The sequence below is a fragment of the Eulemur rufifrons genome, chromosome 16 (genome assembly GCF_041146395.1).
Source record: "Eulemur rufifrons isolate Redbay chromosome 16, OSU_ERuf_1, whole genome shotgun sequence".
In the NCBI taxonomy this organism is placed as follows: domain Eukaryota; kingdom Metazoa; phylum Chordata; class Mammalia; order Primates; family Lemuridae; genus Eulemur; species Eulemur rufifrons.
In genome coordinates, this window is record NC_090998.1 from 76,270,192 (window position 1) to 76,342,280 (window position 72,089).

General features: G+C 38.4%; 3 protein-coding genes and 2 non-coding genes across 10 annotated transcripts in view; all 5 read left to right on the forward strand.

Annotated features, from left to right (window-relative positions):
• Positions 1–3,637: 3,637 nt before the first annotated feature.
• TRNAD-GUC (transfer RNA aspartic acid (anticodon GUC)) lies at positions 3,638–3,709 on the forward strand. The gene has a single exon. It is a non-coding gene; the product is annotated as a tRNA-Asp (tRNA).
• A 649-nt stretch (positions 3,710–4,358) lies between these two features.
• On the forward strand, positions 4,359–4,430 carry TRNAW-CCA (transfer RNA tryptophan (anticodon CCA)). The gene has a single exon. It is a non-coding gene; the product is annotated as a tRNA-Trp (tRNA).
• Positions 4,431–11,844: 7,414 nt separating this feature from the next.
• TMPO (thymopoietin) lies at positions 11,845–38,772 on the forward strand. 5 transcript variants are annotated; one of them, XM_069490262.1, is made up of 9 exons: positions 11,845–12,382; positions 21,167–21,293; positions 22,904–23,062; positions 28,784–28,881; positions 34,076–34,195; positions 34,296–34,391; positions 34,816–34,926; positions 35,867–35,955; positions 36,616–38,772. In XM_069490262.1, the coding sequence occupies exons 1-9, from the start codon at positions 12,104–12,106 to the stop codon at positions 36,899–36,901; spliced, it is 1,365 nt and encodes a 454-aa protein (XP_069346363.1). In that variant the 5' UTR covers positions 11,845–12,103; the 3' UTR covers positions 36,902–38,772. The 5 variants fall into 5 exon arrangements, with proteins under 5 accessions (XP_069346363.1, XP_069346364.1, XP_069346366.1 ...); XM_069490263.1 differs by lacking the exon at positions 34,816–34,926; XM_069490265.1 differs by lacking the exon at positions 34,076–34,195.
• Positions 17,806–18,285, forward strand: LOC138396955 (cytochrome c oxidase subunit 5B, mitochondrial). The gene has a single exon (XM_069490769.1). It carries the CDS (start codon positions 17,816–17,818, stop codon positions 18,203–18,205), a length of 390 nt encoding a protein of 129 aa, XP_069346870.1. The 5' UTR covers positions 17,806–17,815; the 3' UTR covers positions 18,206–18,285.
• A 32,445-nt stretch (positions 38,773–71,217) lies between the features above and the next one.
• SLC25A3 (solute carrier family 25 member 3) overlaps positions 71,218–72,089 on the forward strand; it is a 6,864-nt gene continuing 5,992 nt past the window's right edge. The window contains exons 1-2 of one of the 2 annotated variants that reach the window (XM_069490260.1): positions 71,218–71,315; positions 71,552–71,712. In XM_069490260.1, the coding sequence (XP_069346361.1) occupies positions 71,556–71,712 (157 nt within the window). In that variant the 5' untranslated portion in view covers positions 71,218–71,315; positions 71,552–71,555. The remainder of the gene's footprint in view (positions 71,316–71,551; positions 71,713–72,089) is intronic. The other variant, XM_069490259.1, reaches the window with a different exon arrangement.

The window sequence follows — 72,089 nt, forward strand, 5'->3', positions numbered from 1 at the left end:
CCACTGCTCCACTTGCGAGGCTGCCATGGTGCACAATTCCAAGGAGTGCCATCCTGCCATCCGCAGTGTGGTCTCTCGGGGGCGCCCTGCCTCCTTCCTAGTCGTGCCCTTCGCACAAACTATGGAACATGAAGGGTGCCCTCTGAAGCGGTGCGTTATCACTCTTCTGCACCTCAGAGATGGCAACTGCATCCTTCCAGTTACTCACGCCAAAAATTTTGGAGGCATCTTTGATTCCTCTTTTTCTCTCATATTTCACATTCGCTCTACTGGGAAATTCTATGGGCTCAACCTTCAAACTCTATCGGCACCTCTCAACTTCTCCACCAACTCCCACTCTGGCCTGAACCACTATCATCTCCTTCGTGGATTATTGCAATAGACTTCAGAGGTCTCCTTGCTTCTGCTCTTGCCCCTTACAGTCTACTCTCAAAGACCCTTCAAAACATAAATCAGACCATATCACTACTTTGTTCACAACCCTGCAGTTCTCATGGAGGAATAGAGTAGAATGACAGCTTCCAGAGGCTGGGAAAGGGTTGGGGGTCATGGGGTTGGTGATGAAGAGAGGCCAGCTAATGGGTGCAGACATACAGTTAGAAGGAATAAGTTCTAGTGTTCAATAGCACAGTAGGGTGACTAGTTAACAATAATTTACTGTATATTTCAAATAGCTGGAAGATTTGAAATGTTCCCAACACAAATATATGTTTGAGGTGATGGATATCCTAAATACCCTGATTTGATCAGTATACATTGTATGCATGTATCAAAATATCACATGTACCCCATAAATATGTACAATTATTATGTATCAATAAAAAAATTTTTAAGCCTACATTGGCTCCCCATTTCCCTCAGAATAAAAGCCAAGGTTGTTACAATCACTTCTCTACAATATCTTTTATCTCATTCAAGTCCGCTCAAATGTTAACTTCTTCATGAGGCTTACCTTGACCGTTCTATTTAACTTGCCACTCTCCAAATCCCCTTACTCTGCTATTTTGTTTTCTATTTCTGCCCCCATCCCCACCCCACCCCACAACCCTGAGACAGAGTTTCACTAGTCTGGCTAGAGTGCAGTGGTATCATCACAGCTCACTGCAACCTCCAACTCCTGGGCTCAAGTGATCCTCCTGCCTCAGCCTCCCCAGTAGGTGGGACTGTAGTCACAAACTACTATGCCAGGCTAATATTTTTTTCTATTTTTTTTCTACTTTTGATAGATATGAGGTCGCGAACTCCTGACCTCAAGCTATCCTCCTGCCTTGGCCCCCCAGAGTGTTAGAATTGCAGGCATGAACCACCATGCCTGGCCTCTACTTCTGCTCTTATCACTGTCTAACATATTCATCTATTTATTTATTATATTCATTGTTTATTGTCTTTCTTTGTGAGAATAAAAGTTCTATAAGAACAATATTTATCCACTAAAATCTCCCTATGCAGCTAAAACAATGTCTAGTACATTTTAGGTTCAATAAGTCAATGAAGACAGGTACCACGGCACATGTCTATAATCCCAGCTACTTGGGAGGCTGAGGCAGGAGGATCGCTCAAGCCCAGGAGTTTGAGAACAGTCTGGGCAACATAGGGAGACCCCATTGCAATTTTTTAAAAAAGTGAACGAATAACTACAGTGACTTCCGAATAATTAGCAAATATTAATATAGGAACAAGTATGACACATGTTGATACTATTTATAAAGTTTTTCTCTCCATATTATACATTTATTTGTGTGTGTGTGTGTGTGTGTGTGTATACATATGGAACTGTGCAGCAGGATGAAAATTAAACAGGATTCACAGTCAGAAGTTGGGTGATTCTGGCCTTTCACCACTTCCTATCTGTATGACCTTGCACGAGATTCTCTTTATCCTGCTGTAAAATAGAAAATACTTGCCTTATTGACCTCACAGGGATGTTGAGCAAATGAAATGAAAGTGAATCATTTTACAAGATGTGATAAGCAATATAGTTCTTTAGGTAGAGCAAGATTTGAAACTTTGAATAACACCAAATGCCGTCATGCCATTTACCTCCAAAGAGAGATCTGTGCCCTCTATACCGCCGGTCAGATTTTAACCTTTACTTTCTCCTGATGCTGACAGCGAGAAATCTCTGAACTCCCTTACCCTGTTCAGGATAATTGCCCTCTCTTTTCCTTTCCATTTTAGGAAGGTGGACAGCAGGTGCTTGCTGAGTTCCCTGCTCCCTGATCTCCGCTGACTCAGGCTGCTTCTTAGTTTCCCAAGGGAGGAAAAAAAAGGAGCAGTGGCAACACGTGTCTGTGTGTGTGTGTGTGTGTGTGTGTGTACACTGGCTTAGCTTGACCAGAGTTTCAGTGGAGAGGATGTTGTCTCTTCTGGAGAGACAAAGATTAAGCTGCTTCTCCCACAGTGTGGAACAGGGGGCAAATGTGATTCAGGAGACCTGGAGTCCCACTGCCCTGCAACTCCACCAACAGGGAGACCTGGGACAAGTTCCTTAAATCTTACCAGTTAAAGGACATCATCATAGTTATCACAGTGCCCTCTGAACCTCACAAGAGTTATTGGAGGATTAGAGTGGAAAGAGGCCCCAGGACTGGTTTTTTGAGGCTTTGGTGTATTTAAGAGAAAAAGAAAAAAAAAAAGAAAGAAAGAAAGAAAGAAAAAAGACAAAACAGGCTTCAGCAATTGCCATTTGTTTACAATCTGCATTAAACAAATTATCCCTTTCATCAGGTGAAAAATACCACGTGATCTATGATCTATAAAAATACATTTATTCATAGCGCACTATAAACAACGGATTCCTTAAGTTCTGTAATGAAACCCTTTCAACCCTGTCAGTTGATCTGGGGTATATATACGCTATTTACAGACAAAGTAAAACATTTACAGATGAGCCACCCTCCCCCTACCCCCGACCCAGAGGCTTGATCCTGTTTATGAAAAGGCTTAGGATGATACGCGCTATCCTATTAGTACACTTTCCTAACCCTAGGGTTAATCATTGGCACGTCCTTGATCTGGGTTATTTAAATGTATTATTATTTAAGCATGTACTTATTTATTTCTGTCACTTTCAAATAAACTGTAGACGCCTCAGGAGAGAAAGCGACCCAGGAAAAGTCAGGTGATAAAACTTCATTTGACCACAGCTGGTCAAATGCGTGAGCGCTTTTGTGTTATGAAAGCTTAGAAATTGAACAGGCACGAGACTGTGGGACAACTCCTACTGTCCGAGACATCTGGCAACCAGATGAATCCTTGAACTTCAAGTTCAGGATGAAAATATACATTTATGAGGGTGAAGTTCTGCTGCAACTCACATATTCATTCACGATTTAAAAACAAAAACAAAAACAAAACTCACGCCAGCGACCTAAATCATTTGGAAAGCGTAAAGAGCCCTGGGAAACTATTTTCGCCCAATTTATCAACGTTAAATTTAAAGTGTATTTTCTTCATTTATTCTAAACCTTTTCTTCTCTCCACCAACAAAAAGAGTCCAAGGCGCCCAGAGAGGATAACAAGCCAAGCAGCGGTTCCAAGAGTGGGGTTTCCACACTTCGGCAGCCGGAAAGCAGACGAGCTCCAGAGGGGCCTCAGTATCCCTGAAGTGATATCCAGGAAACACAAGCATAACGGCTCCTCGTTAGTATAGTGGTTAGTATCCCCGCCTGTCACGCGGGAGACCGGGGTTCAATTCCCCGACGGGGAGGTAGTGCCCTTTTATTGACCCACTGCCCTTATTGCACGGCGGTCCTGTCAAACATAATACGCTAAGACCTCTTTCTTAAGTGCACACCCATGTCCTTTCAAAATGGTGACTTTTAAGCTTCGTGCTTACTATGAAATGAAAGCCACCCCTAACAGAAAGTGCTTTATTTTGTTGGCAGAAGAGGGAAGGGAAAAAGAAAACGATCTGAGAAGCCTCCACACTTGCCCCCAGCCATCTGGCAAAGGCTTGCGCGTGCGCAGTGGCGCCCAGCCCGATAACTCGCGGTCAAGAACTCAGAGCGCAGAACCCGTGGGGGGAGCGGAGAGAGAAGGCGGAGTCTCCGCGCCTAACGGGGCGGGGACAGGGCGGGTAAGAACGGAAATCGCTTGCTAGACAGGAAGGACCCATTTCCTTTGACCCTGGGGACCCTACTAAATGGGAAAGCCCATTGTCGCGCCTCAGTTCCTTGTGTTCCGAGCTTGGTAGGGGGTCGGCTGTCAGGAAAGTTTGGGCAGTGAAAGAACAGTCTCCAGCTCCGACAGATACTGATGGAGGGGAAGAGGGTAAAAGGAAGAAAAAGCGGCGTGCTCCTCAAAGAAATGCCGAGTTATCCGAGTCCTAAGAAACGGCACGAGCCACAGCCCAGCAGGACCTCGTGGCGCAACGGTAGCGCGTCTGACTCCAGATCAGAAGGCTGCGTGTTCGAATCACGTCGGGGTCAAGGTTCTTTTTTTTCCCTCTTTAAACCACCGACTTCTGTAAACCTAGGTGTAGTCCCGCCATTTTTTGAAAGTGCTTTTAATGCTAGAATTATCTCTTCCTCATTCAAATATTATTTTAGTAATCCTTGGTCTGCAAAGAGATGAGGGTTTCTATTGAAGAGCCATAAGGCTGATATTTATTCTGTTTGGCCTTTTAAAGTGAGTTTTTTGTCACTTACTGTGCATAATGCGTAGAAAGGTGGACTATTACTGCTGTGCATGGGTGGGCGTGTCAGTCCACTGGTCCTCTCACAGGAATTGTACGACACATACCGTACAACCTGTTTTTCCAAAACGGGTTTTAGACTGTTTGCGTCTTGAAAGCGAGTACAATAGAGTACAGTTTCTAACTTTGAATATTATAGTAATATTTTACATATTTTAGCCCTTACCGTGTGCCAGACACTATAAACAAATCTTGCAACGTGAGATTAATATCCCTCTTGGCCAAGGGGACCCTCTTCTCTTCCCCAGGAGTTGAGAATTTGTATGGTATTCTTATCTGAAATTTCTTTAGTAGGGCTGCAGATTGGTATGTCATCAACATACTGTAAAATAGCTCCTTCTGGTAGTCTTAACTCCCTAATGTCTTGGGCAAGCGTGTTACCAAAAGGATGGGGACTTTCCCAGAAGCCCTGCGGCAGTACAGTCTAAGCATATTGTTGGGTGTGTGTGTGGGGGGGGGGGGACCCAAAGAAGTCCATTCAAAAGCGAACAAAAATTGAGATTCGGGGCATTAATACAAACAAATATCATGAAGATCCAATACAGTGTTTCAGGTATATGGGTTAGTATAGTACAGGGGTTAGGAACAATGGGATTGATTAGGATCATGGCTTCCTTAACTGCTGTCAGGTCTTGCACCATATGATAACTACCGTCTGGCTTTTGAACAAGGAAAATGGGAGTATTACAAGGAGACTGACAGGGGACCAAGAAGCCATGTTGCAGAAACTTATCTATTAAAGGTTGGAGTCCTCTTTTAGCTTCTGGCTTGAGGGGACATTGGCATCTATTGGGGAATGCATTCTTGGCTTTCAGAGAGACTAGAACTGGTTTAGTAGTTTCTGTCCTCCCCGGGGGTCCCTCCATCCCAGACCTGTGGGTCAACTAGCAATTGGAACACGGCAAGGATGTTTTGATCTAAGACTGAGGCCTGAGCTAATAATACAGGCCCTTGGGATTTTGGAATTATAAAATGCAGGGTTGCCCCAAGGAGTTTCATTAAATCTTGTCCAAACAATGGAGTAGGACATTCAGGGATAACACTAAGAAACTATGAGAGATCATAATACCCTTTTTTTTTTTTTTTGAGACAAGGTCTTGTTCTGTCACCTGGGCTAGAGTGCAGTGGCTTCATCATAGCTCACTGCAACCTCAAATTCCTGGGTTCAAGCGATCCTCCTGCCTCAGCCTCCTGAGTAGCTACAACTACAGGTGCACACTGCCGTGCCTAGCAAATTTTTCTATTTTTGTGGAGATGGGATCTCGCTCTTGCTCAGGCTGGTCCCTGAACTCCTGGCCTCAAGTAGTCCTCCCACCTCAGCCTCCCAGAGTGCTAGGATTACAGGCTTAAGCCACTGTGCCCGGCCTAATTCTACAATTTAAAGGCAGGGTGAATCTCCTAATTTTGAGTATTACATCCACCTTAGCAATAGCACAGTTCTTATCAGAGAGTGGTCCAGCATGAGCAGTCAGGACAGAGAACTGGGCCCTGTATCAATTAAGAAGTCAGTTTTCTTACCTGCCACCTCTATGGTTACCCAAGGCTCCTCATCAATGACAGTGAAGTTAGTGTTGGTAGCCTTTAGAGTCCCTGGGCCCCTTTAGTCCAAACTTGCCACCATGACACCGGGACTCTCATCCCCGCTTTGGGAGGGGAAGAGTCCCTCTTCCAGTGTCTCTTTTGTTTGCATAGTGGATAGGGCCCTAGGGGTTTGTTTTGAGGACAATCCTTTTTCCAGTGTCCCAACTCCCTGCACTTAAAGCAGCCATCCTTTGAGGCCGCATTCTCTTTCTCCAGTTTAAGGGCCATTATGAGTTTTCTAGAGGATGGCAGTTTGCTATTAATAGCAATAGCCAATAGGTGGGCTTGTCATTAATCTAGCTGCCTCTCATGTTGGGTTTTTTCTCCCTTTTCAGTTACATCTCTGTTATTAAATACCTCAAAGGCCTTGTCTAATAGCTGGTGAGTAGGAATTTGGGGTTCTATGGCCAGCTTTTGTAGTTTTCTGTGGATATCAGGGGCTGACTGGTTTATAAATGGGTCACATATATGTATTTGGCCCTCAGGGGAGTAATGGATCTACATTTGTATATTTTCTGATGGCATCAATCAATCATCCCTGGAAAAGGGCTGGGTTCTCCCATGGTTCTGGAGTTATTTCTCTGGCTTTGTCATAATTTATAGGTTTCATAATACATTTCTTTATTCCTTCCTGAAAGCAAAGAAGCACATGGTCCCCCCTCCTCCTTAAGTCCACCTGTCCTGTCCCTTTGATAATTTCATTGGTAGTTTTTGCTAGGTACAGCAGTGGCCCTTACGGCATATTGGCCAGGCTGCCCAACTGCTAAATTGTCAGCATGGGCCTGAACTGTGTCACAAATGTGGTGTTTCTCTTTGGGGGCACAACAGGTAGATAGAATAACATGTATATCCCCCCAGGTCAATTCAAAAGACAATGACAAGGTCTGGAATTCTTCTAAGAAGCAAGAAGGGTCTTCAGAAGATTTACCTAACTTTTGCTTACATTGCACCAGGTTGGTCATGGAGAAAGGGATGTGCACTTGAATGGTCCCAGCATCCCTATTTGTCACTTCCCTTAGAGAAAACAATTTGGCTGGCAGATTAGGATGATAAGAGGTTCCATCCTGGTTAGTCACGCAGGGCTGAGTTCTGGGTGGAAACAGATCCTGTTTTGGTCTCTGATCTGGGTTTGGTCCCGTGGCCTTGGGAGCCTAGCTAATAGGTGAGATATTCCCAAGGAGGGAGGTCATTAACGATATCGGGCTTTTCTTCCTGCTGGGTCTCAGGAAGAAACATATATATACAAAATCTGGCAGGTTTTCCTGAGGTCTGGGTTCTGATACAGAGCTATAAAAGCCTGGACGTAAGGAATTTATGACTTTTTGTTCTCACAGAACAAATCTAATTGTATTATAGTGTTATAATTTAGAGCCCCATGTTCAGGCCATATCTGTCCATCTCCTAACTCACATTGTGGCAGAGTGGTATTACAAAAGAAAATAAGCTTTTTCTTTTATATCCCATCCAATTAAAAGGTTCCCCAGTTACTCAGGACGCAACCTAAAGGGGAGTCCATAGGAATGGACTGAGAATTACCCACCAGTGCTTCTCTCTATTCCTCTGGGAGCGAAAACGTGTAAGAAAGGGAACAAGGACCTTGTTAGTGAATCCCTGGTCATCTGTCGGTCCAACCAGCACCCAAGTGTCCTTGGGGCCCCTAACAACTTCCTGCAGGAGTTTGAAACCGGGCATCCCGGAGGAGGAATAGAGGGCTGCACTTGGCATTTCCAGGAACCTGAGTATCCCTGAAATCGGGCCCAGTCTAGCTGGGTCCATTGTAACAGTGATATGCAGAGCTGCCGAGCACACACAAGTTTTGGATGGTGGAGGCCTTAAAAGAGGGTCTTTTAACATTAATAGTAAACACCAAAGGGACAGATAGGCATTTCCCGGGATGATCTGTTGCTTCCCATGACCAGTTGTCCTTACTGCTTCCCAGCTGTAGCCCAAACTTAAATAGAAGGTGTCTCATTAGGCATAAAATGGGAATAAAAGGATTTCTGTGGGAAGCAAAATGGGGAAATTCCATGGAGATTGTGATGTCTCCAAAATCTGACAGAAAGCATCTGTAGCATGGCTGCTCTGGGTCCCTGGGTCTGCAATAAAAAGTAGCCAGTCTTAAGAGTTGATCAGGGCCTGTAAGTGCAAACTGAGACAAAAAAAGAAAGTGGTAATAAATTGTGGCGTTGGGGTAAGTCAATGAAAGGAAAAGAGGATTAGGAGGGAGAGAGGAGGAATATGCGCAGTGTCCCACCAGGGAAGCCTGCATTATGCACAGTTGGAGTCCACGGGATCGGATCCGGCATTCACGAAATTTTGTGATTGCTCAATGTCCCAAGCAGCTTGGCCATATAATTGGAAGATGATGAAAGCAAGGACCTGATCTCTGAGGGATCGTCGGGATGGATGGAAAAAAGGAGGGGCTATATATGATGCAAGAACTGAGGAAGAAGGCCCCTCTTACACCATGTCCAATCAGTGGAACACCTAGAGCTCCTAATTTGGGAAACATAGTAACAGTTAAAAAAGATGCCTAACAATAATAGTGAAAATCTGTAGGGAATGAAGCCAAGTATCCAAAAAGAATAGTCAGAATTGGCCAGCTCTGCATCAAGGACACAGTTCTTCCGGGACAGCATGATGGCAGAATGTGAGAAGTATGAAGGAAATATGAAACAGATCCTGTGCTGAAGAGTGAGCAGCAAGGAGCTTGGAAGTGTTCAGCGGAGTTTTCTTAAACAAAAGGGAGTAGAGCCATGTTTATGAGCAGAAAAGAAGTAACTTTCCAAGCACTGCATGGAAGGAGAACTAAGCCTCTTCCACCTTCAGGGCTCTTCTGTCAAAGAAGGTCAGAACCCTGGCTGGAGGGAGCAAAGACACCTGTGACAGTGGAAAGTGTAGCTGTAGCAGGTTTCAGAGGAGGGAGGAGACAAAGCACTCTCTAGCCAGAGGGGTGAGAATCAAAGCTAACTCACTGATGGTTGTGTATGTGTGTGTGACACGGGGGGGGGGGGGGGGGGTGTAGTTTTTCCTGCCTAGCTCAACAAAACAAGGATGAGAAAAAGATAATTAATGAAAAAGAATGAAAGTGTTTGTGTTTTTGCTCAGGGGAACATAAATTGCCGGCATCTAGAATGCAGTTCTTTGTGAATCATATTTTGAATGTCGGCCTGTAAGGCATAGTACTGTATATTTAAAACAACTTTCAGACTCAACAGGTGACTGGTTGTTTTTTTCTTGTTTTTTGCTTGTGGGAAAAAGTAGGATGAGTTATTGTTTGTAAGGATTAAACTACCAGGAAAATTTCTGGGGCAAAGGTCTTATGGAAAAAGCAGTTCCAGTGGGGCATCCTCAGGTAGCTGAGACTCCAGTGTTATACTCTATTCACATCAAACTTCGGTAGAAGAATATTATCTTCAAATATCAGTGATCCTGTGTCCTCTGAGGATCCACTTCAGGGCCCTAGCGGCCCAGCTATCCTCATACCATAGGGCAGCTGTCAGAACCTGCAGACCCTACTATGTATTCCACCTTAGTTAGGTGGAGTACAAATCTAGCCCTTGCAACTCTGACCCTTTTCAGTCAGAACAGCAAAAACTACCTCTTAAGAAGTATTAGTACAGGCCAGGAGAGGTGGCTCACACCTGTAATCCCAGCACTTTGGAAGGCCAGGAGTTTGAGACGAGCTTGGGCAACACAGCAGGACCCCTGTCTCTACAAAAACATTTCAAAAATTAGCCAGGCTTGTCCTATAGTCCTAGTTACTCTGGAGGCTTAAAAAAGTATTAGTACTGTCAGGCTAGAGCTAGACTCTTCAACTAGCAAAGTAACGATTTAACAGGAGAAAAAAAAATTTTAACAGGATAATTTACTAATTGAAATAGGGTAGAATAAACCCATCAGTTGTGGCCTTGCAAAGAGAGAGCTCAGTACTTTGTTGGTCTGCCCATTGTAATTTGAGTATATGCTGGAAGAAATCACTGACCTGTGGTAGACACATTGCAGAATGTGATTATCCTACATGCATTACATTTGCTGGGGTTACCAGTCACTGCAAATCATGATCCTTTGCCTCCCAGCTCAGTTTCCCTTCTGAAGATAAAAACGTGCCTATGTGCCCAGGAAAGCTGTGGGGGCAAAAAATGAGCAACTTTTACAAGGCATCATAAAAATCTACAAAACAACTTGCTACTTAAAACACGATTTCTAATTTGCATTACTTACCTTAATACTATTGTTTAAATATATGTGAATACTGAGATTGTTAAAAAGGAATTAAAATTGCCTCTAGAAAAATAATTATTAAGGAAATAACATCTCAATCTGAACAAAATGGCTTAAACCATAGAAAATATTTTTAGTGTAAGTGTTTGCCTTACATTTATTACAACTTAATCATGTAGAAGTCAGGTAAACATTTAAAAAAATTTTTTTAAAGCAGCTTCTAAAGCATAGCTTGGAGCTCAGAATCTTGGGAAATGATTAAGACAACCCTAGATCCGAGATCAGCTTCTTTCCTTTCTAGGAAAATGTATCTTGAAACATATATTCATAAAAAATACAATATTTGTCATCAATGGTACTTGTTTTCAGGAAGACTTAATTGTAGTAAATTTCTGGGAGTCTACCTGGTTTTAATTTAGATCAGTAACATGGGTTTGATTAGCGTTCCCGGCCTAATTGTAGGTCACTAGGTTACCTCTAGGATTAAAATCTAGTATGCACCTTCTCAGTTATTTTAAGTTGGTCATTAACGGGTTCCTAAAGGTTGTACTTCATTTTGTTAGGTTATCAAACGTTAGGCTTAAGTTACGGTAAGATAGTTATGGGTGGGGGAATCTAACCCAAAGACGGCTTTCAACGAAAATTCTTGCATGGATTTGTTTTGAGTCACAACTGTTCAAACGAAACTTAGAAATGTCCCAGCCTTTTACCTTAAGAAGCGAATAACAATACAATTTTGTTCCCAATTCAAGGACAATCTAAAGCGCCCAGTAGAAGTCTGGCTTTTCCTGAATTTCAGGAACAAAAGAAGCGTTCGCGAGCAGAGAGCAGGGGGGAAGGATTTAACTCCCTGCCCACCTTCGCCCCCACACGTAAATCAAGGAACATGAATGCCTGCAGACATGCCTCGCTTCTTTCCTTCCCCTTCATGGGTAGCCTTTGGGGAAGGCAAGGCTGCGGCTACTCTTCGGTGGGTCAGTGTCCCGGGAGGAAGAAAGGCCCAGCCAAGGGTCCTCGCAGCTGGCGTGGAATTCGGCCCGTTAGACCCCAGAGGAAGGCTGCTTCTTAAGCAGGGAGGAGAGGAAACGGCGCCCCAAAGCGGTACGACCTGTCCTTATCAGCGTCTGAGGGGAAGGGTGGAGGAAACGAAAACAGAACCGGACCGGGTGCCTCGGCTCCCGCTCGAGCGGCTTTTAAACTGCGTTTCCACCACCTCTAGCTCGGCGCCGCGGCTAATGGAACCCGCGCGAGCCAGTCCGCCAATCACCGCCGCGCTTCCTCCCGCCGCCCGCCAATGGCGGCGCGCGTTCTTGGGGCGTGGGCGAAGCAGGCTGTTCGTCGCCTGCCTGTAGTGTGTGGGCTGGGGTTGGTGCGGGCTTCCAGCTTGGCCGCACTTGGTCCGTAGTTGCGCTCCGGGGGCTTTTGTGTCCGTCGCTGAATTTGCTTTGTGTCCGGGAGTTTCTGCTTTGCTCCGCGCCGTTCGTCCCGAGCGGGAGCAGAGAGGCTCGGAGGCAGCCGTGCGGCCCCCCGGCCAGGAGCTAGCGCGCCGGCGTGAGCGGCGGCTGCGAAAGCTGCGGGGAAGGGGATTCGCAGATCCCCGAGATGCCGGAGTTCCTGGAAGACCCCTCGATCCTGACGAAAGACAAGTTGAAGAGTGAGTTGGTCGCCAACAATGTGACTCTCCCGGCCGGGGAGCAGCGCAAAGACGTGTACGTACAGCTCTACCTGCAGCACCTCACGGCGCGCAACCGGCCGCCGCTCGCTGCGGGCGCCAACAGCAAGGGGCCGCCGGACTTCTCCAGCGACGAGGAGCGCGAGCCCACCCCAGTCCTCGGCTCCGGGGCCGCCGCCGCGGGCCGCAGTCGAGCCACCGTCGGCAGGGTAAGGACACCGGGCCGGGGCCACAAAGGCGGGCGTTTGGCGGTTGCGGCGCGCGCTCGCCCCCCGCCGCAGCCCCTCCCTCCCGGGCGCCGCGTCGCGGAGCTCCCCAGCCGCAGGGTGCTGGCCCTGGAGGGGAGGCCGCGGGGGAGGGGGCCAGAAGTTGGAGTCGCGGGGCTCACGTCTTTTGACGTTGTGTGTCCAGGAGGTGTGAAGTGGCGTTTGCGGTGGCTCTTTTGCGCGCAGGTGTGGGCTGCGCGGGTGAGACGGAGCTCCTGGCCCGCCGACCGCCTGGAGTGGACACGTAGGGACTTCCGTGTCCTTTTCGGAAGCCTCAGGAGGGTCAGCTCTAAAATGCTGTAGGTTAAGTTTGAGCGTTTTCCCGCTTTATTAACTGAAATGTCTTGCAGTGGAGTCTCAGAGCGCTCCCTGGAGGGCAATTTGTGACATACCGATTTTTAACCAAAGTTTGAAATAAAGATATTCCCGCCTTTTTATATTTTTGCATAGGGAGGGCTTTTTGAACCGTTTATGTTTTCTTGTTTGTTTTAATCTTTTCCCAGCAACAGACCATCTTTTGGCGGGACTGCTTCACTCTAAAATGAGCATTTTAAAATACACTTTTATTCCCCTTGATTGTTCAGCAGGAAAAGAAATGAAAAAAATGTAAGCGCTTATCATAGACAAATATTTAAAAATTACTAAGAGTTTGGATTGGGGTTCCCCCCACCTCATTTGGCAAATTTTGCTTGAGGATAGGAAAAAGTTCGGATTCAGGGGAGATGTTTATTTCATGACATTCAGGTGTATTAGTATTGCAGTTTGAAATGTTTGATCTCAGTTCAGCTCCACCAAATGCATATTTTGTTTGAGAATAGTTTGCTTTCTGTTCTGTGGATTTTTATGTGCTGTTTTGTGGTTGTATGTGCCTGCCTAGTTTCTGAGCTTTAAATCATAATAGAATGAAGTTAAAACTAGTGATTGGTGTAACTTAAAGTGCATCGTAAGGCACAATGAATGTGGTGTTTCGAGTTATTACTGCAGGTTACTAGTATAACTCAAAATTATTGCTTCTTTCAAAGTTTACGACACTCTATGTTGTTTAATTTTAAAAAAACATATCTAATGTGTTTTCCTGACTACCCAAGAGGAAATGAAAGACATGTTATTGACATGTGTAAATTTAATTGAAAATCTTAGTCTGGGCTTTAGAGAAATTGAAAGTCTTATAAATGTTTTAAGTCAGTGTCTGACACATAGTGGTCTCAAATAAAAATGCGTTAAGTAATATAAGACCAGTCACACCTTTTTGTTTCTCATGTGTTGTTTTTGTGGATTTGAAGAAAGACACTTACCATTCTGTAATAAACAGAAATTTACTTTTGAAGTAAAGCATACCCCTTATCCATTATCCCCCACCCACTCTGAAAAAGAAGGTAGTATTCAAACTATTTCGGAAAAATTTGGTTGAAAATGAAATATTTTTTATTTAAATCAGCACATTTTTAAAAAGTTCTTCTTTATAACCCTGTGTTAATCTTCTGTGCAAATGTATTAAACCATGAAGTTTTTGGTTGTATGCTTGTAATTAGGATTATTGATTCTTACTTATTTTGATGATGGTTCCTTTTTGACAAAAACAACCATCTTAGTTTTGATGTTTTTCCTGTACTACTTTGCAAAAGAGTTCATGTCCCCAATCTACCCTGTGGTCTTTGAGGGCTAAGAAGACCTAAATGGCTGGTCACTGTGGAAGGCTGAGGCAGGAGGATCACTTGAGGCCAGGAATTTGAGACCAGTGTGGGCAATATCTAGCAAAACCCCGTCTCTACAAAATTTTTTTTAAAATTAGCTAGGTGCGGTGGTGGGTGCTTGTAGTCCCAGCTACTCTAGAGGCTGAAGTGGGAGGATTGCTTGAGCCCAGGAGTTGGAGGCTGCAGTGTGCTATGATCTGTACCCACTGCACTCCAGCATAGGGGACTGAGCCAGACTCTGTCTCTTAAAAAAAGTAAAAGTAAAAAACGTTATTCAAATTGGTCAGCACCATGAAAATAAATCTTGAGTGAAAAGAATTAACATTTGTTTGAGAGTACCTACTATGTCTATTGGCATGCTAAGCCCTTTATAGCTCATTAAATGTTTTCATCCATATAGAGAATAACTTTTATAATCAAGGATTTAAGTGTTTTCTCTACCTTGAGTATTTAAAACCGAAAAATATCTACCCTTGGGTGGGCTCAATGGTACCAAGAAATTGAAAAAGTTAATATTGATAGCGGCCATTTTCTATTTTAAAGTACATTAAGTAAAAGTGAGTTATATAATTAATTTAGGAGTCTGATAGGTGTTTTTATCAGGCATAGGATAAAGTAATTTGAATTTACAGTAAAAGAACCTTAAGACATTTATAATAATATATAGAAAATTATTCATGTTAAATTCCTTTTATATATACTGTATTTTGTGTTTTAGTCATTTTTAGCTCCATATAAAATAACAGCATAGGGTCATATTTCTTAAAGAATATTTATAATCTTGGAGAAAACCAGATTATGTTTGCAAGTTACGGATAAGGCAGATTTTTAAGTGATGATTTATTTATTTATTTATTTTGAGACAGAGTCTCACTCTGTTGCCCAGGCTAACGTGCCGTGACGTCAGCCTAGCTCACAGCAACCTCAAACTCCTGACCTCAAGCAATCCTCCCACATTGGCCTCCTAGAGTGCTGGGATTACAGATGTGAGCCACTGTGCCTTGGCCTAAGTGGTGAATTTTTAACATTTTACATTTTTAAAAATTTTTTTTTTTTTTTTTTTTTAAGAAACAGTTCCTGACTCTGCTGCCCAGGCTGAGTGCAGTGGCATTGATAATAGCTTACTGTAGCCTCTAACTCCTGGGTTCAGGCAGTCATCCTGCCTCAGCCTCCCAACTTGCTGCCTTACAGGCATGAGCAACCACGCCTGACTGAGAAATATTTTTAACGAAAGGAGAAATTGTTTCATTTCAGCCACGACAGTAGTCTCTTTTCTTAGATTTACTGGGTGTGATACAACAAAATTTGCTTTGTTAAAAGTTTATTTTGGTTTTGTTTTCTTATTTGTAAGCTTTTTATGCACCTAGGTGATATTAGTGTTTTTAGATAGTGAAATTATCTAGGTTGTGGACACAAAAATAAACATTTACAGAGTTGGCAATCTGCCTTTTCTAAAATGCGGAGCATGAAGATGTAGCTATTTGGGATCTAGTGGAACATAGCATTCTTGAATGGTCTGGTGAATTATGCATTCTTAACAGGAAATATTTAAAGACTTGAAAAAGGGCAGTTAAAAGTATGCTAACTGGCAAATGTTGATTAAATTACAAATTGACCACCATACTATATAGTAAGGTGTTAAGTGTATAGACTTCTAAATTTGAGGGTTGCAGATTCTAATTCCAGGTCTGTCACTTACTCATACGACTTTGAACAGTGAACATTGCCTCTCAAATGCTCCATTTTCACCTGAAATAAAGGAAAAAATCTAATAGTTACTTATCAGATTGAGGATTACATGTGGTTGCATATGTGAAGTGTCTAGTGTTCAATAGTTGATACATTGTAACATGATCTCTGAATTTTTTTGTCTTTGTTTAATGCCAGGCCAATACAATACAAAGTTACTAAAATATAGTTTTCAAAAAAGGGTGAGGTAAGTATGTGAAAGTGATGTATAAAATCTGTTCACTTTGTAGGGTAGGTAGTATGAAGATTTCTAAGTTAGCCAAGTGCAGCCTTGGACCTCAGTTTCCTCACTTGTAAAATGAGAATATTGGTATCTTATAGATTTTTAGGATTCTGTAAGTTAACACAAAGGCACTTAGAACGCAATTGAATGCATAGTAAGTGCTTAATTTAATCTACTTTATAATATTGTTGTAGTTCATTCTCTTTGCTACTAGAGGAAGAGATTGAAGAAATTAGCTCATTGGTGTTATCACAGAACTGTTGGATTTTTTTAAAGTTGGAAAAGACATTAGAGATCATTTGGTAGCGGGGAAGAAACTGGACAACGGTTCCTGGTGGGTAGAAAGTAATTGATATTTTTGAATGAAACTCTAAGAGATCAAGTGATTTATTTAAAGGAACAAAGCTCTCTGGTGGCAGAATTCTGTACAACTAATAGTTCCTTCCTGATTGAAACTGCTGGCTTGCTAATCACCGTACAACACACTACCTGTCTTATAATTTTTATTATTAAATTTGATATTTATGAAATGGCATAACTTTTCTGAAACTTTTCTCCCCACAGATAAAAAAATTCAGGTAGCCTGTTATAAACCTCTGCTCTATTTGACTTACCTTATGCAAATTTATTGGCATACGGTTATTTAAGATTACTTTGTTCAGCTAAAGTTTTTCATTATGTTTTAAGAAAATATAAGGGAGTTAGTTGGTTTCTTTATTCAATTTGATAAACCTACATTATTTCTGATAAGAAATGGACTTTCAAAAATAAACGACTTTTTTCTTCCCCACGTTGTACTTGCATTCATTCATTTGGACATTTATCAGGTGCCTATTTCTGTGTCAAGTACTCTTTTTAGAAAGTTTTAGATGCTTGGTATAAAAATATGACTTATAGTAGCGATCCTACTTTTTACTGCCTGCTTAAATGCTACATCCAAATCACCTGAGCTATTTCTTAAAAATACACATTCTCAGAATCAGAATGGGGTAAGACCTTTTAAATTAGAGATAACTTATAAAAGAGTTAAGATATTGATAACTTTAACTTGAAAAAGTTAATATTGATAGTAGCATCATTTTCAATTTTGAAGTACATTAAGTAAAAGTGAGTTATTGGGACTTGGGGACTATTGTTGCTCAGGGAGTTAACCATTTGGAGAAGATAAAACATGTACTATAGTGATAACTATTAATAATAAAAAGCAGGTGGAACATGTGGAGTGCCAAAGAAAGATTTCTTGAAAACCATTGCAAGAAGTTGGAATGCATGGATGTTTTACTGTTAGTAAATTTTTTTTAATGGCTTTGGTTTTTATTGTCATTAGGATGATAGTAAAATTTAAATGTTCTTATGGTGGAAAGGATTATCTACAAATAATTTGAACCTTATTGATTATTTATTATTTAAAGTATTTGCATTATATAATGGAGTTCTTCTCCCTTACCTGACTGCAGTTTTCGGGAAAATTGAGTAGGTCTCTTAACACAGGATTAGATCTATTTGATTAAAATAAACCTTTTTTTCTAAAGAATTCAAGTTTTTAAGAAATCTTAGATTCTAGGCAACTATTTTGACATAATGGTGTGGGTTGCCTCAAGACTCAAGCCTGGTAATTCTAGATCAGTGCAATATATGTGTACTAAAGCCTTCTGAAAGTACCCTCACTATAACTTCACAACCATTGTTTTAAAGTTTGTCGCGGGTGTGATGGCTTCAAGGTTACTTCGCGGAGCTGGAGCGCTGGCCGCGCAAGCCCTGAGGGCCCGCGGTCCCAATGCGCCGGCTGCGGTGCGCTCCATGGCGTCTCGAGGTGGTGTTCCTACTGATGATGAGCAGGCGACTGGGCTGGAGAGGGAGGTCTTGATGGCTGCACGGAAGGGACTGGACCCATACAATTTGCTACCCCCAAAGGCAGCTTCAGGCACTAAAGAAGATCCTAATTTAGTCCCTTCCGTTACCGACAAGCGAATAGTAGGCTGTATCTGTGAAGAGGACAACACTGCCGTCATCTGGTTCTGGCTGCACAAAGGCGAGACCCAGCGATGCCCTAATTGTGGAACCCATTACAAACTGGTGCCCCACCAGTTTGCACACTGAGCCCCTGCACTAATTTACTCAAAATGTGCTGTAAAGTTTCGTCTTTCCATTAAAGACTAGCCATTGTTTGGCTCCTTCTCCCAAAAAAAAAAAAAAAAAAAAAAAAAAAAAAAAGATTTCTCTTAAATGGACATCAAATTTTTATTTTTTAAAAACATAGAAATTCTAGTACATGGCCAAATAATGCCGGATTTTTTTTTCCCTCTAGCATTACTGGAAAGCAAACAGTACAACTTCATAGTTTTAGCAGTTCTTCATAAATTTTACTTTGATGTTTGTGGCTATTGTTTAAACAGTCATTTTTTGTTTAGTACTCTGATGCTTTCTGGGATTACTGAGGCATTTGTAAGGCTATTTGCCATAACCTTAAAAGGTACCCATACTTTTGCTTCCTATGCACGTTTAACCTTAGAAATTTACATAATTTTTTCAGTAGCTACTGCTGTTGCTTAATTTAAAAACTTAAAATTTCTCTCCAAGCTTGTTCCAAGTTCTTTTGACTATTCTTAGTGGAATGCTCATAGAACTTAATCTGGGGGACTAAACTGTTGGAGATAGTATGTAACCATGAAGTCTGTCAGACTTCTTTCATGGATCATAAACTATCAGATCGTTAAATATGAAATGTCTGATTTCAAATCAAAAGTTTAGTTTATTATATCTCAAACAAGAAGCAGTACAATTAATCAAAGTATGCACCTAACTATTGACACAGTTCTGCCATTTTAATGGTAGCTTGTTTATGCCAGCAGCAAAGAAGCCTGGAGAGCAAGTGGCAATAAAATATTCCATAGCTTGTTCAGAATTGAAGTGGTGCAAAGCCTGGAAGTAGTAGTGATAGTCAGTTGGTGCAAGGTCTGGTGAATGCAGTGAATGACAGAGAGTTTCCAAGTCCAGCCTTTGTAGTTTGAACCTCATTTTTTGTGTGACATTTGGTTGAGCCTTGTCTTGTAAGAGGATTGACCTGTCCCTGTTGACCAGTCTTAGCTGCTTTATCGCAAGCAGTCTCATCATGCCATGCAGTTTGTTGAAGTAAACATCAGCTGTAATTCACCAAATTTCATGAAGCTGTAGTGGATAATACCAACCGCTGAACCACCAGACAGACACCATTAGGTTTTATTTTAATGAATATTTGGTTTTAGACTGTTTTCGGCACTTCATCTTTATCCAACCATTGTGCCAAATGCTTGCGATTGTCTAAAAGAATCCATTTTTCATCATATGTAACAATATGGCGCAGAAATGGTTTGCCTTTATATCTTGACAGCAAAGAAAGCCAAGCTTTGAGACAGATTTTTCTTCTGACGTTTGTTTAATTCATGCTGTATAGTACCCATCTATCTAGCTTCTTTACCTTGCCAGTTTGTTTCCAATGGTCCAATATTGTTGGAATAGTAATGTCAACTCTTGCTGCTAATTCACGCGTAATTTGAGGTGAATTCACTTCTACTACAGCTTTCAGCTCATCATTATCCACCTTGGTCTTGGGTCGCCCACGTGGCTCATTTTCAAGATTAAAATCACCTGAACAGAATTTCCAAAATGTCCACGTACTGTGTGTTCATTAGCCACATCCTTCTGAAACACTTTGTTGATATTTCGAGCTATCTGTGCTGCATTGGTTCTACGACAGAACCAATTTCATATTTGAAAATAACACAAATTTTTGCCTTATCCATGGTTTCACAAAAAGAGCTCTAAAAAAATTTGAAAGATAATCACAAGCCAAAACATGCGTTTGAAAGGCTGAGGATGTACCTTCACAATAAAAATGAAACAAGAAGTGTCAAGGTGAAATGTCAGAGATTTCAACTGTCAAAGTTAGTACTTAAAGAAATTGGGCATTTCGTACTTAATAACCTCATACTGAAATAGTTATGTTACAAGGAGAATACAGTTGTCCCTCTTATCCTTAGGGTGGGAATTGGTTGCAAGATCCCCCCTGGATACCACACTCCATGATGCTCAAGTCCCTTATATAAAAAGGTTTAGTAACCTACACACATCCTCCCTTATACTTTAAATCATCTCTGGATTACTTGTAATACCTAATGCAATGTAAATGCTATGTAAATAGTTGTTATGCTGTATTTTTAAAATTTCTATTATTTTTATTATTGTTTTTTATTGGTCTCCCCCCCGAATATTTTCAATTTATTTTTGATGAATATTTGGTTTTAGACTGTTTTTGGCACTTCATCTTTATCCATCCATTGTGCCGAATGCTTGCGATTGTCATGCTGTTGGTTGAATCCACAGATGTGGAACCCATGGATATGGAAAGCCAACTGTATTCATTCATTTGAGCTTCTTTAAGTTCTAATATGCTATTTAATGGAAATCACTTTTATATATAACTAAGTATGAACCTTTGTGTAAAGTCTTAATTTACACTTTCTTGAATTAATTTAAGCTTTTAAGGATATCAAAAGGTCAAAAATAAATTGTGTTCACAATCGGGATGAAAATTTTAAAACCCAGTCTGGCTTCTCTTTGCAACTTCCATGCTAATCTGTTTCCATTGCCATCAGGAGTTATGTGCTTTAAGAAATACAGTACAACTTTTGGTTATTTAAAAGAGAACAAGCAGAAATTTCATTATAACACAGCTATATAATATTATCCAAAGTCAATCAGCTTTAGTTTTTATTTACTTTTTTGAATTTTTGATGCCATTACTACCTTTTTTAGATAGGTAATTCAAAAATTGACTATTTTAACAATAATGTCTTTAAAATTTGAGTTACATACTTGGGTATTAGGTTTGTATAATTAAGTTGAACTTAGGAAATGTCCTCAAATAATGAGCTGCTTTTAATAGAACCAAATTGCTAAGGCCTAATATTACTGTAAATCAACTTGAAAGTGAATTTGCATGTTTATTGTTTACTGAGTGTTGTGTATCTAATAAGTGAACTTTTTAATTCATGTGGAAAGATAACTGAACTTTGTTTACAGAAAGCCACAAAGAAAACTGATAAACCCAGACTAGAAGATAAAGATGATCTAGATGTAACAGAGCTCACTAATGAAGATCTTCTGGATCAGCTTGTGAAATACGGAGTGAATCCTGGTCCTATTGTGGGTAAGTTGATGAAATTTCAAATACAGTATCTTTTTCTATGAAGCAGGACCCCAAATTGTTTTTCCCTCTTGGTTAGCAGTTAGAATTTGGGTTCTAAGGACTGGTCCTTCATTAATCATTTATATGCCCAGGACCTTAGTTTCCTTGACTCTAAACGAGGGAAATAAAAATGGGAAGATTGAACTCTAAATGATCTCCAAAATTATTTCGGTTGCTAAGATTGTTTTATATGGTGCACATACCACACTGTGTGGTGAGACACATGGGTCTTATATGACAATTGAGGAAAATCTGAGATAACCTAGTTGGCCAAATTCATCCAAATCAGTTAGTGACAGACTTGTTAATATAACTCAAGTTATTCAATTCCTAGCATAGTACCTTTTTTCATTTATCATTAAAAGTACCTTTTAAAAAGTCCTGTCTTGATTGGAATTCAAGAATGATACCCAAAAGAACAAACTAAAAAAAGAAAACTTAGAACTAAACACACTGGATTTCCGTCATTGGATTACTTTTAGGTGGTGATGATTTTGTAAGGTTGATTATGGCTTAGTTTTGGAGGGCCTTGGAAATAACTTCAAGATGAGAAAAATCCATTTTGATCTTCTGTGTTGTGTGAAATTGTGAACACTGGAGATTTGGTGAGTTTTGCCGTAGGTATAGTTGCAAACAAGGATTTAGAATATTTTGTTTTAATTTATATACTGCTTCCAAGTAGATAATAATAAGCCTATTAATATAAATACCAACAGATATATAATACTTTTTAAATTTTCTCATTTAAAATCCCAAAAAGGAGACACTGAAAAATGTGTATTATATATCAAAATTCACTAAATTCCATGTTGGTGTACCAGCTGTTCAACTTAATTAAGACCACTTATGTAACATTTCTAGATATGTGTTTTTTCTTAAAAAATGTCCATTGTCAATTTGTTCATCTTAGAGAAATACAGGAAAGATACAGTTAGTATAAAACAAAATAAAAGCTATCTTTGGTTTTAAACTGTCATTGATGTTGAAATGTGTCAAGAATTTGTAATCAGTTTTGCTTTGTAATTTCTATTTGTGATATATATTTTCCACAAAAAGTCATTCCAACTGTAAAGTTATTATATTTAAATGCAATTTATAGAAATTTTCTTCTCCCCATAAACTGAATGGCTAATTATAGGCATATAATCTTTTAGAAATGTGGGCGTTTAATCGTAGTTATTCTACAGAGGAGAATAATCTGTTTAAAAATGATTTTTCTATGTAGTCAAGTACTGTTATTACATAGTAGTGGAGAAAATGTACAAGTCCAAGACTTTCAGTCAAAAATAGTCATACACGGCTCTTGAGTAGGTGATCTACAGGAAGGTCTACATCAATCTAATACGTATTCCATGGTATTAAAAGAAACATTGTTGTAACCACATATTAAAATCCCAGGAAAACACCTATTGTAGGAGGGTCCATTATATACTATTAATATTTTTAAGCACCTGAGTTTAAAAAAGGAATAGGTAAAAGTAAGCTTAAAATGTTGCTGAAGATAGATAGTGTCGGAGCTGGACCTTAAATAAGACAATACAAGTACTAAAGCAAGTTCTGCCTTAATTTAGGAACAACCAGGAAGCTATATGAGAAAAAGCTGTTGAAACTTAGGGAACAAGGAACAGAATCAAGATCTTCTACTCCTCTGCCAACAATTTCTTCATCAGCAGAAAATACAAGGCAGAATGGAAGTAATGATTCTGACAGATACAGTGACAACGAAGAAGGTAAAATTTAAAAAGATGATAATCAAATACATATAATTTTTTTCAGACTCACAGTGACCACAAAGAAGGTAAAATTTAAAACTATTGGTAAGATGTATGTAATTTTTGTTCATGTCATTAGAGTAATCCTCAAAGTAATTTGATTTAAGTACTTTTTTGTTGATAATTCCAAGAGACAAGTATAAATGTCCAATTTTCCATCACTTAAAATTGACAGTTAATTGTCTTTTTTGCTTCAAATCTCATTTTTCTGAGAGAATAAAGTATTACAAGTAAACGCAAAGTTCTACCTACTTACCCTTTGCCTACTATCACCTACTTCCACAGAAGCAACCACTATCTTTAATTTGATGCTTATCTTTCCAGTTCATTTTATATACTTTTACATACGCATCCATCTAATACGTGATACTGTTTTGTACTTTTTAAAAAAATCCGTATACATAATATGCTAAATCTTATCACTTGCTTTTCTTTACTCCATGTTATATTTTTGAGATTTAATTTTACTGATTTATTACATATATGTTTATTCCTCACTATTGATATATAGTGGTAGCATTTGAATATGGCATATTTATTCTCTATTGATAAACATTTAAATTGTTTACATTTTTTGCTAAATAATCTGATTTCAAGGCAACTTTAAAGCAGATGTTTTGGCCATATTTTTAGTAAGACTATACTATAAAAATTTGACCATGATATTTTTGACACTAATATATGAAATAAATGTTCTTTTAAAAATTATTGTAAGTACAACTTGATATTTATAAACTTTTAATTCATATTACTTGTTTGTTAATGTTGTGATTATTTAATTTGACCCAAATTGCTTGTAGTTCCATAAGCATTGCCTACCAGGGCACAGTCTGCCAAATTGGTTTGTTCAGAATATGAAATATAGTCTTTTCCTTCAACAGCACTATTTTAGCAAAGAGGCAAAGAATAAAATCAGCTAAAACACGAGTAATGCTTAAACTTCCTGCCTCTTTTGCCTCTACAGGAAAGAAGAAAGAACACAAGAAAGTGAAGTCCACTAGGGATTTTGTTCCTTTTTCTGAACTTCCAACTACTCCCTCTGGTGGATTTTTTCAGGGTATTTCTTTTCCTGAAATCTCCACCCGTCCTCCTTTGGGCAGTACTGAACTACAGGCAGCTAAGAAAATACATACTTCTAAGGGAGACCCACCTAGGGAGCCTCTTATTGCCACAAACTTCCCTGGCAGGAGACAGTTGCAGAAATTAGCCTCTGGAGGGAATTTGTTTATTTCCTCCAAATCTAGCCATGATAGGTGTTTAGAGAAAAGTTCTTCGTCATCTTCTCAGCATGAACTCAGTGCCATGTTGGTCTCTACTGCAGCTTCTCCTTCACTGATTAAAGAAACCACCACTACTTGCTATAAAGACATAGTAGAAAATATTTACAGTGGAGAGAAAAGTGGAATTCAGCCATTATGTCCTGAGAGATCCCATGTTGCAGATCAGTCGATTCTCTCCAGTGAAAAGAAAGCACTAGAAGAGTCTGAGAGATCACAACTAATTTCTCCACCACTTGCTCAGGCAATCAGAGATTATGTCAATTCTCTGTTGGTCCAGGGTGGGGTAGGTAGTTTGCCTGGGACTTCTAACTCTGCACCCCCACTGGATATAGAAAACATATGCAAGAGAATTGATCAATCCAAGTTTCAAGAAACTGAATCCCTGTCTCCTCCACAAAAATTCCCTAGATTCAATGAGAAGTTGGTAGAGGAAACGGCTTCAGGTTCCTTTGTGACGTTTCAGAATATACCTGGATCTGAACTCATGTCTTTTGCCAGAAGTGTTGTCTCTCACTCACTCACTACCTTAGGTATAGAGGTGTCTAAGCAATCACAGCATGATAAACTAGATGCCTCAGAACTATCTTTTCCCTTCCATGAATCTATTTTAAAAGTAATTGAAGAAGAGTGGCAGCAAATTGACAGGGAAGTGCCTTCACTGGCACGCAAGTATCCAGTTTCTTCCAGAGAGGCAACACAGATATTGGCAGTTCCAAAAGTAGATGATGAAATTTTAGGGTTTCTTTCTGAAGCCACTCCACCAGCAGGTATTCAGGCAGGCTCCACTGAGTCTTATGATAAACAATTGGACTTAGCACTCTGTAGAGCATATGAAGCTGCAGCATCAGCATTGCAGATTGCAACCCACACCGCCTTTGTAGCTAAAGCTATGCAGGCAGACATTAGTCAGGCTGCACAAATTCTTAGCTCAGATCCTAGTCGTATGCACCAGGCACTTGGAATTCTGAGCAAAACATACGACGCAGCCTCATATATTTGTGAAGCTGCATTTGATGAAGTGAAGGTGGCTGCCCATACCATGGGAAATTCCACTGTAGGTCGCCGACATCTTTGGCTGAAGGATTGCAAAATTAATTCAGCTTCTAAGAATAAGCTAGCTGCTACATCCTTTAAAGGTGGAATGTTATTTGGAGGAGAAGTATATAAAGTAATTAAAAAGCGTGGAAATAAACGCAAATAAAGTAAAGGACAAAGACATCTATCTTATCTTTGATATGGGGAACTTAGGAGCTTTTCTAGGAATTTCAGGTATTTTTATGCCAAAATTTTCTTTTCTGTTAAGGTCTTTTTGGTTTCCAGATGAGGCTAATTTCAAGATGTTATGCTTCTACCCATCAAATTACTGTATAAAAGTAATTGCCTATGTAGAACTGCTTTTTTCTTTTTAAGATTTGCACAGATAGCCTGGTACAATGTAAAACTTTCTAGATCACATATTTGTCTCAATATTTTGGTATTTTCTATTTTACTTATGCTTTTACAACTATTCAAAACTAAGAAAATTCCAATAACTAGAATATAAGTAGAGTCTTTTACTGTGTTTTAATAGCATGATATGCATTCTCCTTTATATCTAAGACAAAATTAAACACTTGTTGCACATTCAAAGCATTTTTTTTTCTTTTTGATACTTCCATCTAAGTATCTTTTCACTTTCTAGAACTTGTCCATGTTTTTGCTCTTATTTTCTTTTGTTTGTTACTACGTTTGCAACATCATTCATGATATTCTAGACCAGTGCAACTCACCGTGCCAGTCCACAAACTGTTAACTGATCCAGAGACAAGATAAGCAAACAAGAATTTATATCTAATGACACTTTTTAGGTCAATGATAGGATTTATTTTTTAGTAAAATTTTAGTAATAGCAGTAGCAATATAATGTATTGGTTTACATTCTGATGCAAGTCACTCATTCCTTCGTGGTCTGGTAACAAACAGTTCATGGCCCAGTGTTTCCGTGAGAAACACTCCTTTAGGTCATCATAGATATTCTGGTATAGTGTATACTCACCACAACTCTATTTTGTCATATGAACTAGATACTAGAAAAATGAGGCCTTTTTAAAAATAACACTTTTCTTTCAAGATATGTTGTATTTCATGGACGTTTAGGCTTAATCTAGACTCTAAAGCAAATTTAAATTTAAAAAACCATAAGAAATTATATTCTAATATCTGTGTGTCTGTATAAAGCAGTTTATTGTCCTCTTTTAATTTCTATGATTGTAAGATAAGAGAGTAACTTATCTAGTAGAGGCATTGTGGAAAATAATAGTCTTAAGTATAACAAAATATGGTCCCTTGGGTACTTTCTAGCCATTACCATATTCTTAGACTGCACATGTCCATCTTTGCAACTTTCTGATAGTAATTTTGTTATTTGTCTTTTGAAATGTACATGTATACATGTACCTACTAAGTGCTATGTGATTTTTTAAAATGTATTACTGTAGAATGCTTCTGCAAATTCAATAAAGTTGTTAAATTTGAACATTTTTGTGTGGTCTCCAGAAACATGTTGTATGTGTGTTTTATTCTTGGAGTTGCAACAAGTTAAACATTTGTGGATGAACATCTCTTTTCCATTTCATCATTGAAACTCACTTGACATTCTAATTGAAAATATTGTGATTATTATCACAAGATTTTTCTTCTGTTTGAGGACCATATTTTTATTGGCTGTTGGAATCTAAATTTGTAAGAGGAATTAATCTGTAACTTTAGACCGTATTTGTCCAACTTCTGCTAAACTACAAATGGGTTTTTTACTTGGTGCTTTCTAATTCTTAGAGTCTGAGTTAACAGAGCATAAAAGTAGATTTTATATTGCTAGGCTATATCAGTCATAGATAGATATATTTGTTGATAGATCCATTAATAGAAGTGTTGGGAAGATGGGAGATGGAGTTGATAGCTTAATCCTAAATAAAGATTGAACTGTTTGAAGTAACTTGGTAAAAATCACTGTTCTTTTTTGGGAAACTTGGATGTAATTTGTGGACTGACTAGTATTACACTGGAAAATTAGCAAGACACATAGCTATGTGGACCACATTTTAACACAACTACATTGAGTTCATGCAAAACTAAGCTTAGTTTAAAAATTGATGCCATTCCTGCCTCTTTGGTAAGAAAGTAATCCAAGTTAAATTTTTGGTAGAAGTTAACAACTGACTTTACTAATTTTACTATACTCTGATAAATGGCTACAAAAAGGGAGAAGTTAACTAAAATTTATCAGTCTTTTTTATTTTTTTTAGAGACAGAGTCTTGCTCTGTCTCACAGGCTGGAGTGCAGTGGTAACAATCATAGCTCACTGCCACCTGAAACTCCTGGGCTCAAGCGATCCTTCTGCCTCAGCCTCAGGAGTAGCTGGGACTTTAGGCACGCACCATGATGGCTGGCTAATTATTTTTTGTAGAGACGGAATCTACTGTGTTGCCTGGATTGGTCTCGAACTCTTGGCCTCAAGCGACCCTCCCACCTTGGCCCCCCAAAGTGCTGGGATTATAGGCATGAGCCACTGTGCCCAGCCTATAATACCAGTCTTTTTAAAAATCTAGATCTTCAAGTGGTGATAAAATCAAGACTGGGGGAAGCCTGCTAAAGAAAATATGTATCTTTGAGTTGTTTGGTAAATAACTCATGATAAGTCAAGTAATATAGAAGTATTGGCTTCTCTCCAAAGAAATGTTATTTTCATTATGGAGAAGAGAAGTGACCTGTGATTGGTTGTATTTTTCTGTGAACAAGATTCCTCCTTACCTCAGTTGTACCCAGGTTTTTTGTAACCGCATCAAAAAAGAAAGGAGGGAGACTTAGCATTAAAGTACTTGTTAATGGCATTGGCAGTTATCATTTATTGTTATTAAAGGCTTGATACTGTACATGTTTTTTTCTTTCCTAAAGTTTCCTGTAGCTTTTTCTCTTTCCCATTCCAAGTTTTAATACACTAGCCTTTGCAATACAGTAGTAGCGTACTATATGGGCAAAACAGTGGTAACAGCTGTGTATTTTAATTGTGCTTTTTCCACATATAAATTGATTTTTAGTGAAAAGTTTCCATGGGAGCATTTTTAATTCACTTTATGTTTGAAGCTGTTAGTCCCAGAAAAAGGAGAGGAGAATTAGTAGGAAGAAGTGGTCAGATTAAAGAGTAAGGGAGATTAAAAAACAATTGAATAAAATAATGAAAAAGAAAGTTTTTAAGACAAACTGTAGTTAAACAATTTTGGTCTATTGCAGGATTACCAATAGACAAACTTGTTTTACCTATTAACGTGCCTGAAACCAGGGTTCCAAAGTAGTATTAGGATAACATCATAGTTTATTGTGTGTTTCAGAGAGTAATGGTTTCTTCGATGTTATTTCCAGACTCTAAAATAGAGCTCAAGCTTGAGAAGAGAGAACCACTAAAGGGCAGAGCAAAGACTCCAGTAACACTCAAGCAAAGAAGAGTTGAGCACAATCAGGTATCTAGTTTTGTGATCCCCATGTATAGGGATAAGTAATATCTTGACAACACTAATCTGTCTTGTGTTTTAGCCTTTGTTTAATGGTTGACAGCCAGATTCCAGCACACTCAATAAACTTAATTCCATTTTAGTTAAATGGCATTCGAAATCTGAACTGTGGGTTTTGTTAGTAGCATAGTCTGTGCTTACTGCAAAAGCAAGTGTTTAATAAATGTCTCATTTGTGTTTGATTCTGTGCTAAGTGTAGTTCAAAGCCAGTTATACTGCTTTTTGAGAGAAATTTTTAAAAGGTGGTGGAAATGCCTAACCACTGTTGATGCAATTTCTTTAAAAGGCAGAAGAATTTTTTATTTGTGTCTTTGTCTCTAGATTTGTGACTTTGCTTTAATTTTTGCCTATCTTGTCTTCTGTGGCTTTTCCCTAAACTCTGAAGCTAATCTGGTGCTGAGACCACACTATTTTCTTCCCTTATTCTAGATGAAAATTTGCCTTTTTTATTATAGGAGAGGCAAGATACAATTTTTCAAAAGGAAAATATAGGAACATAAGCATAGGTGTAAATGAACTAGTTTACGAAGAACAATCATTGGCTCTAATGTAGCATTGATTTGGCTGACGCTTTATAAGACAGCTATCCCTAGAATTGTTTTCCTTTCCCTTACTCTGTCTAGCTGGAAGATTTGTCTAGTTGGTTACTTATCTTTTCCGTCTCATGTTTGTCGCTTTAAAATCATAAATCTTCAGAGGAAGTGTTCTTGATTTCTTAAGCTGTTTCCCTCTCTTCATTTGATGTAGTTGATAAGTTGAATTTCAGAACTATTTGTTAGAAATGAGCATGGTGACTGGAGAATGTATAGAGCATTGAATGAATGAAGATTTTGTTCAGGAGAGAACCAAATACTGGAATAAATATTTTATTGCCATGTTATCTATTATTGCCAACAAAACACGGCAGGAGCATGCCACAGAATAAGGAAATTAATAGAGCAAGAGAAATTGGGAAAATCTGATGAAGGGCACTGGAATAGACAAGTGTGGAGAATTTGGGTCCAGAGTATGAAGGCAAAATGATGTGGTGCTAGCAAGTGCATGTGACTAATCAGATAGTAGGTTAAAAAAGAGGAAGTGGAAATGGTATTAAAAATGGTTTAATAGTTAACTGGGTAGTTGTTTTGGGTTGGGGAATCTAAGCTGGGGTAGAATAAAGTCACAGAACTGTAGGCTTAGGAGATGACAGACAGAATTCGATCATGGCCTTATTACAGAAAATTTAGAAAAGTGAAGAGAGTAACGACTCTCCAGTCACAGATGCTCAATAGTTACGAGTGTTTTAACCAATTTAGTCTCTTCACCCACACCCTCCAGCTTTTTAAATTGCTTTTGGTTTTGTTGTTTTTGCCTTTTACTGGAGTATACTAAAGCAAATCCCTGACATTATCATTTCACACATTAAAATGACAGTATTTCAGCATGTATCTCTAAAAGATAAGAGCTGTTCAATTGACAGTGCTACTGTCACACCTAATAAAATTAATTCTTACATGTCTAATTCTTGTTCTGATTCTCCTAGTTTCAGAAATGTCTTGGTTATGATCACATCGTTCAAATCAGGATACAAACAAGATCCATCTATCATGTTTGATTTTGGAGTTTTTTTTTCTTAAGTTTGTAGTAACTCTCTTTGCTCCATTTATTTGGTGAAGAAACTAGGTCATTACATCATTTCCCACGTTCTGGATTTGGCAATTTGCTTATGTCATTTACTTTGCTTTTATTTAAATTAAACTTAAATAGCCACATGTGGTTAGTGGCCTACCATATTAGACAGCACAGAATCTAGAGAGTTGGTTAGATTTGGGTTCAGTATTCCATGTGGCAAGAATGCTTCATGAATGATGCAGCCTTCTTACTGCATCATTTCAAGAGGCACAGGATGTCCTTTTGGTAATGCTAAAATTAATTAGTGATAGGTTCAGACGTTGAAAGGCTGATCCATCCATTATAAAGTTCCATACCGCCCTTTCATTTAATGACTCTAGCAGTCATTAATGATTATTGCCTAGATTCATTATTTTGAGCTTGCAAAATAGTTGTTTTTCTCATTCTCTCATTCCTTTTACATTTACAACTGAAATTCCTTTGTAAAAGACTTTCCCTCATGAATTTCATAGTGACCTTGAAATAAATTTATACTAGAGAACCAGGAGAAATGCTTCTTGCCTTTTGTCAGTTTTCAAATTAAAGTACCCTAGTTTGCTTTAAAAGGTGATCATACATTTTTTTTAAGATTATGGCTTTTATATATTTGATTTATGATCAATTGGCAGTCATTATTTTTTCATGTTCACATTGTGCCATCTTCAGCTAGTGGGAATTACTAAGTTGGTTCTTGTATTTTTTTTATTGCATTCCACCCACCCCCCATTTGTCTTTGATAATTTCTTGTTTTCTGACACTGTAAGATGTTCTGGGCTCATGTAAACTTTCTGCCTCATATCTGGAATTAGCCATTTTTCCAAGGAACCCTGATCCTTTTAATAAAAAGTATTATTTTGAGTCTATAACTCAGATGCTAGAGTGTTCATTCCTACTGGGTTGTCACTGCTTCTAGGTCTTTTCAGTAAGCAGAGCTAGGTAAATCATGAGTTCATGGTGATATTTCAAATTTATGGATATAGTCTATTTAAACTTTTGGATTATATTTGTATCTCTTTTATGCTGATTATCTTGGTTCTTCAAATGGTTGTTACTTATATAAGTATCACAACATATATATGTTTCAAAATAATGCAGTATCACTACTAACAATAAGGCTACTAAATGCAATTAGGGGAAATATTTTTTCTTGTCTTTGGGATATATCCCACTAGGATATAATGTCAAAATACAGTGCTTAAAATCATTTGAAAGAATTTCTTTCTGTCATGAGGCCCCCAGCTTAATGTACAGCTAGGTTTTTTTGTTTTGTAATACTCAAGTTCCTTTTTCTTTCTTTCTTTAATTGTTGAGAATATATTTGTAGTTTTCTTTAGGCAAAAAAAATATGGTGGAGTCAGAACTCTAATTTCTATCCTTGTCCCCTCCATCTATAGATAACCATTTTTATTAGGTTTTGGTTTATATTGGTTCCTTTTTGAAAATAAAAAAACATAAATACATGAATTTTATATAATGCTTCCCTTTGCATAAAAGCAGCCAACTTTGCACATTCCTTAATGTCCTCAGCTTAAACATGCATCCTAGAGATCACTCCACATCAGAATATAGCCATGTTCCTCATAGCTTTGTACAACTTCATTTTATGTGTTGCATTTTATGGATGTACTGTAATTTATTCATCCACTTTTCTTTTGGTGGATGTTTGAGTTGAGTTCAGTTGTATGCTATTATAAATAATGCCAGGATGAACCAAACAGCGTTTTGCAAGTGTCATTTTATATTTTTGCCAGTTTATCTTGGGAAAGTCTACAAGTGAAATTGCTAAGTAATTTCACTAGATACTATCAAATTCCTCTCCATTTTTGTTGAAGCATTTTGCATTCCCATCAGCAATATGTGAAAGTGCCATCCTCTAGTGGAGGAGTATGATGCTGTTTTTAAAAAAAAGTTAGTATGAGTAACCATATTGGTCATGTTTTACCTAAAATTACTCTTTAGAATAAGGTGGCTCTAAATTATCTCAAGAGCTTTAAGAATTAATTATGCCCAGGCCCTTGTAGAAGAGATTCTGATTTAATTGGTCTAAGGTAGGGTTGAGGGCATTTGATATTTTTTAAAAGTGATACAGTGCTGCCAGAATTGAGAACCTCAGATTGTGAAAGTATTGTTCTTTTCAAATAGTCAGGAATATGACTGTTAAAATGCAGTTATTTGTGTATGTGATTTGTTTACAAATTTGTCTTTTGACTAATATTAATTTTGCATTCAGCAAATATTTCCTAATTGATAGCAGGATAAACTCAGATATTTACATTGTGAGTAAAGCTCTCATAATGTAAGTTCCAAATACGAATAAATATAAAATCAGACACATGAAACTGTGTTTGTACTTGTGGGGTTTTGGTAGTAATATTTCCAGCCAAATAAGTATATCTATTGGATGATTGCTCGTCACAAGAGTAAAAAATAACTGTGTTTAAATTTAGTAGACATTGACTTGGACATAAAACCGTCAGTTATCTAGATAAAATATTGAAAGCAAAATTGACAACATAAGCACACTCTATTACTATAATACCAATCAAGAATCACTTGGTAATTGTGGCTTCAAAATTGAAAACCTTGCTACTTTGAATGCAGAATCTCAGGTCCCATCTCTCAGAGCTACTGAATCAGAATCTGCATTTAACAAAAGCTCCAGGTGATTGATAGGCACATTATAATTTGAGAAGCACTGGTCTAATGGGTTTCAAACTAGTATGTAAGAACTGTTAAATTTTCTTTAAATGAAAAGTCAGTAAGCTCTCTGGGGGAGAAATGAATCTCGCGCTGGGAGATAACAACTGTCACCTTCCTGTCTGTCTGTAGTGAGTCTTGGGTAGCATTGTGAGTTGACAGTGACATATTGGCTTGCGTATTCATGAAAGGGTTTTTGTTGCTGCCTAATTTTGATTCTATCTGTTTCCGAGAAGAGTTTAACACCTGGAAGTTTTTCAGTTCAGATAGCTATGTATAGATTATAATTTAAATTGATTCTACTAAAATAATTCTTACCACATGAAAAGACTTTTAATCTGTGCTGACAATTATAAGTTTGTATTTTTGTTTTACAAGGAAACTGACTTGTGATAACAAATGACTTTCTCTTAAGTCTCGATTAGTCTGCTTTCTGTTTAGACAAAGAGATGCAGCTCCAATACTAGAGCCAAATAGCAAATAGCAAGCCAAAAAAGGAGCCAGTGATAACTGATGCACTTTCTTCCCCCTCACTTTTATTAAAATTTGTGAGCTACTATAGGTGGACACTTCAGTATATTTAACCATCCTTCAAGTATATTCTGATGCATAGGTATCTATTCAATCGGTACTTTTAGGAATATTTTGAGGACATAACATTATTTGTTTGTTTTGTGCATTGTTTTTATATGCTGGCATTTGGAGACTTTTCATGGCTTCTCAGTGTGCTAATATGGCCATTATTCAGGTGTTAAATGTTAGAATATGACTTTTTAATGTGTTGATGCTTGAATAGAGCTATTCTCAAGTTGGAATAACTGAGACTGAATGGACAAGTGGATCTTCAAAAGGCGGACCTCTGCAGGCATTAACTAGGGAATCTACAAGAGGGTCGAGAAGAACTCCAAGGAAAAGGGTGATTGCAAGGCTTATTGCTTAGAATTGGGTTTTCAGATTGGTAGGGTTTTAGTGATTATTTTATATTTATTGTTTTTGTTTTGTTTTCAACCTAACAGGTGGAAACTTCAGAACATTTTCGTATAGATGGTGCAGTAATTTCAGAGAGTACTCCCATAGCTGAAACTATAATGGCTTCAAGCAACGAAACTTTAGTAAATATTAAATATGTTTCATAAACTATACAAGTGGTATTCTTTGTAAATTATCCTTTAATTGGAAATGGGGAGGTGGTAATTTTGGCAAATCTCAAATTTACATGTTTTTTTAACATCTTAAACTGATTTTCCCCATATGGTTCTGAATTTTAGAATTTTTCTATATAGCCAATTTATATAAATAAATTTAGTTCATTGTACAAGAATCCTAAGTATTATAAGAATACTTTTTGCTAAAATATTTGAAGAATGACAAGGCTTCACATAAAAGCACTGAGTTGTATTCATTTTTAGGCTCTGTTGCCTAAATTTTTATTAAGGGAAAATTTCAAATATTACAGAAATAGAATATCTTTCTTTTCTTTTTAAATCTTTGTTATGTTTGGATAATTCTGAGTCTGAATAATTTGAATCTTGGCAGGTTGTCAATAGGGTGACTGGAAATTTCAAGCATGCAACTCCTATTCTGCCAATCACTGAATTCTCAGACATACCCAGAAGAACACCAAAGAAACCATTGACAAGAGCTGAAGTAAATGAATAAAATTTAGATCGATGCTATCATTGATCTTTCAAAGAGCAAATGGAGTGGGAGGGAGCAGAGCTTTCTTTCTTGGGTGGTGTGTGTTTATATGCATATATTTTAAAGACACACTTTTATTAGTGAAAATGGAAATTAATACAATTTGACATGCTAATACTATCCTCTTGCTACTGTGTGCCTCTTAAGTTCCAGTTTTCAAGGGAGTGGTCATTTGTATGCTGCTTGTAATACATTCTGTTTGTCATGGATGCAAGTTTGAAAGTGCTGCTGGGCTGTGAGGGGAGGCTATACTTTCATTTGTTGAAAGGTCAAATAATGGGACTTTAAAGTGACTTTGTATGGTGCTTGAATTGGTTAACTCCTGTGTAATTAAGCTTTAAAGTACTAACTGCATGGTGCATTATAATTTTAATGAATCTTTGCCAAAGGAGATGAAATATTTATTATTTTGATCTGGGCATAAAGGTAAACAGCAAAACAATCAAGCTAAAAAAGTATTTTATGCATTTTAAGTTGGGAACATTGCACTGACTTTATAGTTTAAAATATACTATTATAAAATTTGTTAAAGGGCCATGTTAATTGGCTATCTTAATGTTTTATTAGTATAAAACATGGAAAATCAGTGAGGGAATTTACACTGCCATATTAGGTTACTGAAATTTTTTTTCTACTTACTTGAATGTGTGACAATTCTTTCCCCTAATAATCACATTAAGATATCTTCATATGGAAGAAATTTGAAGAGAGCCTTGGAAGCATGTGGATACCTAGATAATAATGAATTTAGAAATGGCAGTTGTTAAAAGCTAGGCTAGATTTATAGACATTTTGTTCTCTAAAACTTCTTTTTAAAATTATGTTTTAATTATTGCACATTTACTCTAAATTTTAACTTGCGGTTGTTTGTTTGTTTGTTTCTTATTAGGTGGGAGAAAAAACAGAGGAAAGAAGAGTAGAAAGGGATATTCTTAAGGAAATGTTTCCCTATGAAGCATCTACACCAACAGGAATTAGGTACTCAGATACATTGAAACAAGTATTAGTGTATTCTACTAGGGAATCCTCATCACAAAGATATTGTACCTCTGTTCTCAGAATTAAACTGTTCTTTTGGGAGCAGTTTAATTCTCCTAAGGCACCAATGTTTCGTATCCTTGAAAGTTGAATCAGTTTCAAAAAAATTAACTTTGTTAAGCTGAAGGATTGTAAATAAATCATTTACCTATTATTTAGTTCATATTTTTAAATCTAAATGAAACCTTAATAAGAGGGAAATAATTTTTCCCCCTGAGTTTCTCTTTTCTAATTGAATAGGGTATATTTAGATATCTGTTTAATTATTTCTTAACTGAAGGAATCACAGCGAAAACTATCTTACATTTTTTCTCTTTCCTCCTAAATATATTACCTTTGAAAAGCCTTTAAGAAGTCAGGTTTAGTGAATATTATCAGTATTCTGAATATTATTTTCTAATAAAAGATGCATCTAACTTTTAAAATGAAAAATGTATAGGAGTTTTAAGTAGGTTGAACTCACTGCTTTATATGTGTCGATTTTCTACTGTTACCTCACGGAATGTGCTTGGACTTAGGAGTGGCAATGACATTTTGTTATTTATCTAAATCATGACTTTATCTAAAATTATTTTTCTCTCCCTCCTTTACTCCCAACAGTGCTAGTTGCCGCAGACCAATCAAAGGGGCTGCAGGCCGGCCATTAGAACTCAGTGATTTCAGGATGGAAGAGTCTTTTTCATCTAAATATGTTCCTAAGTATGTTCCCTTGGCAGATGTCAAGTCTGAAAAGACAAAAAAGGGACGCTCCATTCCCATGTGGATAAAAATTTTGCTGTTTGTTGTTGTGGCAGTTTTTTTGTTTTTGGTCTATCAAGCTATGGAAACCAACCAAGGAAATCCCTTCTTTAAGTTTCTTCCTAATAACTCTATAAAATCCAACTGAATGATATCTCTTTTGGCACACTAAACTTGGTCTCCTATTTTTAACAACTGTATTGAAAAACATTTGTGTACATTTGTTGACTACAAGAACTAAAAATAATGTGATTTCACCTCAATAAATATAGTATTCCATTGAAACGCAAACAAAATATATAAATGGACTTCATTAAAATGTTTTTGGACTTTGGACTAGTAGGAGATCACTTTGTGCCATATCAGTCTTTTTTAGCTCTGGAACTTTTTTGTAGGCTTTATTTTTTTAATGTGGGCATCTTATTTCATTTTTGAAAAAAATGTATATTGTTTTTGTGTATTTGAGAAACAAGAAGGGCAAAACATGGTAGTATAATGTGAAGCTACACATTTAAATACTTTGAATTCTTACAGAAAAGATTTTAAGAATTATTCTCTGCTAAATAAAAACTTCACAGATGTGAAAATGAAATTTGGTAAGAGAAAAAGTAATTTGGTTGTACTTTTTATAACTACAAAATTTGATGGTGTTCATGAGGAAAAGTACAGCAATAATCTCTTCTGTAATTTTATTAATAGTAATGTCATTGTTTTAGCCCTGTCATACTTTTTAAAACATTTCTAGTATCATGAAAATCCTACTTCAGTAAGACCCATTTAAATAGTTGATTTTTAGCAGGGATCTTTAGTGCAACATGTACATGTTTTAGAGAACTCTTAGCTGGCTGTACATGTCTGAAAAGGCTGCCAGCCAGCTATAAGGCTATAATTGGAAATTTGTACTTTTTATTTACAGCAAAACATTTATTCTGTCAATCCAGTTTGCTACCAAAATATTTTTTAGATAAGTATGTGTGTGTTTAGAAGTTAGAAATTTTAAACACTGGTCTTGTGTTCCATTTGGATTCATTATTACATTGTCTTCTGTTACCAAGAACAAATTTTGCCAAGTTCTTTTGCCCTGTACTTCCCAGAGTAATTTGATTAAAAGTGCAAAAAGTATTTGGTTTTAAATTACGTGCTAAGCAGTAGTTAATACAAAGTTGTAAACTCTGAATGAGTTGGGCATTATGATTTTGTTACTTTTGAAATGGTTGACTTTATCTTTATGATTGATTTTTTTTTTTTTTTTTGCTGAAACTTACCTCATGTATAAACTTGGTTAAGTAAAGTAGTAGGTGATTGAAATTTCAGGAGAATCAAGTAAAACATAAAAATTTTAAACTTATTCATTTGAGTTTCAACTTTACAGTGATTGATCATAAAGCACATTAAAAATGTAAGTTATTTTTAAATATCATCTGAAATTAAGAGATACTTTTTAAAAAGGAAGAAGCTGAAGGTGTATATTTAGACCAGCACACAATTTTAATTTGGATCAGCCCTGTTCTGGTTTTTAACTTTTAGATATTTTGTAGACATTTTCACTTACTTTGCAATTGCAACCAGAGACATTTGTAGGTCTGGTGCTGCAGGGTGAGTGGGAAACTAACTCCTAGATCAGAAATGTTTGCCTCTCTGAGTAAAAGTGTTTCTTTGAGATGAGCCATAGAAGGGGCATGTTTTACTCAACTTTTCCACTATAAGTAATAGCAGTGTACTTTCTTTGTTTTTAAATTTTGTTTCCCATGTTGAAAGTCTTTTGTTTATAATTTGAAATTGTGAGAGGCTCCATTTAATGTTTAAAATGTGGGCAGATAAATCAGACTTAACATGTATGTAAAAAATCAATTCTCTAAAAGTATGGTCCAAAATAGCAAAAGTAGTACCAGGTAAAACATGTAGTCATTTTTTAAAAATATGTATTTGGTCTTTTGTCTGTGTCTATTTTATTCCACTAGAGTAAATGTGTCCTTGATGTAAGTGCAAAGCATTTCTTCCTGATTAAATTGTAGATGTAGCCCTTACAATATAATTCAATAATAAAGTAATTAACCTCTAGTTTTGTCGTTGTAATAAATGATTTTCAGATAACACAAACTGTAAGATTCTTAGATAACATTCTTATGTCATATTTATGGGTTATTGTATTTTAGTTCTCATTTCAGTCTATTCATATGTTTTACTTCTAATCATTGTAATTAGGTCCTCATTTGTTCATAGGTAAGCAATGTGTAGCCATTATACTCATGGAATGACATTAGGAAGCTCTCAGAGGCATCTGTCACTCTATAGTATAGTGACTACTGCTTGTCTGTCTCTATTTCCTTCCACTCCCCACTGCCCCCAGTTTTACTGTCTTCAGTACTTACCTGTGACCCTCGTGATTGTTAGTCTTGCTTTGAGACTCTTGCTTTGAGTCTAAGCCAAAGTGTCTCTGTGGTATGTTTATCATGGAGCTATGTTTACAAGGTGAAAGTGCTGTTATGTCTCTGTCATTCATGTGACCCCCCCCCACCAAAGGTGATTTTATTTATTCCCAGAGTAACATATATATCATCATTAATTAGAAAGCAAATAGTATCAAAGGCTTAAAACAACAATAAAGTTTATTGCGTGCTTACCATGTGCTAAGTACTGTTCAATGCACTTGATATGTATTGACTCACTGAATTCTCGTGATAAGCCTATAAAGTAGGCATTTTCTTATTCTTTCATTATAAATGAGGAAATTGATGCTCAGAGAAGTTAAGAAATTTGGTCAAGCTTGCACACAGCCGATTGCATGTGATATGACAGACGGGACCTAAAAGACCAATTCTCTGTAGACATACTTTAGACTAGTTTTGTGTTCAGCCCTGCTCCTTCCACAACTTTGGTGGTGCCTCTTAGGGGGTTCTTTAAAGTAGCTCACACCTAGTTTAATCTCTCTCTCTAGCCATTTAGGTTTTAAGCCTTATTTGATGTTGGTAATTCAATTTCTATGTCTTAATCTGTTTTCCATCTTCCAAAGACAGTGTTTTTGAAATATCTTTTGTCTCACTCCTCTTTGTCATTATACACTTTTAAAATCATTTACCAGTAATACAGTCTCAGTAGGAAGAGGCTATAAAACAAATGTGATCAGTCTGTCACCTTGAATTGGCAGTCACTGGGAGCTTTTCAGAGTTCACATAGCATCCTTTCCACCAAAGATTTTAGAAGGAAGGAGAGGAGCAGACATAGAGTTTTGAGTTGCAAGGGGAATCCATGTGATTCTGTTACATTCTCCCAATATGGAATCAGTAGTTGAATTAATGGTGACATTAATGCTATATTTACAGTGCTTTTAAATTGAAATTTATTGCTTACAGAAGTTTGCCACCTACTCCAGCAGATACTTATTTGATCCTTCCTCTGTACCAAATAATAGTGTTTGGTGGTGCATGGGTACAGTTATAGAAATTTCTTTGAACTTGTTTTGAGGCAGTCTTGGGGGAAGTAGTTTTTTAATAAAAGCATTTGGCCATTCCATTAACTATTAGCCACATTGATTTATTCACAATTTAAATATTGCCATTAATTATTCTTTATCATATTGTGAGAAATTAATAATGACTTTGTAGTTAAATGACCAAATATATGTCAGTTTATTTGGAATAAATTAAAGCCGATTTTGAAAATTCAATCTTGGCCAAATGCTTTTCTAATAGACCACTATTAATTTTATTGTCAGAGAGAAATAGCTTAACTATTACTGTGTGGTAAATCACCTCAAAACTCAGCAGCCTAAAATAATTGTTGCAGTTCTGTGGGTCATAAATCAGGGAATAGATTAGCTGTGTGAATCTGGCTCAAGGTTTCATGACGCTGCAGTTGAACTGTCTGCCAGGCTGCAGTATCATTTGAAGGATCAGCTGGGGCAGAATCTGCTTCCAGGCTCACAAAGTAGTTGGCAGGCCTTAATTTTCCATACTGGCTGTTGGCTGGAGACATCATAGTTGCCTAAGTGCCTTCATGGCATAGCAGCTGGCTGCTCACAGATTAATCTACGGGAGAGCAAGTACACCCAAAATTGAAATTGCAGCTTTTATATAACCTAATCTTGGAAGTCATAATATCACTTTAACCATATTCTGTTGGTCACGCAGATCAATGCTGTTAAAGTGGAGCAGGGACTACACAAGGGGGTGAATACCAGGACGCAGGATCTAGATAAAGTTAAATATGAATGAATAGCGATGAGACTGAAGAGAAAAAGGTTTGAGTTATCTTTCAGAGGTAAAGTCAACAGATTTGGTTAATTAGAGATGGACAGAGAGGGATAAGTAAAGAATAACCTAGAGGGTTTTTTGGTTGGCTTAGTGAAAGGTGGTGCCATTCACTGAAAAAATTCTAGAAGAGCAAATTTGGAGAAAAGATAGGCTTTGGATTAGAACACATTGAATTTGATAATCCCTATGAGAAATTGTTGTGGCCTAACACAATGTGGGAATATGTGAGATTACCCACAGCGATTTGGAAGAGTGAGAAGGGGTTAGGGACGGATATCAGTATTTAAGGGATGAGTAACAAAGGAAGACCAGGAGAGTGAAGATGGTCCACAGTTTTATGCTGCTGAGTAAAATATGGGCAGAGAAACAGTGGTCTGAATTTGCAATCAGGTGACCTTGGTGAGAATAATTTCCCTGTTATGACAGAGGCAGAAATGTAGACAGCTCTCAGAGAAAATAGCAGTAGCTTTAGAGTAGACAATATATCAAGGAAGGGGTTTTGTTTCTGAAATGAGAAACCATACAGCCAGGACACAGGTGAAGAAACATTACCAGTCCCCCAAAGGCTCTCACCTCCCTTGTAGTTTCTGTCCTTACCCCTGCTAAACATAACACTGATTTTTTTTTTTTTTTTAATTCTCATGCTTTTCTTATAATCTGTAGGTCAGAATTGTCCTGTTTTTGTTGCTTGGTTGGTTGGTTGGTTGGTTGGTTTTTTAAAGAGACCATTCTGTCTCCCAGACTGGTGTGTAGTGTGGCATAATCATAGCTCACTGCAGCCTTAAATTCCTAGTTTCTTGTTTTTGTAGCTTTATAAGTAAAATCATACATTATATACATAGAACTATTTGTTTTTCACTTTTAGGACAGTAGTCAATAAATTATATGAGATAATTCAGCACTTTTATAAATCACTAGTATAAAATAGGCTTTGTGTTAGATCAGCGGTCCCCAACCTTTCTGGCACCAGGACCAGTCTCATGGAAGACAGTTTTTCCACAGACCCGGGGTGGGGTGTTGTGTGGAGCAGGGTTGCGGAGCTCAGGCAGTGATGCACAGCCCATTTCCTAACAGGCCACAGACGTACTGGGTCACAGCCTGGGGGTTGAGAACTATAGTGGTAGATGATTTTGCCAAACTGTAGGCTAATGTAAGTGTTCTGAGCATGTTCAAGGTAGGCTTGGTGTATTAAATGCATTTCTAACTTACAATATGTTTATCAGGACACATACACTGTTGTAAGTTGAAGAGCATCTGTACTTGGAATAACATGAGTGGACCCAACAGGCATAATGTTGAGTGGAACAAGCCTGAGACAAAATATTGTATGATCCCATTCAAAATTCCTAAAGTAGAAAAGCAGGCAAAAATATTCTATGATAGGAGTCAGTAGAACATAACTTTGGGGAGGGGTGGGTATTAACTGAGTAAGAGAATCTTACAAGGTGATGATATAGGTAGTAGTTAATATGGGTACATTTATATGTAAAAATTCAATATATGTAAAATTTTGTGCACTTTACTGTTTTAAGGCTCAGTAAGTAAAAGCAACATTTCTTAGAGATTGAGAAAACATCAAAATTTCAGAAGCCTGAGGCAGGTAGAATTTGTGAGACAAAGTAACAGAAGGGAAGTGTGCAGAAAAACTCCATAAATCTGCATAGGAGTCCCATGAATATTTGACTAAATACCAAACTGCATGCATAGAGTGAAGTTGCATGAGACTAGATGAAAAACACCTACCCAGGGACTGTTCAGCAGAACAATTCTCAAAACACAAGGCTGGGAGACATTCAAGTTCCAAACAGAGTGGAGTACCTTGTAAAATACTCAGGGTATTTAGTATAGATATTCCAAGGGTCTCACCTGAGTAACACTAAATTGAACTCTAGAATAAAAGCTGCTCTAGGTACACTTTAACTGCCCTTAAAAACGAGCTTTGAAAAGATCAAGCTGATCTACTAAATTGTCTTCCAGAACAAGGTTGTAACACTTTAAAGGAAGATAACAAAATGCAGTCCCTCAATAATGTAACATTCACAATATCCAGATCCAATAAATAACTAGAACTGCAAAGGAGCAGGAAAATGTGATCCACAGAAGAAAAGTCAGTAGAAGCAGACTAAGAAATGGTTTATTAATACATATGCTCAAAATTTAAAACATGAACATAATGAGAGATGGGAACTATAAATGAACCAAATGAAATTTCTGGAGCTGAAAAATACTGTAAAACAAAATTTTATTTTAGGGAGTTAACAGCAGATCCGACAGTGCAAAAGATGAGTGAACCTGAAGACAGCAATAAAATTAAACTGATGTACAGAGAGAAAAAGGCTGAAAAAAGTGAGCAAAGCCTCAGTAACTTGTGTGACAATATCAAAGAGTTTTTCATAGGTGTTTAGAAAGAATTTTGAAGAAATAGCTAAAAATTCGCTAAATTATACAAAAACTAAACTCAAGATACATGAAGTTCAAACAACTCCAAAACACAAAGCCAAACCAAGACATTTTATCAAGCTATTGAATAACAGTAATAAAAACAGTGAAAGACAACAACTTAGCAGCTGGAGAAAAACTACACATGACACATGGGGAAACAACAATTAAAATTACTAACTTCTCATTAAAGGAATGAGATAAACAGGTATATCAGTGTAGGTATCCAGCAAAAATGTTCTTCAAAATAAGGTATTTTCAGACAACCATCATTAGAAAATGATAGTTGGGAGGGAAACTTGGATCTACACAAAGGAATGCAGAGTGCTAGAAATGGTAAATTTGTGAACAATGACTTTCTTATCTCACTTAAGATAGTTGACTATTTAATAAAAGTTAGCCATGTGTTGTAGAATTTGAAACATGGAGAATGTATATCAATAAAAAGAAAAGATGGAAGAGGAGGTGAGGAATATTGTTACCAAGTTCTTATATATAAAGTAGTATATTATTTGAGGATAGACTATGATAGGTTAAAGATGCATATTGTAAACCCCAAGGCAACCATTAAAAACAACAGGTGTAGCTAATAAACCACCAATAGAGGAGATAAAGTATAATACTAAAAACCTCAATCCAAAAGAAAGTGGGAAAAGTGGAGGGAAGAAAACTGAAGAGATTGGGAAAGTAGAAAATAAATAGTAAGGTGGTAGTCTTAAACCCAGCTACAGATTGTTCTTGATTTAAGATGGGTTTATCCAGATGCCTCATCATAAGCTGAACATGTATCACTTTAGCACCATCAAAAAGTTGAAAAATGGTAGGTCAAACCTTGTTAAGTTGGGAGGATCATCTATATGTGGTTTTATTAAAAGTAAATGGTCAAAAGACTCCAAATTAAAAGTCAGAGATTGGGGCTTAAAAAGTAAGAGTCAACTATATGCTGTCTACAAGAAACATTTTAAATATAGAGGCACAGGTTTAAAGTAAAAGAAATGAAAAAGTATACTATGGAAAAACTAATCAAGAAATCTAGAATGGGCTAGGCACAGTGGCTCACGCCTGTAATCCTAGTACTCCAAGAAGCTGTGGCAGGAGGATTGCTTGAGCTCAGGAGTTCAAGACAAGCCTGAGCAAGAGCAAGACCCCCGTCTCTACTAAAAATAGGAAAATTAGCTGGGCATTGTGCTGTGTGCCTGTAGTTCCAGCTACTTGGGAGGCTGAGACAAGAGGATCTCTTGAGCCCAGGAGTGAGAGGTTGCAGTGAGCCACGATGATGCCACTATACCTGGGGCAACAGAGTGAGACCCTGTCTCCAAAAAAAAAAAAAATCTAGAATGGTAATACCAAAGTAGACTTTAGGCAAAGGAATATTACTGTAAATTTTTTTTACAAAACATTCATAAAGGGTCAATTCATATAAAAGACAAAATTCTAAATGTGTGCTCACCCAGTAACCTTCAAAATACATGAAGAAAACAGACTCAAAAGGAGAAATAGACAAATACAGAAGCATAGCTGGAGATGTCAACAGTCTTCTCTCAGTAATTGGTATAACAGACAAAAATTCAGCAAGGTTATAGAAGACATTAACAACACTTTAAAATAATTTGACCTAATTCACATTAGCTACAAACAATGACAACAGAATACACATTCTTTTCAAGTGCACATGGAACATTCACAAAGATGGAATTTATGTTGGGTGACAAAGTCTCAATAAATTCTCCAAAAGTTTTTAAAAAATGTTGAAATCATACAAAAACTTTTCTCATCAGCATGGAATTAGAAGTCAATAACAAAAATATATCTGGAAAAATCCCCAAATATTTGGAAATTAAATAACATTACAAAATAATCTATGGATCAAAGAAGAAATCACAAAGAGAAGTTAAAAAGTATTTTGAACCAAATGATAATGATAATTCAACATAATTACATATGGGGAGAAATATTTGCATTACATAGATCTGTCAAAGACCTTGTATTCAGAATATATAAAGAAAACCTAAAGAATCAGAAGACAGATAAAAAAGGACAAAGGATTTGAAAAGGTATTTCACAAAATAAGTTATAGATATAACCAATAACCATATGTGCAACATTATTAGTATTAAGGGAAGTGCAAATTAAAATTACAATTAACTGTATACCCAATAGAATGGCTAAAATTAAAGGGCTTGACAGCATTGAAAAGAATATGGAGTAGCTGGAACTCTCGTACATTGCTGCTGAAAGTGTAAAATGGTACAATCATTTGAAAAACAGTTTGGCAATTTTTTATAATGTTAGACATACACTTCTCATATGACCCAGTAATTCCACTCCTCAATATTTAGTCAAGATATAAAAACATACCTATGAATCTTTATCCATAATAGCAAGAAACTAGAAACAGCCCAAATAGCCAACAAAGGACAATGGTAAACAAATTGTGCTATGTTCATTCAGTGAGTAGATTAAAAGAAATACACACACAACATGAGTGAATCTTAAAAACATTACACTGAGAAAAAGAAGCCAGATGCAAAAGAGTACACACCCTATGATTTTATTTGTATGAAATTCTGGGCGAGGCTAAGGTAATCTATAATCTACACCCTGACTAATCACATACCAGGGTAGGGAGCACGGGGGGAGGGGATTGACTGCAAAGGAACATGCTGAAATTTTGGAGGATAATGGAAATGTTCTATATTGATGTATGTTCTATATTGATTTGGAAGAGATGGTGGTTACACGGGTATAAATATTTGCTTGTCAAAATTCACAGAACTGTACAATTTAAAGTGTGTACATTTTATTGTATATAAAGTATGTTCCAATAGAGTTGATATTTTAAAATATTACGGCTTTTGTTTTTGTGCCTTGCTTCCTTTGTAGTTCTGATCCAGTCTAAATTCACCTCTCTTCTTGCTGTTACCCAGTTATTCGCTGCCCTGTTACCTTGTTTCATTTTCTTCAGGAACCTATCTTTATAGCAAGTAATTCTTTCTCTCTGTGCTCATTATCCTTGCTCAGACACCAGAATGGAGGTTTCTTGAGGGTGGATTTTGTGTATCTTTTTTACTGCTGAATTGCAAGCAACTTAGCCCTGTGCTTAGCACATGGGATACACTCAAAACCTATTTGTAGATAAAGAACGTATCACCTGTCTTAGTGCATTCAGGCTGCTGTAACAAAATGTCATAAACTGGGTCACTTATATACAACAGAAATTTATTTCTCACAGTTCTGGAGGCTAGGAAGTCCAAGATAAGGACACTAACAGATTTGGTGTGGGGTGAAGGCCCACTTTCTGGTTCACAGATGGCACTCCGTAGCTGTGTCCAGGAGTCTCCCTTAGGCCTCTTTAATAAAGGCACTAATCCCATTCCTGAGAACTCCACCCCCATGACCTAATCACTCACCAATAGGGTCCCATCTCCTAATTCCATCACATTGGTGATTAGGTTTCAACATAAGAATTTTGAGGGCACAAACATTCAGACCATAGCATCACCTTTATATTTTTCCTTAACCATTGGAAACTGGCAGCGCCTCTATCTTCCTTAAGACCTCTTTCAAAATTGCAGAAGCCCAGAGCACTGGCCTATTCCTCTTATCTTATCCTGGCACTGAGAACCCCCCAGTAAGCTACCTAGACTATGTCAAACACAGTCTCTGGTTTCTTTCCTGGTGTCTGTTTACACTGCAGCACCTGCACACATACACATCTGACTGTCATCTGATTTTATCCTTATTCAGTACGGAGAAGACATGAGCTGCTCAGAAATGATGCCTTCATCAGGGCCCCTCTGTGGATATTATAAATCATTAATCTCGGGAGTCTAACCTTGGCAGCTAATTCCCCTGTGCTGTTAGGTCTTGGGAAAGGATGTGGGGAGAAGATGGAAAAGGGGCTGATGACCCAGGAGAGGTTTGAAAGAGAAAGACCATATTACTTAGTGGATGGAGTGGGAGACTCAGGGAGAACTGGCCAACCAGGTTTTTCTAAGCAATTTGGTAATGTTGGGTATAGGTGAAGAGGCACCTACCCTATGTCCCAGCAATTCCACCTTTAGTGTCTACTCCAGAAAACATGTTTATGTGTGCACAAAATCAGGTAAAAGGATGCTCCTAATAGCACTGTCAATAACGGAGAAAAGAGGAAACAATCTAACTGATCCTCAGTAGGTTGAGTAAATACACTGTCTTCCATTTTTTCAATGGAAGGCTATTAAGCAAGTAAAAGAATTAGATCTACATGTAGAGTGAATGTCTCAATATCATTTTTCTATGGAGAGAAATGCACAAGTAGTGAAACTAGAAAAACTGACAAAAAGGATAAATACTACTTTCAGAATATGGTTCTCTGTGGGATGGGCAAGAGGGAGCAGGCATAAAGAGAAAACTATAAAATGTCTTTGTATCTGTTTATATTCTTAGGAAAAGAAATACAGGGAAAGAGGAGCTCAAGCAAATATGGCAATAAGTGACTACGTCTTAAGTCTTACTGGGTCATAAGGTCCATATATGTTTTGCTTTGGAAGAAAGTGCTTAACTGTTTTCCAAAGTAGCTGTATCATATTTCATTCCCACCAATGGAGTATGTGAACTCCGTTTGTTCCCCATCCTCAATGACATTTGGTATTGTCAATAACCACTACTTGTTTTAAACTACTTTTAAAAATGGACCAAAGATTTGAACAGATACTTGAATAAATAAAACATACGAGTTGAAAATAAGCACATACAAATTCTGTTTCAAAATTAAAGGAACAAATTACTAATAAATGTAACAACTCTCAGAAGCTTTATGCTAAGTCAAGTTTCTCAACCTAAACATTATTAACATTTTAGGCCAAGTAATCCTTTGTTGTGGGTGACTGTCCTGAGTATTGTGGGATGTTTAGCAGCATGACTGGCCACTATCCACTAGCACATCCCCTCCATGCTTCAGCTGTGACAATCAAAAATGTCTCCGGATGTAGCCCAACGTCACTTGGGGAGCACAATTGCCAGTTGAGAGCTACCGTGCCAAGCGAAAGGAGCCCAACTCAAAAGGCCACACACATTCGGCTTATTTGGATGTCACTCTGGAAAAGGCAACCCTATAGGAACAGAAAACAGCCCTTACCAAGGCATGGGATTAATAGGAAGTGATTTGATTGCAAAAGGCCAATAGAGAATTTTCTGGAGGAATGGAAATAGTTTATATTTTGACTTAAGTGCTACTGTAACTATCAAAATTAGAAGAACTCTATAAATTAAAAGGGTGAAATTACTTGTATCTAAATCGTACATCAATATCTGACATCAAGAAAGAAAGAAAAAGAAGGCGATTTTAATGTATTTTTAAATACTTCCTGTAGGAATCTAACTTCATGGGAATATATTTTATAGTATATATATATATAGATATAGAAGTATAAATTTACATAATATGGAATAAATATAGATATAGATACATATAATATTCATTATAAAATTACAATTGTTTCATAAAATATATAATCTTAAAAAAATACTGAGAGGCCAGTATGGAATTTGGTGAAAAGTAAATGGGAAAAAAATCACAAAACCTTTTATAGAGAAAGTAACCATAGGGAATTTCCAAGAAGGCTGACCAGAGACACCATCTGCCAGATCGTCTCAGAAAGAAGGAAAAGTTTTGGCCAGGCACGGTGGCTCACACCTGTAATCCTAGCACTCTGGGAGGCCGAGGTGGGTGGATCGTTTGAACTCAGAAGTTCGAGACCAGCCCGAGCAAGAGTGAGACCCCGTCTCTACTAAAAAATAGAAAGAAGTTATCTGGTCAACTAAAAATATATAGAAAAAATTAGCCAGGCATGGTGGTGCATGCCTGTAGTCCCAGCTACTTGGGAGGCTGAGGCAGAAGGATTGCTTGAGCCCAGGAGTTTGAGGTTGCTGTGAGCTAGGCTGATGCCACGGCACTCTAGCCTGGGCAACAGAGTGAGACTCTGTCTCAAAAAAAAAAAAAAAAAGAAAAGAAAAGAAAAGATAAGACCTAGGAATATATTTAACCAAGGAAGTGAAAGATTTCTACAAAGAGAACTATGAAACATTGAGGAAAGAAATTGCCAATAACAGAAACAAATGGATAAACATATCATGCTCATGGATCGGTAGAATCAACATTGTTAAAATGTCTATACTGCCCAAGGTGATTTATAGATTCAACGCAATCCCCATCAAAATACCAACATCATATTTCACAAATCTAGAAAAAAATAATTCTGTGCTTCATTTAGAACCAGAAAAGAACATGAATAGCCAAAGCAATCTTAAGCAAAAAGAACAAATCTGGAGGCATTACATTACCAGACTTCAAAGTATACTACAGGCTATAGTAACCAAAACAGCATGGTATCGGCACAAAAATAGAGACAGAGACCAATAGAACAGAACAAAGAACAGATATTAAACCGTCCACATATAGCCAACTGATCTTTGACAAAGCAGACTGCAATATGCACTGGGGAAAACAAGCCCTATTCAATAAACGGTTCTGGGAAAATTGGATAGCCACATGCAGAATATTGAGATAGGATCCATATCTCTCACCACTCACAAAAATTAATTCACAATGCATAAAAGACTTAAATGCACAGCATGGAACCAAAAGAATTCTAGAAGAAAATGTTGGAACAACTCTTCTAGATATCAGTGTAGGCAAAGAATTTATAAAGACCCAAATGACAACCATAGCAACAACAAAAATAAATAAATGGGACTTTTGATTAAATTAAAAGCTTCTGCACAGCAAAGGAAATAATCAACAGAGCAAATAGAGAACCTACAGAATGGGAGAAAATATTTGCAAGCTAAACATCCAATAAAGGGCTAACCAGAATCTACAAAGACCTCAAGCAAATTAGCAAGGAAACAAAACCTCATCAAAAAGTGGGCAAAAGACATGAACAGAAGCTTTTCAAAAGAAGATAGACAAATGGCCAGTAAACATATGAAAAAAATGCTCAACATCCCTAACTATCAGGGCAATGCAAATTAAAACCACAATGAGATATCACTGTACCCCAGTTATTTAATAGAATGCCTTTTATTAAAAAGTCCAAAACCAATAGATGCTAGTGTGAATGCAGAGAGAAAGGAAGGAACACTTGTACACTGTTGATAGGATTGAAAATTAGTACAACCTCTATGGAAAAAAATATGGAGATTCCTCAAAGCACTAAAAGTAGACCTACCATTTGATCCAACAATCCTACTACTGGGTATTTACCCAAAGGAAAAGAAGTTATTTTATCAAAAAGACACCTGCACTTGAATATTTACCGCACCACAATTCACAATTGTAAAGATGTGGAATCAACCCAAGTGACTATCAGTTCATGAGTGGATTAACAAAATATGGTATATGTATACTATGGAATATTACTCAGCAAAGAAAAAGGATGACTTAATGCCTTTTGCAACAATTTGGATGGAATTGGAAACCATTGTGCTACGTGAAGTATCTAAAGATACTATTTACAAATGGTATACAATTATTTCAAGCTTTATCTGGTTTTGAGTTATTTTTATTGTGTCTTCCAAATTATGGACTCTTAAAATCCTGTGTATTTTTAAACATGTTGCTCCTTAGAATTTCAGCTATGTAAGATCTCAAAAGATGCAGAAAAACCATTCAATAAAATTCAACACTGTTCATTATTTTAAAACAGAACAAACAAAAAAACCTTTGCAATCTAGCAATTGAAGGGAAGGTTCTTAATTGATAAAGGTTAACTCTCAAAAACCTACACATATATTATATACATTATTAAAACATTTGGAACTAAATAATTAGTTCCGAAATAGTTATTTTAGGAAATGAATAAGAATGCTTATTCTTATCACTACTTGTTCATCTCTAGGAAGTAAATTAAACCTGCATTTTGCCGCTGAGGAAAGTACAGCCCAAAGAAGTTAAGTCATTGTCATGAGGCCACACACACACAGCTAGTAGATGAAGACTGAAGTTTTGAATCCAGATCTATCCCAAGGGTTTATATTCTTACTTGCGATAACAGAAAGGAAATATAAAACCAGCCAAATTAAGATAAGTAACTCCAAACATTTAGACTCTACTCCTCAGTTAGGTAAGCATTTGGTGGGTGGCTGTGATTAATGGAATGAGGGCTGCCATCATCAGATAACAACAAGTAAAATTTTTTCTTTGATTAAGGGGCCAAAAAAGCTTCAAGTGAGGTTATTTAGTTAAACTGAATTGGAGACATAACACTAAGGTATTTTTTCAGGTATCATAATAACAGTGACACCTTTCCTAAGACTATTTAAAATAGATTTAATAGAGCCAGGCACAGTGACTCATATCCCATAGTCTCAGCTACTCTGGAGGCTGAGGCAAGAGGATCCCCTGAATCCAGGAGTTGGAGGCTGCAGGGAGCTATGATCGTGCCTGTAATTAGCCACTGCACTATTATAGCCACTCCAGCCTGGGCAACACAGTGAAACTCCCATCTCAAAAATGTTTTTTTAAATAAAGTAGATATAATAGAAAAAAATATCTGGCATTATCACTAAATGTTTATTCATAGATTGTTTTGTTTTTATAAATAAGTCACTTTGGAAGTATTGGGCATTTTACTGTATTAAAGAGAATGCCTGTTGTTATAATAGTCCCAAAGTACATGCTTATTATTGTCTGTTACTCCTTTACTAATCAAGAATGTCACCGATATTTTTACTTGGGTGATTTCTGATGTCCCAATATCCTACAAATAGAATTTTTGTTTTGTGTCCAGAGGTCCTTCTATACTATTTTCATACTACACTACCATGTGCTAGGCAGCTTTGAATCGAAGAGTTCTTAATACTTAAAAAGTTTACAGATGAATTCATATGTTCCTAATTTTTTTCTCATCACAAACTATGTAAATTTCATAGTAAATTTTTAAAACAAACACAAGTAACTATTTTTAGACTGCAGCAACAACTCCTGTAGTTAATTCTAATCCAGCTAAAACATGGACAGCAAAAACACCAAAAATTTTGCACTGTAATCTAAAAACCACGATAAGAATTAATAAGTAGGCTTTAGTTAGGCTGTTTACTTCAGGATTTTAAAAATATTCATATGGCCACAAGCTATGCTACTATAGCAGATATTGAGTCTAAATGATTTTACAAAAAGGGTACACTAGATGTCGCTGTGGCACGCACTGTATTTGTAATAGTTCTGCTGTAGGAGAGCTCTACCAAGTGGAGTCTGTCAATTTGTCATTAAAATTTGAGTTGCTGTTAGTTTTGGTCTTATAACATGCTGGATCTAAAAATACTATTAGACCTTAATCATTATGTTCATATAATTACACTAAAATGAACATAACAGCAGAGGAAGAAAAAATGAGTAAATAGGAAATAAACAGGCTTAATTTTAGCTTCCTATTTCCAATAGAATATAACTTGATTATCAGGGTTTATGAAGCAGTTTAGGATCATTTATTGTCTATTGACAACATAACTCTTTCATAAGAACAGGAGCCACTTACAGTGTTAACTTGTATATAGTGAACCTTGGAATAGCCACAAACATGACGCTCCCTGGTGGTCTAGTGGTTAGGATTCAGCGCTCTCAGAAACATCAGGGTAATAAATTTTTGTTTTCTTTTTTTAAAATTTGGCCAAGCTCACACCTGTAATCCCAACACTTTGGGAGGCCGAGGCAGGAGGATTGCTTCAGCCCAGGAGTTCTAGACCAGCATGGGCCCGTCTTTACAAAAAATTTTTTAAAAAATTATCTAGCTGTGCTGGGAGCACACCTGTAGTCCCAGCTACTCGGGAGGCTGTGGCAGGAGCATCCCTTGAGCCTAGGAGTTTGCAGTGAGCTATGATTGGGCCACCCAGCCTGGGTGACAGAGCAAGACCCTGTCTGTAAAGGAAAAAGAAAATTAAAAATAAAAAACATAAATATTTGAAAGACTAATGCAAACATGATTCAAAAGTTTAAATATTAAACAAGATACAGGGAAAGGTCTCCCTCTCATCCCTGACCCCCACTATTCAGTTCCCTACCCCATAAGCAACCAATATTATTAGTTTTTGGGTATACATATTTCCAGAGATATTACACACACACCACACAGACACACACACACACACAATCTTACTCCTACATACTGTTTTGTGCCTTTTTTCATTTAACAATGTTTTGAAGATCTTTCTACATCTACACAAGGTTTCAGTTTATTTATGCAGTTACATAGTATTCCATCTATGGCCACACCATAATTTATTTCACCCTATTGATGGGCTTACTGCACTGTTTCTTATGTGTTTAAGTAATGCCACAATGAATCATCTTGTACACATATCATTTTGCACATGTGTTGTAAGTGTAAGAAAAATTCCCAAAAGTGAAATAACTGGACCAAAGCATATATGCATTTGTGATTTTTGGTAGACAGACGTTGTCAGCATAATACGTCATCATAGCTAGGGTGCTCTTGCTTTCTCTTTCTCTGCCCTCCCCCTTTTTAGGGGTGTGTGTTAGTGAGTTACAGACAAAAACATCTCTAACCATATAAAGTTGTTTAATCCTAAATGGGGCTGGAGGCAGTTGTATTTTTTTAACTTATGGGTTTTTATCCTAGTTCTTCATCTTATTATCTACTATCTGACCGTCCATTTAGCTGTCAATTAATTTGTATACAACAGCCTCTCCCTGCTCCCTATTAATTTTCATCTTTTAATCTTTCGGTGGCTTAGAAAGCAGATCTCCAAGCTTATTAGGTTTCTGTCAAGAAAAGATCAAACTACATTCACTAGCATTATGATTCTACCTTTGTTTCAAATTTGTAATCTGAGTTATTCAGATTCTTTATACCTATTTCCTTCACAGTAAGTCACAATTCTATGCTTTAATATTACTTTTTAAATTAACCATATCAATCCTGATGTAAGAGGACTTTAACAAAGCTGAGCATAAAGAATTGAGTTACATATGCATTAAATTCATGAAATGGGCATTCAAATATTATGTCTATAGTACATTATTTCAGGGTCTAAATGTGTCAATGTAATAGAGTGCTTTAAAACAGAGCTTCTAAATTGCTGTGCTGGTTATGTTATTGTCTTGGGCCAGTCATAGTGGCTCACACCTGTATTCCCAGCACTTTGGGAGCCTGAGGTGGGAGGATTGCTTGAGGTCAGGAGTTCCAGACCAGCCTGGGCAACATAGCAAGACCCCCGATCTCTACAAAAAAAAAAGTAAAAAAAATCAGGCACACATGGTGGCCTGCACCTTTAGTCCCAGCTACTTGGGAGGCTGAGGCAGGAGGATAGCTTTAGCCCAGGAGTTCGAGGTTACAGTGAGCTATGATTGGGCCATTGCACTCCAGCCTGGGCAACAGAGCAAGACCCTATCTCTAAAAAATAAATAAATGGATAAATGAATAAATAAATAAATAAAAGAAAAATTAAGTTATTGTCTCTCATCTCTAAACCCATTCCTCTATACTTTTTGACACTAGGGCTGAGACAATATAAAATAGTATTTTAGGTTCCACCAATAGGGGGTTCTAGAAGAGATTGGACGGCAGGAGGGAGATGGGACTTGGCTGCTGTTCCTATCAGAATCCTTCACATCTTCCTCCCTTCACTCTGACAGCAACAGAAAAACCCAGCTTTTTCTAGCATTTCCAGATTCAGCCTCACTGAATCCCCTCCGAGACAGCAGCACCAGCCAGGCAGTGCCTTCTCAGAGGTCTGGGTGCTAGTTCCACAGGGCCCCTGCTGCCTGCTGCCAAATTCTAATAACTCTAATCTCTTCCCTTGTGCCTCCAGCGCCAGGGCTGATAGCTGCTTTCTGCACTTAATATCTGTGTGACCTCAGTCCCTCTTTGTGCCTTTAAAGTTCTCCAATGCCTGTTTAACCAATTCCCATAGGACATATTCTGTTAAAATAACCAGAGTTGTTTCTTTTTTCCTGATACAATGATTATAACCCTAGCTTTATCAAGGAAAATAAGCATAAAATACTCTACTTAACTTTACATAGTTTATTTTGAATTAACACCTTATTTGGAAAAACTCAGACTGTGTTTTTCCTATTCTCTCACTCCACAGCACAACAACAGTTAACACAGAGGATGTCTGTGACCAAGTGTAGGAGATTTCTCCCCACCAACAGACAAGCAATCAATTCCGCAGTGCACACTAGCTGAGTGTCCTCTAATTTAATTCCAACACTTTCTACCTGGAGACTGTCAGAGCCCACAGGTCAAGGCTCAGTGCCCCAAACTGTCCCCCCTTAGATACCAGTCACAAGTCCAGGCCCCCAGAACTTCTGACTGACGAGCTTCGAAAGTTGGGGTTCCGGCCGGGCGCGGTGGCTCACGCCTGTAATCCTAGCACTCTGGGAGGCCGAGGTGGGTGGATCGTTTGAGCTCAGGAGTTCGAGACCAGCCTGAGCAAGAGCGAGACCCCATCTCTACTAAAAATAGAAAGAAATTATATGGACAGCTAAAAATATATATAGAAAAAAAAAATTAGCCGGGCATAGTGGTGCATGCCTGTAGTCCCAGCTACTCGGGAGGCTGAGACAGAAGGATTGCTTGAGCTCAGGAGTTTGAGGTTGCTGTGAGCTAGGCTGACGCCACGGCACTCACTCTAGCCTGGGCAACAGAGTGAGACTCTGTCTCAAAAAAAAAAAAAAAAAAAAAAAAAAAAGTTGGGGTTCCCATGACCCCCCTCTTTGAATTTGATTAATTTACTGGAGCAGCTCACATAACTCAAGGTAACACTAATGTTCACTGGTTTATTACAAAGGTTATTACAAAGGCTATAGATGAAGAGATGCACAGGGTGAGGTATGGGGGAAGGGGCACAGAGCTTCCATGCCGCCCCCCGGCGTGCTGCCCTCCAGGACTCTCCACGTGTTCAGCTACCCAGAAGCTTCCATCCTCTTGGGCCTCTTTTATGGAGCCTTCATTAGATAGGTATGATTGAAGCATGGACAACCATGTCAAAACGACATTGTACAAAAAGGGTATGCTGTAAACCCAGTAAGGTCTGTCTGCTCAGATTCTTCTTGGCCTCTCTGTGCAGCATTCCTTTCTCTGGGGTATGTGGCAGGACCCTCTCTGGAATGAGAGTCTTATGACCTACAATCAGGTTAGAGTCCTGCCATGGGGAGGTGAAAGCAGGACAGGAGAAGGTGAGAGAAAGAGATTCTGTTTGTTGTAACAAGGGCTATGGAAGTCATGAGCCAGGAAGTGTGGACAAAAAAAAAAATACACACACACACACACATAAAAAATAATATAGCACGCCTCAGACTTTATAGAAGGTTAGTACTTTCACAGCCTCAGTAAAAGTAATCACATTTGCTAAAATTGCTTCTTAACCATTTAGAAAATCTTGAAAACAAGGCATTTTTAAAAAGGGACAACGAAAAACAATTTTTATAGGCTAAGCTTCCATAGACTTCTAATACAATATAAACACTAAGGTAAACTGTAGGACAGATGAGTCTATTTTAAGCTATAAGTCTGTAACATGATAAGTGGCTATAACAAATGAATGCCAAGAATGTAACTGCTCTGTACTGAACCTTGAACTTAGATTTAGAACCATATCTCAAATAGGTTTTTCTAAGGTAGGTTTGGTAGCATGAAATCATTCAGAAAATATTTATGGAACACAACACTTTCAGTATATAAATACGTGGCTGGCACTCTAGGGCTGAGAGTCCCACTGAGGAGCAAAGCAGGCTCTTGTAGAATTTGTGATCTTATAGTTAATATAAAGGAGGTGAATGTTTTCTTAGCCTGAGTAAATGGAACCTAATTCAATCATATAGTTCAGAATGTCTGAAATGAATAGATTCAATAATGTGAGTTCTTCCTTAAGAAAATTACAGAATGCCCAGGTTTTGGTTCCTAAATATCATCAACCTGTAAAAGGTACCGGGACTTCCTGGGGAAATGACTGATGCCAGGGCTAGAACATGTAAAGTACAAATGAGACAGAAATATCTTGCATCAGAAAGTAAAGATGTGCTCAAAAAGTGATGGGACATGTTAAAAGGACACAAGAGCCAGCCGGCAGGGGCTCCCAACTGGGATAATTTGAACATCAAAATAAACTGCAGAATCCAGAGTCCATGCTGATAACAAATCAATGAATAAGTAAATAGATGAATAAGGAAAGCTCATTCTTATAGTAGAATGATCAACTAAAAAAATGTAGAAGAAACAAGGATTTAGAAAATCACCACTTTATAACCATCATGGTAGTCATTGACTCAGGCAAGAGTCATCAATAGATGTGAAAATGAATGGGTGCAAGATTTTTGAAAAACAGCATATTTACTTAGTCTCAAAAGTATCTCCCCATAAATTACTTATTCATTACAAAGGGAAAATAATATTAATAACTTTATAGTGAAGAAACTTGATAGACGCTACCTTAAACCAAGTGATTAAAGTTAACCTCACCAGTAACGGTATAAATCAGTAACTGCCTCCTGAGGGATGCATTGAGGCATTCCTTCCCTAAACGCACAACCTGAATCCAGCCACGAGAAAACACCAGGCAAGTCTGAACTGAGGGAAATTTTACACAAATAGCTGGCCAGGTACTCTTTAAAAATGTCAATGTTATGAAAGACAAAGGAGGGCTGAGAGACTGTTAAAGAGCAGAGGGAACTAGAGAGGCATAACCACTAAATGCAATCTCTCATCCGGGATTGGATATGGACCAGAAAAAAAGGCACTGGTATAAAGGATATTACTGGGACAACTGGCAAATTCTGAACATGGATTGTAGATCAGATTATCAATGTTAAATTTCCTGATCTTGAGAATTGTGCTGTGTTTATGTAAGGGAATATCCTTGTTTTCAAGAAATGCACTCTGAAGTATTTAGGGGTTAAATGGTATTCCCTGCAGTTTACTCTCAAATGGTTCAAATTATATATATGGTTGGATGGATGGATGGATGGTAGGTAGGTAGGTAGATAAACAGATAGACATATAGATATATAGGGAAAAAAGAAACTAGTAAAACAATTGTAAGATATTAAAAACTGGTAAATCTGGATGAAGAAGTGTATATGAGGGTTTTTTTGTACTATTCCTACATCTTTTCTGTAAATTTGAAATCATTTCAAAAATTTTAAACAATTTACGGATGAAGCACAAGGCTGTACCTTTACTATAGTTTCTGAAGGAACACTTCCTAACAAGCCAGCTGCTTACAGCATGCTAGTCTTCGGACTGGAAGGAGTGGCTGTGATAAAGATAAGATCCTGTTAACTCATTACTGCTAGGAAAAAATGGCTTTAACTCAACTAATCCAAAACCAAAACCATATTTTATGGATGACCATTGCACTTTACCAGCTTATAACTAAGAGTTAGCGTATAATAGTTTTGCTCATTGTTTTTTGGTCAACCTCATTTTTACCTTCCACCAATGTTCATTGGGAAGCTATCTATAGCTTATGTTAGCTAGATATAAATAGAATCTATTCAAATGTATTATATTGGGTGTGGATGAGACCGATAGTTTGAGAGTAAATTGCAGAGTGTACCATTTAACCCCTAAATACTTCAGAGTGCCTTTCTTAAGAACAAGGATATTCTCTTACATAAGCACAGCACAAGTCTCAAAATCAGGAAATTTAGCACTGGTAATCTAATCTACAATCCACATTGAAATCCATGTGCTCCTCCATCTTTTCTCAGTCCTATGCACATAGGTGGTGTTATGAAATTAATTCTTGCCAAAGGAATGTAAACAGAAGTGATGTGTCACTTTCCCTCTGAGGCAGTTGAGTGCGGAGGTGCCTTCTCGTTCCATCTCTTCCCCTTTAGCCAAGCCCGTGGAGATCTTGTGTTGAGATGACAGAGCCATAAAATGAAAGCAGCTTGGATCCCTGAGTCGCCACTTGAAGGAGAGCTCCCTGGAGAAGAACCCCTCGATGAACACCAAATTTTACAGGAGCAAGAAGTGGTATCGCATTATTTATTATGTTATATTGTTAAGATTTTAGGTTAATTTGTTCATTCAAGACAGCCACATCTGCTTTCCATTCCTCTCTTTTCCCTCTCTGTTCCTTTATCTTGTCTTTAAAAAATATTTATTGGGCTTTTTTCTTCTCTTCAGGCAGTTAGGGCCAGTGGGAGGTGTAAGGTTGGTGCCAAGGAGGCAGACAGCGGGTTGGAAGCTGGTTACGTACAGGGGGAGTGGGCAGATAAGTAAACATGCTGAAGACGATGAAAGCCAGTTTTATCTCTGTCAGAGAAGGGAGTTACAAATGTGGGAAGAAAAAAGGCTAGAATGAATCCTGCGGTGTTCTGATTTGGAATTGGAGGTATCAGTGTGAACTCATGGTTTTTTTTTAAAGAAGAGACAGGGGCTGGGCACGGTGGCTCACGCCTGTAATCCTAACACTCTGGGAGACCGAGATGGAAGGATTACTTGAGCTCAGGAGTTTGAGATCAGCCTGAGCAAGAGTGAGACCCTATCTCTACTAAAAATAGAAAAATTAGCCGGCTGTCATGGCATGGGCCTGTAGTCCCAGCTGCTTGGGAGGTTGAGGCAGGAGGCTCTCTTGACCCCAGGAGTTTGAGGCTGCAGTGAGCTATGATGACACCACTGCACTCTAGCCAGGGTGACAGAGCAAGACAGTGTCTGGGAAAAAAAAAAAAAAAAAAGAAGAGACAGATTACAGGTGGATAGATACAGAAAGATAAATGTATATGTGTACACGTATGCAGTAGGCCCTCTGTTCTGTGGGTTCTGCAGCCGTAGTTTCAACCAATCAGGGATTGAAAATATTAGGAATAAAGATTACGACAATAAAAAATAATGCAATATAACAGCTATTTACATAGCATTTACATTGTATTAGGTATTATAAGTAATCTAAACATGATGTAAAGTATATGAGGGGATACATACAGGTTACTTGCAAATACTATGCCATTTTATATAAGGGACTTTAGCATATGTGGATTTTGGTATCTGTGAGGGTCCTGGAACCAATCCCCATAGATACCAAGGCACAACTGTATGTATATTATGTATATGTATATGTATCCACTGAAAGAGCCTAGTGGCAACAACATCCTAGGAGCAGTAGCCATATTTTGCTCCCAGATCTTGGTTTCTAGATACTGTTTTCCTCTAAAAGGAACCAGAGCTCTTTGGAGAAATGGCTGATTCCAAGGCAAGAGGGTAGAAAAAAATATAAGGTGAGCCTGGAATATCTTGCTGTGCCAGGAAGTAAGGAAGTGCTTTAAAAATAATGGGGACTTGTCAAAAGAATAAAGGATCAGATTAAAGGGGTTCCCACTGGCCAAATATGGGACAATATGAGCATCAAAATAATGTTAAGATTAGATTATAACTCATTGAATAAAGTTGAGATCCATTAGTCGATACCGATAAAAACAAGTGAAGAATGAACTAATAAATGTGGGGAAAGGAAGGCACATCCTTACAGTAGAATACCCACTAATAAACACAGAGGACCAATGGAGTTAGAAAATTACCACTTGGCAATCATCACAGTAATATTAATAAGTGATTCAGGCAAAAATCACTGTTGGATGTACAAATTGGTAGGTGAAAATGTGTTAAACAGAATATTTACATGGTATCAAAGTATCTCCCCAGAAATTACCAATTAATTACAGAGAAAAACAGTGACTTTACAATGAAGAAACCTGGCAGACAACCCCTTTATCAAAGTTCACCTCACCAGTAATAGGACAAATTGATATCATGTGCTTCCTGCCATGATACAACAAGAACAAAGCATCCCTTCTCTAATATTCTTGTCCAAATGCACAACCTAAATCTGATCATGAGAAAACACCAGAGAAACCCAAATTGAGCAATATTCTCTGAAATAATTCTTCAAAAATGCCAAGGTCATGAGTGGCAAAGAAAGATAGATCATCTCCAGACTGAAGAACAGTAAAGGGACATAAAAGTGATGCTACACGTGTTCCTGGACTGGATGTAGACTAGAAGAGTAAGTAGTTTTGTCTTCTTTTAATTTGTTTTGTTTTTTGCTATAAAGTACATTATTGGGGCCGGGCGTGGTGGCTCACACCTGTAATCCTAGCACTCTGGGAGGCCGAGGCGGGAGGATCGCTCAAGGTCAGGAGTTCGAGACCAGCTTGAGCAAGAGTGAGATCCCCTGTCTCTACTAAAAATAGAAAGAAATGATTTGGACAGCTAAAAATATATATAGAAAAAATTAGCCTGGCATGGTGGTGCATGCCTGTAGTCCCAGCTACTCGGGAGGCTGAGGCAGAAGGATTGCTTGAGCCCAGGAGTTTGAGGTTGCTGTGAGCTAGGCTGACGCCCTGGCACTATAGCCCAGGCAACAGAGCGAGACTCTGTCTCAAAATAAATAAATAAATAAATAAAAAATAAAGGACATTATTGGGAAATCTGGGGGATTTGAATAGGGCCTATAGATTAGATGGTGGTATTATGTCAATGTTAATATCCTGATTTTGATGGTTGTGCTTGGTTTTTTAAGAAATACACATTGACGGCCGGGCGCGGTGGCTCACGCCTGTAATCCTAGCACTCTGGGAGGCCGAGGTGGGTGGATCGTTTGAGCTCAGGAGTTCGAGACCAGCCTGAGCAAGAGCGAGACCCCATCTCTACTAAAAATAGAAAGAAATTATATAGACAGCTAAAAATATATATAGAAAAAATTAGCCGGGCATGGTGGTGCATGCCTGTAGTCCCAGCTACTCGGGAGGCTGAGACAGGAGGATCGCTTGAGCTCAGGAGTTTGAGGTTGCTGTGAGCTAGGCTGACGCCACGGCACTCACTCTAGCCTGGGCAACAGAGTGAGACTCTGTCTCCAAAAAAAAAAAAAAAAAAAAAAAAAAAAAAAAAGAAATACACATTGAAGGGTTATGAGGTGTCATGTATTTAACTTAACTCTCAAATGGTTCAGGAAAACATATGTGTATATGTGTGTGTATGTATAAGCTATATATTTCTATTTATGCGTATATATTAGTATGTCTATGTGTATGAGTATGTGGGTATATATGTATGTGTGTGTATATATATAATATATATGAATATAGATGGAAGACAGAGACAGAATGATAAAGCAAATGTGGTAAAATGTTCATATCAGGGAACCTGGGTGAAGGGTTACATGAATTCTTTGTACTATTCTTTCATCTTTTTTGAAAGTTTGAAATTACTTTAAGATGAAAATGAATAAATAAATAAAACCAGAAAATATGAGAGATAAAAGATTGAGAATTTTCGCATAAAGGATGACAGCTGATCCCATGGGAGTAAAGGAGATTCCTGGGAAGAAGATGTAAAAGAAGAGAGGCCAAAAACAGAACTTCGGAAAGATTCATAGTACCCTAAACCAGGGTTCAATAAATATTAAATAATTTAAAAAATATATAATACAGACTAACCTGGCTAATATATTGGGTGTTTAATTATTGTATTGAGATCTAAAGACTGTCTTACTTCTATTTATCCCAGACATATTTACATATTTTAGTAATGATATTACATTAAATATTTTAACAGTCAAAACATGTCTCTGACTTCCTTTTCAATTATCCTTGAACCCATTGCCATAAAGCAAACTCTCAAATGTTTCATCAAATTTTTAAAAATATGTGACATTACCTTGCCTTGTTCTGATTTATTTTTAGTTTTTTTCAATGGTATTTCTTAGAGTGAATGGTATTCCAAAAAACTTTTAAATTGTCTAGATTACTATTACATAGAGAAGTTTCAATATATTGGCAAAGGGGCAAGAAAAGAGGATGCTTAGATATTTTCTGACAGATTGGACCTTAACTGGGAGATTGTCTTAGAAAAACAATGACTACAAGTAGCCAAAGGACTACAGCATGGCAAAATAAAGTGTTGAAAGTTCTTTTTTTTTTTTTTTTTTTTGAGACAAAGTCTCACTTTGTTGCCCGGGCTACAGTGAGTGCCGTGGCGTCAGCCTAGCTCACAGCAACCTCAAACTCCTGGGCTTAAGCGATCCTACTGCCTCAGCCTCCCTAGTAGCTGCGACTACAGGCATGTGCCACCATGCCCGGCTAATTTTTTCTATATATATATATATTTTAGTTGGCCAGATAATTTCTTTCTATATTTAGTAGAGACGGGGTCTCACTCTTGCTCAGGCTGGTCTCGAACTCCTGACCTTGAGCGATCCACTCGCCTCGGCCTCCCAAAGTGCTAGGATTACAGGCGTGAGCCACTGTGCCCAGCCAAAATAAAGTGTTGAAAGTTCTTAAGGTTTAAGCCGGGCGCGGTGGCTCACGCCTGTAATCCTAGCACTCTGGGAGGCCGAGGCGGGTGGATCGCTCGAGGTCAGGAGTTCGAGACCAGCCTGAGCAAGAGCGAGACCCCCGTCTCTACTAAAAGTAGAAACATTATATGAACAACTAAAAATCTATATAGAAAAAATTAGCCGGGCATAGTGGCGCATGCCTGTAGTCCCAGCTACTCGGGAGGCTGAGGCAGTAGGATCGCTTAAGCCGAGGAGTCTGAGGTTGCTGTGAGCTAAGCTGACGCCACGGCACTCACCCTAGCCTGGGCAACAAAGTGAGACTCTGTCTCAACAAAAAAAAAAAAAAAAAAAGGTTTAAGACCAAAGCATAACTCAGGGCAAAATTCATTTATGTAATAAAATTATGAAAACAATAATACATAAAGACAATTCAGACTGTATATAATTTGTAAAATAACAAATTTGTTTGAAAGACAGTAATAAAATAACAAATAATATTGTAAGTGTGCAAGAACACAGTATAGAAATCTTGGACTCCACCAGAGTACACAGAATTTATAGCCATTTCGGCAGAGTGAGGTGGCGGGCGCCTGCAATCCTAGTACTTTGGGGTGCCAAGGTAGGAGGATTGCTTGAGGTCAGGAGTTTGAGACCAGCCTGAGCAAGAGTGAGACCCCGTCTCTACTAAAAAAAAAAAAGAAAATAGAAAGAAATGATCTGGATAGCTAAAAATATATAGAAAAAAATTAGTCGGGCATGGTGGCACATGCCTGTAGTCCCAGCTACTTGGGAGGCTGAGGCAGAAGGATTGCTTGAGCTCAGGAGTTTGAGGTTGAGGTGAGCTATGACTGATGCCATTGCACTCTAGCCTGGGCAACAGAGTGAGACTCTGTCTCAAAAAAAAAAAAAAAAAAAAGAATTATAGCAATTTAGATAGTTCTAAGAGCAAATTACATTCATTTACATAGCATACAGATGTTTAGTCATATTTTTTAAAATAGAAAATTGGCTCCTAAGTTTTAGACACACTATTTAAATAATGAAATTAATAATCTTGTTCACTTAATTCAGACATCCATTCTGATCATCCAAATACCCAAGAATGTTATTCTGATCCACAAGCTGCCCTGTTAAAGTAAATTAAATAGTTGGGCTACTTTGATCTTTATTTCCTCCTGTTTTGTAATTTAAATGAGAAATGATTTAAATATCTTAAAATTGAAATCAAAAGAGGAAAAATTCTATTTCTTTTACAGAGTGGCACAAATTATGGAAAATTTTAATAATTGCTACTGCTGTACAAATTGTAATGTGTAACAGTCAGCAATATTCAGTTTCTCTTAGAAGAATAAAGCCTGTCAGTTAATTCCACTAACACTTGAAGCTACTGCTCTCTAAAAAATATGTTTGATTCCCCAAAGCTATTCCTTCCCAACTGACTACCTTCCAAGTTTAGAAATAAAATAGCAGACTAAAAAAATTTTTTTGAAGTTTCATTACATTTGCAAATTTAAATTCCATTTAGGGCTCACTGCAATTGCATTGCACCCATTTGTGAGTAGACCCCTTAGTATCTACAGCAAAAAGTATCATAAGTCTATGAGGTTTGAATTAGGACAAAACTATAATACATTTCAGTTCATAATGACCCAGGGCATTAACAGAAACTTAGATGTTAGATGTACTCTGTCCCGTATCTCGAAGGATGAACAGAACTATTTCTATTCTTTTTAGTGAACCTTAATCCCTTCATTTTATATTCACTAGTTAATATTTAGTGATTTTTTTCAGGCCTTTATATTTCTCCCTAAAATCTTCTGTATGTTACCAAGCCCATGACTATATGTTCATCTGTGAGCGGCTTATATTCCCCTGCCGCCTTTTATATCTCTTACATAAGTAAGAAGTTGCCCCATTTTGTAAAATGTGCTGATGATGTACACTGTAGCCGTCGTTGCACATGAAAGAACAAAAGTGAATACAGCTAATCTAAAGCAGACCAAATCAGCACGGATTCCTTTTTTGTAACTGAGCACTTTATAGCTATAACAAACCAGGAAATTCTGGATGTTTTTACAGGTGGGAAGCTCCTGTCAAGCTCATTCCACAGGCTGTATCACTCATGCCTATCTTGGAATTCCTTAGATTGTGGTTCCCAAACATGGCTGATTACAAGAATCACCTGGAGATCTTTAAAAAATGGTGGATTCCAGGACTCCTTATCAGATTATTAAAGTGGAGTCTTTTGAAGCCTGAGAACATCTGTGTCTCCCCAGGAGCTCTGATGAGAAACCAGATTGGGAACCTCTACTTGTGATGGCCAGGCCTTACTTAAAAGCTGTTAGGTTTATGGATATTAGCCATCGAGTGACTAAAGTTGCCACATATGCCTCTACTTTCTATGGTGGCTATTTTAGCCACCATAGAAAGGCATATCTAGATATGCCTCCCCACTCCGGGACAAACCATACTTTATAATTGCAGAAGGAAGGATATTTCAAGATATCAAGACTATAGAGACGGGGCAAAAGGATTCAAGTGCCTTTTATTCCTTATAAGGTACAAAGTTCCTGAATATGCAAGTACAACTTTCACAGCTTTCAGCCCCCTGCACAAAGATGGGTGACTTTAAGAGTCTGAACCTCAGCCCCAGAGCTGGGTCTGCTCTCTTGGGGTGGTCTTTGGTAAGGGCCTTTGCCCCTGGTCTTACAGTCAAGGTTTAACCTAGGATACCCTTCCAAAAAAGGATGGGTATGTTTGATGGTTTGGCATTTAACACTGCCCAGAATGGAAATTGTGGCCCCATTAAAAAAAAAAAAAAAAAGCAAACAAGATTCTTAATCAAAAAAGATAGTAACTAAAGTGTTAGTAGATGTTACACTTTTTTCCTTCAGCAGTTATGAAAAGGGTTGTCATAGCGGCTTTGGTCTACCAGGCCTGATTTATTAGATCCCTCTATTTCAGGGCTGTGCCAGGAATTACTTAAGAATTTTCTTGTGATTCCCCATGGCAAGGATGATCCTCAGATCTACAAGGGTATCCTTGACCTCTAGCTCTAAGTTTACAAACGCCTGTTGGCAAAGTTCCACTTGAATGTCTTATCTCTGTAACATCTCAAATTCTAACAACCCTAACTTTGCTTATCTTTCAAATGTGGTTCTGGGTTAGGATTGGCCACAGGAAAATTTGTGAAGATGTGGAAGGTAGAAGTGAAGCAGCAGCCATTACTGGAGGTAGTATAGGGTACTAGGCTCACACACATCATTGCTCATCTGCTGGCTCTCCTTGGCTCCTACTGGATTTTCTTCTTCAGTTTCCCCCAGTCTAGGCTAGAAGCATGTGCAGCATGTGGCTCTCATAAGCACCTGCGCCATGACTCCTGCAGGCACCTGTGTCAGTGAGACTGCAGGTGGTAAAAGACAGATGTACGGTTTAGTTTATCCCCATGAGATATCTCCTGAAGATAAACTAAACCATGCATTTAGAGTGCATTTAGAGTTTACTCCTGCCCATTTTCACTTCATGTCCAGCTTTCCACTCTGATAATTAAGAAGCTTGCCCCATTTTGCATAGTGTACTGATGATGTACACCGTAGCTGTAGTTGCACTTGAAAGTACAAGGTAAACACCATCAATCTGAAGCAGACCAAATCAGCCTGGATTCCTTTTTTGTAACTGAGAACTTTATATCTGTTGATATATGGCAATTTCAGGTCCAACCCTAGGCACAGAGGCCTGAAATGCACAGTGGGATATACATGCTCAAAAACGTGTGGAGTCCTCACATTGGTTCCCTGGTCCATGGAAGGAAGTCTATTATGATAGGAAAAGCCAAGAGGAAGTCACTAGAACTGCCTTTACCTACCAAAATATTAAACTGAAAGCAATACCACATTCCTGGAGAGACTGCAGAGTTTAATGCCATCACCAAGGACTTTGAAGACACAGGGTTGGTGATTCCTACCACATCCCCATTCAACTGGCCTATTTGATCTGTGAAGAAACAGATGGACCTTGGAGAACAATAGTGGATTACTACAAACTTAATCAGGTGTTGACTCTAATTGCAGCTGCTGTTCCAGATGTGATTTTGTTGCTGAAGAAAATCAACATTGTTTCCTGGCACCTGGAATGCAGCTGTTAAGCAAACAAATGCTTTTCTCTCTCTACTTATTATTAAAGACTTTCAGAAACAGTTCTATTTCAGCTAGTAGAGCCAGACATACATCTTCACTTTCTCACCTCAGAGGTATGTGAACTCTCCAGCCCTACATCAAGTCCTCAGGAACCTTGATCACCTCTCTGTGGTGACTAGTTCAGTGGTCTGGGGCATGCCAGTTTATCCCTTTCAAGGGGAAGGTCAAGAAGCTGTATCTAGCTCCTCCTACTTTTAAGAAAGTGACACAATGCTTATTTGATATGAATACATTTTGTGTAGATATTAACCATTTTTTTCTTTTCTTTCTCTTTCCTATTCTCTTACTATTGAACATAAGATATGTTAGTAGTACAGTATTTAATCTTATATGTTGGTATTTATGGTATAGGCTATAAAAAGGGGAGTGTGATTCAGGGAGAACATTCAGCTAGAATGAACATCACCCAAAGATAGATAAAAGACTTTTTTGTATTCTCTTTTGGGGAGAGGGTTATTGTGTTTACAGTCATATAAGGGAGACCAGCATCATGTTAGGCAGGAGCCTAATTTTGCTCTTCAGTGTTTATTTGGAAGTTATATATGATTTAAAAAGCTGTGCATTGGTGTCAAGTGGACAAGGCATGGATAATGGTGCTTTTTACTGGGTCAATTTAGCTAAGCTAGAACTACACTTCTATAGACTTTTGGGTTCAGGTTAGCTACAACAGACATCTGTGCAGGATTTGGAAGGCATAAGTGAAGCAACAGCCATTACATTCTGAAGGTCACTTTGTTGACCTGGGGTAGGAGCTGGGCCCCCAACTCCTTCAGCTACCACTGGATCTCCTCTGTCAACTTCTCTGAGTTCTGGGAGGGATGCAGGTGCAGCACCATGGTGAAGGCTATCATATACCCTAGCAGAAAAATTTGCAACAAACTGAAACAATATTATCTGGCACCGGGGGGAGGGAAATAGGAAGATTCACTACAGTCATATACTTTTATATAATATTTGGATTTTTTCATGATAAAAAATTTTTAAATCAGAAAAGTACCATAAAGTTGAATTAACAGGGTGGAGGGGGGAGAGAGAGAACGCAAGAGACAGCGTCTGTCTACATTCTACATGATAAGATCAAACTCCTCAGTCTGGTATGTGAGGCCCTGGACAATCAGGTGTTGGTATGTTTTTCCAACTTTATCTGCACTACTCCCCTTCTGAACCCTTTACTCTGGAATTCTGCCTGGGACTTTTGCAGAAGGGCAGGGCCAGTCGGGGTGGGGATAGGGTTGCCAGGAGAACACGATGGCTATAGTCCCAGCTCTTCTTAGCTCATGGGCAGGTGATGTGTGCCTGTAAGTTAACACTTTGTCCCCCCTGCAAAGCAGCCCTAATCAGACACACACTTCCTAAATGTCCAAGTTCTATCTGTGTGTCACAACGAAGTTTAGGTCGCTGTCATTTCCATGGATGTGACTGAGGTCACCTATTTAGAGCCTGGTTCAAAAGCAGACAACCATACTTGAGGACATGAGCATTTTCCAGGTTCCTCTGAGCGTCTTGTTGATAAATCCATGAAAATTTGATCTGTGCCTCCTTAATTGTCTATCTCATTCTTACAACTTTGTATATTGCATTGGACCTTACTCAAGGGCCCTTTTCATACACATTCACCCACTTGTAATATTTTAGGTGGCAGTCCCATTCTTGAAGCAGATTAAATGGGAGAGTTTTAAAATCTTGACTGAACAATAATGGTAATTTTTTTTTTTTTTTAACAGAACATCTTTTGCAGACTTTTAGACATTATCTCATTGAGTTCACATAAACTCTGCAAAGTAGGTATTACTCCCATCCAGGACCAGCTACATAATTTGCAGGGCTCAATGCAAAATTAAAAATGTGGGGCCCCTTGTTCATAAAATTTATTAACAATGTTAAAATGGTGACAGCAGAGCATCAAACCAAGCATCATTGTACCAGTAGCAAGTCCATGAGGCCAGCCCTGCTCCAATCTTACATTTAAGAAACAGGTTCAGGCCTGCATTCCCAGCACCTTGGAAGATGAGGCTGGAGGATCGCTTGAGCCTAGGAGTTTGAGGTTGCTGTGAGCTATGATGGTGCCACTGCACTCAAGCCTTGGTGACAGAGTGAGATACACCACTCACCCCCCACGCCTGCTCCACCCGTCTCTTTTTTTTTTTTTTTGAGACAGAGTGTCACTCTGTTGCCGGTGCTAGAGTGCCGTGGCGTCAGCCTAGCTCACAGCAACCTCAAACTCCTGGGTTCAAGTAATCCTCCTGCATCAGCCTCCCGAGTAGCTGGGACTACAGGCATGCGCGACCATGCCCGGCTAATTTTTTCTATTTTTAGTTGTTTGGTTAATTTCTTTCTATTTTTAGTAGAGAGAGGGTCTCGCTCTTGCTCAGGCTGGTCTCGAACTCCTGAGCTCAAACAATCCGCCAGCCTCGGCCTCCCAGAGTGCTAGGATTACAGGCGTGAGCCACCGCGCCCGCCCCGTCTCTTAAATAAATAAATAAATAAATAAAAAAGAAACCGGTTCATAGAGATGAAGTAAATTCCCAAGATTACTTTTTTAAGGTCTGGGGAAAATGAAAGAGCCAGAATTCTAACAAATTTGACGCCTATTAAACTCTTCCCAACTAAACAGGTCTCTCCCTCTTCTGCTGAATCTAATGAAGATTTTTAAACATTTATTAAACACACACACACAAAATCTGCTGTCACTTTCGCTCTAGTGCGTCTCTGTAACACCCCAGGTGTTATGCATTTATTGAATGTTTTAATGTGTTAAAGCAGCAAGCTCTGTTGTCTAATTAGTTCTTGCTGTACATTTCCTTTTAAAATACTCTCCTGAAGCCTGATGAAAAATGCAGACATGCCTATGTTTAATGTCAACGGATGGCACTTTTAAAAAAAAAAGTACTGTAATGGCAAAAGTTGTGACACAATATTCTGCAGTGATGTTCTAACCGCAACACCTAAATGTATCATCAAGCATTCGTGTTTTTTTCTTTTCAAATGTCTACTATACGGTGGGGCTCACTTAAGTGGGGAGAACTGAAGCCCGGAGTCAAGGAGAGACACACCTGAAGGTGAAGGGACAAAAAAGTTGGTCACCAACCTGACACCAACTCAGAAGCCCGGCCGGGAATGCGCGCCTGCGCGGAACGAATCCTCCTGCGCACAAGTTGGGCCGGAAGGGCAGGGGCGGACAGGGGCGGGGATACGGTTGCTAGGAGAACGCGGTGACGCTACGGCCTCGGCGCTCTTTTCCGCCAATGGGCGACGCGTGCCTGTAGCGACGCGCTGAGTGCGTCACGCTGACGACTGGCGAAGGGCACAGATCTGAGGGCCCGGAGGACGTTCGGTCTCTGTGAGCCGCAGCCTTTCCAAGGGAGTGGTTGGGTCTTCGCCATCTTAGGGAGTGAGTGTGGCCGGGCCTTCCTCGTGGTGGGTGCGGGGAGTGGAGCCCAGATACCTTGTGGGGCCGCTGCTTTGGCTGTGGGCCCAGTCGGGCGCGGCTTCTTTTGGGAAGGCAGCCTTGACCTCTTCAAGGGCGCGGAGGAAAAAGAGGAAAAGGGCCCAGTTGGGGTCCCAGGGCGCCGGTGACATTAACTGGCACCTTGCCTGTCCTCTAACCGTCGCTCCCTCGTCCCCTAGGGAGATGTTCTCGTCCGTGGCGCACCTGGCGCGGGCGAACCCCTTCAATGCACCACACCTGCAGCTGGTGCACGATGGCCTCGCGGGCCCCCGCAGCTGCCCCGCCGGGCCCACGGCCCCGCCTCGCTGCTCTCGCAACCTGGCAGCCGCTGCTGTTGAAGGTAAGATCAGACCCTGCCCCAGTACGGACTAGGTCCGCTCTACCTTCGAGGCCTGGGGCCGGCCCGGAGGACAGGGAAGGACGCGCCCAGCGTGTCGCACCATAGGACGTCGCCCAGTTGCTTACCCTGGGATGTCAGCCCTTTCCGCCCTGGGCCAGTCTGTGGTCCTTGGCCCTTTCTCAAGGGCGTGGAAGGGCCTAGGCCCTGCGTCCCGTCGTGACCTCCACGTCCCGGAGGGAGTAGAGGCGGAGCAGCTGTGACTAGCTCCTTATCTTCTCTGCCATGAGCCCGCTTGGGCAGCGGACTATTGGTCAGCAAAGTGTTGGGTAAAGTCTCTTTCCTGACCACTGGCCACCCACAGTTTTAACTGTGTTACC

What these genes read in the sequence shown, in the direction of transcription:
- LOC138396955 (XM_069490769.1), top strand. Translation starts at nt 17,816, where the DNA reads ATGGCTTCAAGGTTACTTCGCGGAGCTGGAGCGCTGGCCGCGCAAGCC.
- TMPO (XM_069490261.1), top strand. Translation starts at nt 12,104, where the DNA reads ATGCCGGAGTTCCTGGAAGACCCCTCGATCCTGACGAAAGACAAGTTG. An exon ending in GTCGAGCCACCGTCGGCAGG is followed by an intron (nt 12,383 to 21,166) that starts GTAAGGACACCG and finishes CTTTGTTTACAG; the next exon opens with AAAGCCACAAAGAAAACTGA. An exon ending in GAATCCTGGTCCTATTGTGG is followed by an intron (nt 21,294 to 22,903) that starts GTAAGTTGATGA and finishes GCCTTAATTTAG; the next exon opens with GAACAACCAGGAAGCTATAT.